At 46.4% G+C, this 72,089-nt stretch overlaps 1 pseudogene across 1 annotated transcript; it reads right to left on the bottom strand.

Moving 5' to 3' along the window:
* Positions 1-37,453: 37,453 nt before the first annotated feature.
* Positions 37,454-55,458, bottom strand: LOC143826299 (OTU domain-containing protein 7A-like; annotated as a pseudogene). The gene is made up of 11 exons (XR_013227042.1): positions 55,109-55,458; positions 50,452-50,637; positions 49,126-49,344; positions 47,573-47,674; positions 45,535-45,662; positions 45,091-45,203; positions 43,142-43,269; positions 42,558-42,707; positions 40,696-40,810; positions 40,079-40,163; positions 37,454-38,987 (listed from the first exon to the last, which is right to left on the bottom strand). The product of XR_013227042.1 is annotated as an OTU domain-containing protein 7A-like (transcript).
* Between the last annotated feature and the right edge of the window lie 16,631 nt (positions 55,459-72,089).

Below are 72,089 nucleotides of genomic sequence, written 5' to 3'. Positions count from 1 at the left end.
GCCATGAGAAGGGGATGAGTCTCATACAAAATGGAGTCATAGGAATGGGATGGGTCAGCTCCAAAATGGCTGCCTAGGGAAGGGGAGCAGTTAACTAAGTCAGCTACAAAATGGCTGCCATGACTCATCTGCAAAATGGCTGCTATGAGAAGAGGAGGAGTCAGCTACAAAATGGCTGCCATGAGAAAGGTAGGAGTCAGCTACAAAATGGGTGCGATGAGAAGGGGTGAGTCAGCTACAAAATGGCTGCCTAGGGAAGTGGAGGAGTCAGCTACAAAATGGCTGCCTAGGGAAGGGGAGGAGTCAGCTACAAACTGGCTGCCATGGGTAAATGAGGTGTCAGGTATAAAATGGCTGCCATGAGAATGGGAGGAGTCAGTTACAAAATGGCAGACAAATGAAAGGAAGGAGTCAACTACAAAATGGCTGCCATAGGAAGGGGTTAGTCAGCTAGAAAGTGGCTGCCAAGGGGAGGAGTCAGCTACAAAATTGCTGCCATGAGAAGGGGTGGAGTCATCAACAAAATGGCTGCCATGAGGTGTGGAGTGATCTACAAAATGGCTGCCATGAGTCTTCTGCAAAATAGCTGCTATGAGAAGAGGAGGAGTCAGCTACAAAATGGCTTCCATGAGAAGGGTAGGAGTCAGCTACAAAATGGCTGCCATGAGAAGGGGTGGAGTCTCATACAAAATGGCTGCCATAGGAAGGGGAAGAAGAAGAAGAAGAAGAAGAGTTGGTTCTTATATGCCGCTTTTCCCTACCCGAAGGAGGCTCAAAGCGACTTACAGTCGCCTTCCCAATCCTCTCCCCACAACAGACACCCTGTGGGGTGGGTGAGGCTGAGAGAGCACTGATATCACTGCCCGGTCAGAACAGTTTTATCAGTGCCGTGGCGAGCCCAAGGTCACCCAGCTGGTTGCATGTGGGGGAGCGCAGAATCGAACCTGGCATGCCAGATTACAAGTCCGCACTCCTAACCACTACACCAAACTGGCTCTCAGGTACAATTGTAGGGGAGTAGTCAGCTACAAAATAGTTTCCATGTGTCAGCTACAAAATGTCTGCCATAGAAAGGGGAGGAGTCAGCTACAAAATGGCTGCCTAGTGAAGGGGAGGAGTCAGCTACAAAATGGCTGCCATGAGAAAGGGAGGAGTCAGTTACAAAATGGCTGCCATGAGAAGGGGAGAGTCAGCTACAAAATGGCTACCATGAGAAAGGGAGGAGTCAATTACAACACGGCTGCCATGAGAAGGGGAGGAGTCAGCTACAAAATGGCTGCCTAGGGAAGGGGAGGAGTCAGCTACAAAAAGGCTGCCTAGTGAAGGGGAGGAGTCAGCTAGAAAATGGCTGCCATACAAAGGGGAGGAGTCACCTTCAAAATGGTTGCCTAATTAAGGGGAGGAGTCACTTACAAAATGGTTGCCTAAAGAAGGGGAGGAGTCAGCTACAAAATGGCTGCCCTGACAACAGACACCCTGTGGGGTGGGTGAGGCTGAGAGAGCACTGATATCACTGCCTGGTCAGAACAGTTTTATCAGGGCCATGGCGAGCCCAAGGTCACCCAGCTGGTTGCATGTGGGGGAGCGCAGAATCGAACCTGGCAAGCCAGATTACAAGTCCGCACTCCTAACCACTACACCAAACTGGCTCTCAGGTACAAAATGTCTGCCAATTGTAGGGGAGTAGTCAGCTACAAAATAGTTTCCATGTGTCAGCTACAAAATGTCTGCCATAGAAAGGGGAGGAGTCAACTACAAAATGGCTGCCTAGTGAAGGGGAGGAGTCAGCTACAAAATGGCTGCCATGAGAAAGGGAGGAGTCAGTTACAAAATGGCTGCCATGAGAAGGGGGGAGTCAGCTACAAAACGGCAACCATGAGAAAGGGAGGAGTCAGTTACAACATGGCTGCCATGAGAAGGGGAGGAGTCAGCTACAAAATGGCTGCCTAGGGAAGGGGAGGAGTCAGCTACAAAAAGGCTGCCTAGTGAAAGGGAGGAGTCAGCTAGAAAATGGCTGCCATACCAAGGGGAGGAGTCACCTTCAAAATGGTTGCCTAATTAAGGGGAGGAGTCACTTACAAAATGGTTGCCTAAAGAAGGGGAGGAGTCAGCTACAAAATGGCTGCCCTGAAAAGGGGTGGAGTCAATTTTTCTACATCCCATGGCCTTTCCCAACCATTTAAATTTTTATCCCACAGGTCTAACACTTCTGAAAAACCAATACAACGCCCACCCGGAACAATATATAAAGCTAAACGAACCGTTCACTGGGTACTTATCCGTACGAAAATCCCTATTGATTTACCTGTTTTTACAAGGAAAAAAATGTGAAAAAAATATTTCTACATCCCATGGCCTTTCCCAACCATTTAAATATTTCTCTTACAGGTCTAACACTTCCAAAAAAAACCAATAGAACGCACACCCGGAACAATATATAAAGGTAAACGAACCGTTCACTTTGTACTTAACCGTACGAAAATCCCTATTGATTTACATGTTTTTACAAGGAAATAAAATGTGAAAAAATATTTCTAAATCCCATGGCCTTTCCCAACCATTTAAATATTTCTCTTACAGGTCTAACACTTCCAAAAAACCAATAGAATTCCCACCCGAAAAAATATATAAAGATAAACAAACCGTTCACTTGGTACTTAACCGTACCAAAATCCCTATTGATTTACATGTTTTTACAAGGAAATAAAATGTGAAAAAAATATTTCTACATCCCATGGCCTTTCCCAACCATTTAAATATTTCTCTTACAGGTCTAACACTTCCAAAAAACCAATAGAATTCCCACCCGAAAAAATATATAAAGATAAACAAACCATTCACTTGGTACTTAACCGTACCAAAATCCCTATTGATTTACCAGTTTTTACAAGGCAAAAAATGTGGAAAAAAATATTTCTACATCCCATGGCCTTTCCCAACCATTTAAATTTTTCTCCCACAGGTCTAACACTTCCGAAAAACCAACAGAATGCGCACCCGGAACAATATATAAGGCTAAACGAACCGTTCACTGGGTACTTATCCGTACGAAAATCCATATTTATTTACCTGTTTTTACAAGGAAATAAAATGGAAAAAAATATTTCTACATCCCATAGCCTTTCCCAGCCACTTCAGTTTTTCTCCTAGAGGTCTAACACTTCCGAAAAACAGCAGAATGCTCAACGGGAGAAATAAATGAAGCTAACCGAACCGTTCACTGGGTACTTCTCCGTACGAAAATCCCTATGGATTTACCTGTTTTTACAAGGAAATAAAATGTGAAAAAAAAAATTTCTACATCCCATGGCCTTTCCCAGCCACTTCAGTTTTTCTCCCAAAGGTCTAACACTTCCGAAAAACCAACCGAATGCCTACCCAGAACAATATAGAAGTCTAAACGAACCGTTCACTGGGTACTTATCCGTACGAAAATCCCTATTTATTTACCAACGGGAACATTAAATGAAGCTAACTGAACCATTCACTGGGTACTTTGACGTAAGAAAAATCGTATTAATTTACCAGATTTTACAAGTAAAAATATTGTTAAAAAATATTTCTACATCCCATGTCCTATCCCAGCCATTTCAATTTTTCTCCCACAGGTCTAAGACTTCTGAAAAACCAATAGAACGGCCACCCGGAACAATATATAAGGCTAAACGAACTGTTCACTGGGTACTTATCCGTACGAAAATCCCTATTAATTTACCAGAGTTTACAAGTAAAAATATTGTTAAAAAAAAATTTCTACATCCCGTGGCCTTACCCAACCATTTAAATTTTTCTCCCACAGGTCTAACACTTCCGCAAACCAATACAATGCCCACCCGGAACAATATATAAAGCTGAACGAACTGTTCACTGGGTACTCATCCGTACGAAAATCATTATTGATTTACCTGTTTTTACAAGAAAATAAAATGTGAAAAAAATATTTCTACATCCCATGGCCTTTCCCAGCGACTTCAGTTTTTCTCCCAGAGGTATGCACTTCCGAAAAACCAACAGAATGCCCAACGGGAACAATAAATGAAGCTACCGAACCGTTCACTGGGTACTTATCCGTACAAAAATCCCTATTAATTTACCAGATTTTACAAGTAAAAATATTTAAAAATATATTTCTACATCCCATGGCCTATCCCAACCATGTAAATGTTTTCCCACAGGTCTAACACTTCCGAAAAAGCAATAGAACGCCCACCCGGAACAATATATAAAGTTAAACGAACCGTTTACTGGGTACTTATCCGTACGAAAATCCCTATTGTTTTACCTGTTTTTACAAGGAAAAAAATGTGAAAAAAATATTTCTACATCCCATGGTCTTTCCCAGCCACTTCAGTTTTTCTTCCAAAGGTCTAACACTTCCGAAAAACCAACCGAATGCCTACCCAGAGCAATATATAAGGCTAAACGAACCGTTAACTGGGTACTTATCCGCTCGAAAATACCTATTAATTTACCGGATTTTACAAGTAAAAATATTATTAAAAAAATATTTCTACATCGCATGGCCTTTTCCAGCCACTTCAGTTTTTCTCCCAGAGGTCTTACACTTCCGAAAAACCAACAGAATGCCCAACGGGAACATTAAATGAAGCTAACAGAACCATTCACTGGGTACTTTGACGTAAGAAAAAGCGTATTAATATACAAGTTTTTACAAGGAAACAAATGTGGAAAAAATATTTCGACATCCCATGGCCTTTCCCAACCATTTAAATTTTTCTCCCACAAGTCTAACACTTCCGCAAACCAATACAACGCCCACCCGGAACATTAAATGAAGCTAACAGAACCGTTCACTGGGTACTTATCCGTACGAAAATCCCTATTGATTTACCTGTTTTTTCAAGGAAATAAAATGTGAAAAAAACATTTCTACATCCCATGGCCTTTCCCAGCCACTTCAGTTTTTCTCCCAGAGGTCTGACATTTCCGAAAAAAACACAGAATGCCCAACGGGAACAATAAATGAAGCTAACCGAACCGTTCACTGGGTACTTAGACGTAAGAAAATCCCTGTTTTTCAAGGAAAAAAATGTGGAAAAATATTTCTACATCCCATGGCCATTCCCAACCATATAATATTTCTCTTACATGTCTAACACTTTCAAAAAACCAATACAACGCCCACCCGGAACAATATATAAAGCTAAACGAACCATTCACTGGGTACTTATCCGTACGAAAATCCCTATTGATTTTCATGTTTTTACAAGGAAGTAAAATGTGAAAAAAATATTTCTACATCTCATGGCCTTTCCCAGCCACATCAGTTTTTCTCCCACAGGTCTAACACTTCCCAAAAACCTACAGAATGCCCAACGGAAGATTACATGAAGCTAACAGAACCGTTTACTGGGTACTTTGATGTAAGAAAAAGCGTATTAATTTACCAGTTTTTACAAGGAAAAAAATGTGGAAAAATATTTCTACATCCCGTTCACTGGGTACTTATCCGTAAGAAAATCCCTATTGATTTACATGTTTTTCAAGGAAAAAAATGTGGAAAAATATTTCTACATCCCATGGCCTTTCCCAACCATTTAAATTTTTCTCCCACAAGTCTGACACTTCCGAAAAACCAATACAACGCCCACCCGGAACAATATATAAAGCTAAACGAACCGTTCACTGTGTACTTATCCGTACGAAAATCCCTATTGATTTACCTGTGTTTACAAGGAAATAAAATGTGAAAAAATATTTCTACATCCCATAGCCTTTCCCAGCCACTTCTGTTTTTCTCCCAGAGGTCTAACACTTCCCAAAAACCTACAGAATGCCCAATTGATTCACCTGTTTTTACAATCCCTATTGATTTACCTGTTTTTACAAGGAAAAAAATGTGGAAAAAATATTTCTACATCCCAGCCACTTCAGACAGAGATAGATGAAACAATCTAGTACAATGCTGGATAGTGAATGAACAAAGAGCCAAGGAATATTGGCGTCCATTCGGGCTCCCAGAAACGTTGTGCTCCACCCACAGCTATGTTTAGGGTGGGACGGAGCAAAAGCAGAAAGGTGAAGTTTTTAAATGCTCACAGTCCGTGTTCCCAGAGGTCACCAAGAGACTGTTAACCAGAGCCGTTTCCTTTCCCTTCCCCGATAGAAACTCCACCCAAGCAAAGATTTCCTCCTGAGCTGCAGATGCTGTCATAACATACGTGCCCTCCCCTTCCAAGGGAACAGAAACAGCCTCGAGAATCTCGGTGGGTCTTGCTCTAGGCCAGTTTGACTAACCCTGAACACAGAGAGCCAGTTTGGTGTAGTGGTTAGGAGTGCGGACTTCTAATCTGGCAAGCCAGGTTCGATTCTGCGCTCCCCCACATGCAGCCAGCTGGGTGACCTTGGGCTCGCCACGTTGCTGATAAAACTGTTCTGACCGGGCAGTGATATCAGGGCTCTCTCAGCCTCACCCACCCCACAGGGTGTCTGTTGTGGGGGGAGGAATGGGAAGGCGACTGTAAGCCGCTTTGAGACTCCTTCGGGTAGGGAAAAGCGGCATATAAGAACCAACTCTTCTTCTTCTTCTTCTAAGTGCAAACAAATAGACCAAATACATTTCGACCCTACTGAGTCTTCCTTGGTGGCCAATATGACTGAATAATGCACTCTTATACAAAACCAGTTATGAAGTATAGCTGTGGAAAAATAAATGTAGGAACATGTTAGTTTTTTAATACGATTTTTACTTTGTTTTTAAACCTAATATTGGGGCAATTTAATAAATGATTGTTTAAATTTAACATTGTTTTTTAGCTCGACTTTTGAGTCCCTGACTTTGTTAAGGTTGGGTTTCCGTTCCCTTTTTGGTTTTGCAGCCTATTAAACACACCACGTGCAGTTGGGCCGTCAGAAAGAAAACTCCTATTGAGTTCACTGTGGCTGATCCCCAAAAACCATGCACAGAATTGTACCTTTTCACTTGAAGCGCAGGAGACAAACCCCCACACTCCGCTGTCCAGCCACGATTTCTCATGAGCCAGGCCAAGAGATGTCTCGAGGCAGTTTTGCTGTTACCTGCCCCTGCGTAGCGACCCTGGCCGTCTTCCTTGGAGGCCTCCCACTCAAACACAGACCCAGGTTGACTCTGTTAAGCTTCTGAGATGTGATGAGATGGGGCTAGCCCGGGCCATCCAGGTCAAGGCGAGAACCAAGCAACTTAAAATGATTTAATCTTTTGACAGCTGGGCAGGGGAGACCACTTAACGGGTGGCCCCGTACAAGAGGAATAACGCCGCGCAAGAATCCAGACAAGCTGACATGTTACAAATAAGTTAATTTTATTGAATGGGTACCGGTTCTTCTCTCAGTCTCAAACAATGGAGAAGCCGATCACACAGATTACAGAGCTATCAATAACTTGTAGCCATCTTTCATAAAAGAAAGGAAGGAATTAACAGTTCTATAAAAAGAAAAACAGCGACAGTCTTAACTGGAAGGTTCCCCCACCCCACCCCACCCCACCCCACCCCCGGTCAGAAACCAAAGCCAGATTTCATAATGACTATTGCAAAAAGATTGGTTTTAGTGCTCTCATATTTTACAAAAACAACAATCCTAATGACTAAAAACGGCTCGTACGCGTGGCCTTTTTTTGTTTGTTTTTAATTTGTCAAAGAATGGAGCGTATTAAAAAATAGCGTTCCGTCGTCGTCATCGTCGTCGGAAGGAAGGAAGGAAGATTGCACGTAGAAAAGTTTCGAGAGACGCACACGTGCCACGAGAAACGCCCACATTCGTTACCTGTTCGTATTTATTTAGCGCTCTTGCTTTTTCTGAAGGAGTCATTCAGGATGATATGAGGGTAGTGACTTAAAAGGAAGAAAGACAAATGGACTCAGGCACAGAGCCAAAGTAACAGAATTGGGGGGGGGGGCTCCAGGCACCCACAGGGAGCTCTTAAATGTCCCCCCTATCATTAGCTACAGAGCAGACCCCTTCAGAAGTGGTTTGAAATTTAGACAGCCCCTGGGCAGGAGGAGGTTCCCACAAGGAATGGGGGGGAGAGGGGGAGTCAAAAATCCCACCGGATCTGAGCTGTTCTGAAGAGCAACCACCTGACGGGGCTACAGACCTAAAGCACCACGAGGACATTCTGGGTGCAAATGTTTTAGGGTCATTGCTCCCACTTTTTCCCCCCTCCTACAATCCTCTGCTGAAGGAGTTAAGCTTCATAAAAGGCCAAAACTATCTGCGAGGAGAGTGTTCTGCAGATAAGGCTAGTATTATGATGCACAATTGTCTTTTTAAAAAAAATAAACGCTTGCCAAGAGCAGCCCATCGCTTCCTAGAGACACGTTCCTTTACAGATTCACCGGCCTCTCGCAGACCTTGGGAAGAACCCAAGTTCATCGGGTTTCTGCAGAGAGTCACCGATCTTCCACTTTCTCTCTCTCTCTCTCTCTCTCTCTCTCTCTCTCTCTCTCTCTCTCTCTCTCTCTTCCTCTCTCTTTTTAAAAATATGGCTTTGGTGCTAGGTGAATGGAGGGCTCTAATCTAGTTGCAAGAGGTCATGAGCAATCATGGGGAGGTAGGAACGCAAAAAATAAGATCCAAGGCTGAGAATTCTGAGATCTCGAATGTATTTGCTGTCCTAAGGACGGGCAGGGTATACATTTGGGTACGTGACAACAGTTCCCTAATCTAAACTAAAGGCTTATCTGCAACAAAGCTCCACATACCCCTGTATTGGTGCCTTGGCGGAAATGGGAAACCTCAAGTTACTACACTGCTACGTATTGGTGGTCTTATTGCTCTCTCTGTTTTCCTACAGACCTATGGACATGACAATCTCTTAGGGGCATGTCCCCCGACCCGGTCTATTTCGGAGGGACCCAAGACACTGAATCCAGGCATCTTCCCCACCCAGAAGACCCTCCAGTCTGTTCCTACTTGAGTAAAGCCTCCTGTAAGAGCAAGTCACAAACACGCTCTTGAGTGTCACGTCTGCATCTAAAAGACTGACGTGTAAGCTGCGGTGTGTGCGAGGATCTTGGCCCTTAAACCATTTTAATTTTTCTCTTACAGGTGTAACACTTCCGAAAAACCAATACAACGCCCACCCGGAAGAATATATAAAGCTAAACGAACGGTTCACTGGGTACTTATACGTACGAAAATCCCTATTGATTTTCCTGTTTTTACAAGGAAGTAAAATGTGAAAAAAATATTTCTAATCCCCATGGCCTTTCCAAACCATTTAAATTTTTCTCTTACAGGTCTAACACTTGCGAAAAACCAAAACAACGCCCACCCGGAACAATATATAAAGCTAAACGAACGGTTCACTGGGCACTTATCCGTACGAATAACCCTATTGATTTACCTGTTTTTACAAGGAAATAAAATGTGAAAAAAATATTTCTACATCCCATGGCCTTTCCCAACCATTTAAATTTTTCTCTTACAGGTCTAACACTTGCGAAAAACCAATACAACTCCCACCCGGAAAAATATATAAAGCTAAACGAACCGTTCACTGGGTACTTATCCGTACAAAAATCACTATTGATTAACCTGTTTTTACCAGGAAATAAAATGTGAAAAAATATTTCTACATCCCATGGCCTTTCCCAACCATTTAAATGTTTCTCTTACAGGTCTAACACTTCCGAAAAAACAAAACAATGCCCACCCGGAAGAATATATAAAGATAAACGAACCGTTTACTGGGTACTTATCCGTACGAAAATCCCTATCGATTTTCCTGTTTTTACAAGGAAGTAAAATGTGAAAAAAATATTTCTACATCCCATGGCCTTTCCCAAATATTTAAATTTTTCTCTTACAGGTCTAACACTTCCGAAAAACCAAAACAACGCCCACCCGGAACAATATATAAAGCTAAACGAACCGTTCACTCGGCACTTATCCCTACGAAAAACCCTATTGATTTACCTGTTTTTACAAGGAAGTAAATGTGAAAAAAATATTTCTACATCCCATGGCCTTTCCCAACCATTTAAATTTTTCTCTTACAGGTCTAACACTTCTGAAAAACCAAAACAACGCCCACCCGGAACAATATATAAAGCTAAACGAACCGGTCACTGGGCACTTATCCGTACGAAAAACCCAATTGATTTACCTGTTTTTACAAGGATATAAAATGTGAAAAAATATTTCTACATCCCATGGCCTTTCCCAACCATTTAAATTTTTCTCTTACAGGTCTAACACTTCTGAAAAACCAATACAACGCCCACCCGGAACAATATATAAAGCTAAATGAACCGTTCACTGGGCACTTATCCGTACGAAAATCCCTATCGATTTACCTGTATTTTCAAGGAAATAAAATGTGAAAAAAATATTTCTACATACCATGGCCTATCCCAACCATTTAAATTTTTCTCTTACAGGTCTAACACTTCCGAAAAACCAAAACAACGCCCACCCGGAACAATATATAAAGCTAAACGAACGGTTCACTAGGTACTTATCCGTACGAAAATCCCTATTGATTTTCCTGTTTTTACAAGGAAGTAAAATGTGAAAAAAATATTTCTACATCCCATGGCCTTTCCCAACCATTTAAATTTTTCTCTTACAGGTCTAACACTTCCGAAAAAACAATACAACGCCCACCCGGAACAATATATAAAGCTAAACGAACCGTTATCTGGGTACTTATCCGTACGAAAATCCCTATTGATTTTCCTGTTTTTACAAGGAAGTAAATGTGAAAAAAATGTTTCTACATCCCATGGCCTTTCCCAACCATTTAAATTTTTCTCTTACAGGTCTAACACTTCCGAAAAACCAATACAACGCCCACCCGGAAGAATATATAAAGCTAAACGAACGGTTCACTGGGTACTTATCCGTACGAAAATCCCTATTGATTTTCCTGTTTTTACAAGGAATTAAAATGTGAAAAAAATATTTCTACATCCCATGGCCTTTCGCAAACATTTAAATTTTTCTCTTACAGGTCTAACACTTCCGAAAAACCAAAACAACGCCCACCCGGAACAATATATAAAGCTAAACGAACGGTTCACTGGGCACTTATCCGTACGAAAAACCCTATTGATTTACCTGTTTTTACAAGGAAATAAAATGTGAAAAAAATATTTCTACATCCCATGGCCTTTCCCAACCATTTAAATTTTTCTCTTACAGGTGTAACACTTCCGAAAAACCAATACAACGCCCACCCGGAACAATATATAAAGATAAACGAACGGTTCACTGGGTACATATCCGTACGAAAATCCCTATTGATTTTCCTGTTTTTACAAGGAAGTAAAATGTGAAAAAAATATTTCTACATCCCATGGCCTTTCCCAACCATTTAAATTTTTCTCTTACAGGTCTAACACTTGCGAAAAACCAAAACAACGCCCACCCGGAACAATATATAAAGCTAAACGAACGGTTCACTGGGCACTTATCCGTACGAAAAACCCTATTGATTTACCTGTTTTTACAAGGAAATAAAATGTGAAAAAAATATTTCTACATCCCATGGCCTTTCCCAACCATTTAAATTTTTCTCTTACAGGTCTAACACTTGCGAAAAACCAATACAACTCCCACCCGGAAAAATATATAAAGCTAAACGAACCGTTCACTGGGTACTTATCCGTACAAAAATCACTATTGATTAACCTGTTTTTACCAGGAAATAAAATGTGAAAAAATATTTCTACATCCCATGGCCTTTCCCAACCATTTAAATGTTTCTCTTACAGGTCTAACACTTCCGAAAAAACAAAACAATGCCCACCCGGAAGAATATATAAAGATAAACGAACCGTTTACTGGGTACTTATCCGTACGAAAATCCCTATCGATTTTCCTGTTTTTACAAGGAAGTAAAATGTGAAAAAAATATTTCTACATCCCATGGCCTTTCCCAAATATTTAAATTTTTCTCTTACAGGTCTAACACTTCCGAAAAACCAAAACAACGCCCACCCGGAACAATATATAAAGCTAAACGAACCGTTCACTCGGCACTTATCCCTACGAAAAACCCTATTGATTTACCTGTTTTTACAAGGAAGTAAATGTGAAAAAAATATTTCTACATCCCATGGCCTTTCCCAACCATTTAAATTTTTCTCTTACAGGTCTAACACTTCCGAAAAACCAAAACAACGCCCACCCGGAACAATATATAAAGCTAAACGAACCGGTCACTGGGCACTTATCCGTACGAAAAACCCAATTGATTTACCTGTTTTTACAAGGATATAAAATGTGAAAAAATATTTCTACATCCCATGGCCTTTCCCAACCATTTAAATTTTTCTCTTACAGGTCTAACACTTCTGAAAAACCAATACAACGCCCACCCGGAACAATATATAAAGCTAAATGAACCGTTCACTGGGCACTTATCCGTACGAAAATCCCTATCGATTTACCTGTATTTTCAAGGAAATAAAATGTGAAAAAAATATTTCTACATACCATGGCCTATCCCAACCATTTAAATTTTTCTCTTACAGGTCTAACACTTCCGAAAAACCAAAACAACGCCCACCCGGAACAATATATAAAGCTAAACGAACGGTTCACTAGGTACTTATCCGTACGAAAATCCCTATTGATTTTCCTGTTTTTACAAGGAAGTAAAATGTGAAAAAAATATTTCTACATCCCATGGCCTTTCCCAACCATTTAAATTTTTCTCTTACAGGTCTAACACTTCCGAAAAAACAATACAACGCCCACCCGGAACAATATATAAAGCTAAACGAACCGTTATCTGGGTACTTATCCGTACGAAAATCCCTATTGATTTTCCTGTTTTTACAAGGAAGTAAATGTGAAAAAAATGTTTCTACATCCCATGGCCTTTCCCAACCATTTAAATTTTTCTCTTACAGGTCTAACACTTCCGAAAAACCAATACAACGCCCACCCGGAAGAATATATAAAGCTAAACGAACGGTTCACTGGGTACTTATCCGTACGAAAATCCCTATTGATTTTCCTGTTTTTACAAGGAATTAAAATGTGAAAAAAATATTTCTACATCCCATGGCCTTTCGCAAACATTTAAATTTTTCTCTTACAGGTCTAACACTTCCGAAAAACCAAAACAACGCCCACCCGGAACAATATATAAAGCTAAACGAACGGTTCACTGGGCACTTATCCGTACGAAAAACCCTATTGATTTACCTGTTTTTACAAGGAAATAAAATGTGAAAAAAATATTTCTACATCCCATGGCCTTTCCCAACCATTTAAATTTTTCTCTTACAGGTGTAACACTTCCGAAAAACCAATACAACGCCCACCCGGAACAATATATAAAGATAAACGAACGGTTCACTGGGTACATATCCGTACGAAAATCCCTATTGATTTTCCTGTTTTTACAAGGAAGTAAAATGTGAAAAAAATATTTCTACATCCCATGGCCTTTCCCAACCATTTAAATTTTTCTCTTACAGGTCTAACACTTCCAAAAAAACAATACAACGCCCACCCGGAACAATATATAAAGCTAAACGAACCGTTATCTGGGTACTTATCCGTACGAAAATCCCTAATGATTTTCCTGTTTTTACAAGGAAGTAAATGTGAAAAAAATGTTTCTACATCCCATGGCCTTTCCCAACCATTTAAATTTTTCTCTTACAGGTCTAACACTTCCGAAAAACCAATACAACGCCCACCCGGAAGAATATATAAAGCTAAACGAACGGTTCACTGGGTACTTATCCGTACGAAAATCCCTATTGATTTTCCTGTTTTTACAAGGAAGTAAAATGTGAAAAAAATATTTCTACATCCCATGGCCTTTCGCAAACATTTAAATTTTTCTCTTACAGGTCTAAAACTTCCGAAAAACCAAAACAACGCCCACCCGGAACAATATATAAAGCTAAACGAACGGTTCACTGGGCACTTATCCGTACGAAAATCCCTATTGATTTTCCTGTTTTTACAAGGAAGTAAATGTGAAAAAAATGTTTCTACATCCCATGGCCTTTCCCAACCATTTAAATTTTTCTCTTACAGGTCTAACACTTCCGAAAAACCAAAACAACGCCCACCCGGAACAATATATAAAGCTAAACGAACGGTTCACTGGGCACTTATCCGTACGAAAAACCCTATTGATTTACCTGTTTTTACAAGGAAATAAAATGTGAAAAAAATATTTCTACATCCCATGGCCTTTCCCAACCATTTAAATTTTTCTCTTACAGGTGTAACACTTCCGAAAAACCAATACAACGCCCACCCGGAACAATATATAAAGATAAACGAACGGTTCACTGGGTACTTATCCGTACGAAAATCCCTATTGATTTTCCTGTTTTTACAAGGAAGTAAAATGTGAAAAAAATATTTCTACATCCCATGGCCTTTCCCAACCATTTAAATTTTTCTCTTACAGGTCTAACACTTCCGAAAAACCAATACAACGCCCACCCGGAACAATATATAAAGATAAACGAACGGTTCAGTGGGTACATATCCGTACGAAAATCCCTATTGATTTTCCTGTTTTTACAAGGAAGTAAAATGTGAAAAAAATATTTCTACATCCCATGGCCTTTCCCAACCATTTAAATTTTTCTCTTACAGGTCTAACACTTCCGAAAAACCAATACAACGCCCACCCGGAAGAATATATAAAGCTAAACGAACGGTTCACTGGGTACTTATCCGTACGAAAATCCCTATTGATTTTCCTGTTTTTACATGAAGTAAAATGTGAAAAAAATATTTCTACATCCCATGGCCTTTCGCAAACATTTAAATTTTTCTCTTACAGGTCTAACACTTGCGAAAAACCAAAACAACGCCCACCCGGAACAATATATAAAGCTAAACGAACGGTTCACTGGGCACTTATCCGTACGAAAAACCCTATTGATTTACCTGTTTTTACAAGGAAATAAAATGTGAAAAAAATATTTCTACATCCCATGGCCTTTCCCAACCATTTAAATTTTTCTCTTACAGGTCTAACACTTGCGAAAAACCAATACAACTCCCACCCGGAAAAATATATAAAGCTAAACGAACCGTTCACTGGGTACTTATCCGTACAAAAATCACTATTGATTAACCTGTTTTTACCAGGAAATAAAATGTGAAAAAATATTTCTACATCCCATGGCCTTTCCCAACCATTTAAATGTTTCTCTTACAGGTCTAACACTTCCGAAAAAACAAAACAATGCCCACCCGGAAGAATATATAAAGATAAACGAACCGTTTACTGGGTACTTATCCGTACGAAAATCCCTATCGATTTTCCTGTTTTTACAAGGAAGTAAAATGTGAAAAAAATATTTCTACATCCCATGGCCTTTCCCAAATATTTAAATTTTTCTCTTACAGGTCTAACACTTCCGAAAAACCAAAACAACGCCCACCCGGAACAATATATAAAGCTAAACGAACCGTTCACTCGGCACTTATCCCTACGAAAAACCCTATTGATTTACCTGTTTTTACAAGGAAGTAAATGTGAAAAAAATATTTCTACATCCCATGGCCTTTCCCAACCATTTAAATTTTTCTCTTACAGGTCTAACACTTCCGAAAAACCAAAACAACGCCCACCCGGAACAATATATAAAGCTAAACGAACCGGTCACTGGGCACTTATCCGTACGAAAAACCCAATTGATTTACCTGTTTTTACAAGGATATAAAATGTGAAAAAATATTTCTACATCCCATGGCCTTTCCCAACCATTTAAATTTTTCTCTTACAGGTCTAACACTTCTGAAAAACCAATACAACGCCCACCCGGAACAATATATAAAGCTAAATGAACCGTTCACTGGGCACTTATCCGTACGAAAATCCCTATCGATTTACCTGTATTTTCAAGGAAATAAAATGTGAAAAAAATATTTCTACATACCATGGCCTATCCCAACCATTTAAATTTTTCTCTTACAGGTCTAACACTTCCGAAAAACCAAAACAACGCCCACCCGGAACAATATATAAAGCTAAACGAACGGTTCACTAGGTACTTATCCGTACGAAAATCCCTATTGATTTTCCTGTTTTTACAAGGAAGTAAAATGTGAAAAAAATATTTCTACATCCCATGGCCTTTCCCAACCATTTAAATTTTTCTCTTACAGGTCTAACACTTCCGAAAAAACAATACAACGTCCACCCGGAACAATATATAAAGCTAAACGAACCGTTATCTGGGTACTTATCCGTACGAAAATCCCTATTGATTTTCCTGTTTTTACAAGGAAGTAAATGTGAAAAAAATGTTTCTACATCCCATGGCCTTTCCCAACCATTTAAATTTTTCTCTTACAGGTCTAACACTTCCGAAAAACCAATACAACGCCCACCCGGAAGAATATATAAAGCTAAACGAACGGTTCACTGGGTACTTATCCGTACGAAAATCCCTATTGATTTTCCTGTTTTTACAAGGAATTAAAATGTGAAAAAAAGATTTCTACATCCCATGGCCTTTCGCAAACATTTAAATTTTTCTCTTACAGGTCTAACACTTCCGAAAAACCTAAACAACGCCCACCCGGAACAATATATAAAGCTAAACGAACGGTTCACTGGGCACTTATCCGTACGAAAAACCCTATTGATTTACCTGTTTTTACAAGGAAATAAAATGTGAAAAAAATATTTCTACATCCCATGGCCTTTCCCAACCATTTAAATTTTTCTCTTACAGGTGTAACACTTCCGAAAAACCAATACAACGCCCACCCGGAACAATATATAAAGATAAACGAACGGTTCACTGGGTACATATCCGTACAAAAATCCCTATTGATTTTCCTGTTTTTACAAGGAAGTAAAATGTGAAAAAAATATTTCTACATCCCATGGCCTTTCCCAACCATTTAAATTTTTCTCTTACAGGTCTAACACTTCCGAAAAATCAATACAACGCCCACCCGGAACAATATATAAAGCTAAACGAACCGTTCACTGGGTACTTATCCGTACGAAAATCACTATTGATTTACCTGTTTTTACAAGGAAGTAAAATGTGAAAAAAATATTTCTACATCCCATGGCCTTTCCCAACCATTAAAATTTTTCTCTTACAGGTCTAACACTTCCGAAAAACCAATACAACGCCCACCCGGAAGAATATATAAAGCTAAACGAACCGTTCACTGGGTACTTATCCGTACGAAAATCCCTATCGATTTTCCTGTTTTTACAAGGAAGTAAAATGTGAAAAAAATATTTCTACATCCCATGGCCTTTCCCAACCATTTAAATTTTTCTTTTACAGGTCTACCACTTCCGAAAAACCAATACAACGCCCACCCGGAACAATATATAAAGCTAAACGAACCGTTCACTGGGTATATATCCGTACGAAAATCCCTATTGATTTTCCTGTTTTTACAAGGAAGTAAAATGTGAAAAAATTATTTCTGCATCCCATGGCCTTTCCCAACCGTTTAAATTTTTCTCTTACAGGTCTAACACTTCCGAAAAACCAATACAACGCCCACCCGGAACAATAAATAAAGCTAAACGAACCGTTCAGTGGGCACTTATCAATATGAAAATCCCTATCGATTTACCTGTATTTACAAGGAAATAAAATGTGAAAAAATATTTCTACATACCATGGCCTTTCCCAACCATTTAAATTTTTCTCTTACAGGTCTAACACTTCCGAAAAAACAATATAACGCCCACCCGGAACAATATATAAAGCTAAACGAACCGTTTACTGGGTACTTATCCGTACGAACATCACTATTGATTTACCTGTTTTTACAAGGAAGTAAAATGTGAAAAAAATATTTCTACATCCCATGGCCTTTCCCAACCATTTAAATTTTTCTCTTACAGGTCTAACACATGCGAAAAACCAATACAACGCCCACCCGGAACAATATATAAAGCTGAACGAACCGTTCACTGGGTACTTATCCATACGAAAATCCCTATTGATTTAACTGATTTTAAACGGAAATAAAATGTGAAAAAAATATTTCTATATCCCATGACCTTTCCCAACCATTTAAATTTTTCTCTTACAGGTCAAACACTTCCGAAAAACCAATACAACGCCCACCCGGAACAATATATAAATCTAAACGAACCGTTCACTGGGCACTTATCCGTACGAAAAACCCTATTGATTTACCTGTTTTTACAAGGAAGTAAATGTGAAAAAAATATTTCTACACCCCATGGCCTTTCCCAACCATTTAATTTTTTCTCTTACAGGTCTAACACTTGCGAAAAACCAATACAACGCCCACCCAGAACAATATATAAAGCTAAATGCACCGTTCACTGGGCACTTATCCGTACGAAAATCCCTATCGATTTTCCTGTTTTTACAAGGAAGTAAAATGTGAAAAAAATATTTCTACATCCCATGGCCTTTCCCAACCATTTAAATTTTTCTTTTACAGGTCTAACACTTCCGAAAAACCAAAACAACGCCCACCCGGAACAATATATAAAGCTAAACGAACCGTTCACTGGGCACTTATCCGTACGAAAAACCCTATTGATTTACCTGTTTTTACAAGGAAATAAAATGTGCAAAAAAATATTTCTACATCCCATGGCCTTTCCCAACCATTTAAATTTTTCTCTTACAGGTCTACCACTTCCGAAAAACCAATACAACGCCCACCCGGAACAATATATAAAGCTAAACGAACCGTTCACTGGGTATATATCCGTACGAAAATCCCTATTGATTTTCCTGTTTTTACAAGGAAGTAAAATGTGAAAAAATTATTTCTGCATCCCATGGCCTTTCCCAACCGTTTAAATTTTTCTCTTACAGGTCTAACACTTCCGAAAAAACAATATAACGCCCACCCGGAACAATATATAAAGCTAAACGAACCGTTTACTGGGTACTTATCCGTACGAACATCACTATTGATTTACCTGTTTTTACAAGGAAGTAAAATGTGAAAAAAATATTTCTACATCCCATGGCCTTTCCCAACCATTTAAATTTTTCTCTTACAGGTCTAACACATGCGAAAAACCAATACAACGCCCACCCGGAACAATATATAAAGCTGAACGAACCGTTCACTGGGTACTTATCCATACGAAAATCCCTATTGATTTAACTGATTTTAAACGGAAATAAAATGTGAAAAAAATATTTCTATATCCCATGACCTTTCCCAACCATTTAAATTTTTCTCTTACAGGTCAAACACTTCCGAAAAACCAATACAACGCCCACCCGGAACAATATATAAATCTAAACGAACCGTTCACTGGGCACTTATCCGTACGAAAAACCCTATTGATTTACCTGTTTTTACAAGGAAGTAAATGTGAAAAAAATATTTCTACACCCCATGGCCTTTCCCAACCATTTAATTTTTTCTCTTACAGGTCTAACACTTGCGAAAAACCAATACAACGCCCACCCAGAACAATATATAAAGCTAAATGCACCGTTCACTGGGCACTTATCCGTACGAAAATCCCTATCGATTTTCCTGTTTTTACAAGGAAGTAAAATGTGAAAAAAATATTTCTACATCCCATGGCCTTTCCCAGCCATTTAAATTTTTCTCTTACAGGTCTAACACTTCCGAAAAACCAAAACAACGCCCACCCGGAACAATATATAAAGCTAAACGAACCGTTCACTGGGCACTTATCCGTACGAAAAACCCTATTAATTTACCTGTATTTACAAGGAAATAAAATGTGAAAAAAATATTTCTACATCCCATGGCCTTTCCCAACCATTTAAATTTTTCTCTTACAGGTCTAACACTTCCGAAAAATCAATACAACGCCCACCCGGAACAATATATAAAGCTAAACGAACCGTTCACTGGGTACTTATCCGTACGAAAATCACTATTGATTTACCTGTTTTTACAAGGAAGTAAAATGTGAAAAAAATATTTCTACATCCCATGGCCTTTCCCAACCATTTAAATTTTTCTTTTACAGGTCTAACACTTCCGAAAAACGAATACAACGCCCACCCGGAACAATATATAAATCTAAACGAACCGTTCACTGGGTACTTATCCGTACGAAAAACCCTATTGATTTACCTGTTTTTACAAGGAAGTAAATGTGAAAAAAATATTTCTACATCCCATGGCCTTTCCCAACCATTTAAATTTTTCTCTTACAGGTCTAACACTTCCGAAAAACCAATACAACGCCCACCCGGAAGAATATATAAAGATAAACGAACCGTTCACTGGGTACTTATCCATACAAAAATCCCTATCGATTTTCCTGTTTTTACAAGGAAGTAAAATGTGAAAAAAATATTTCTACATCCCATGGCCTTTCCCAACCATTTAAATTTTTCTTTTACAGGTCTAACACTTCCGAAAAACCAAAACAACGCCCACCCGGAACAATATATAAAGCTAAACGAACCGTTCACTGGGTATATATCCGTACGAAAATCCCTATTGATTTTCCTGTTTTTACAAGGAAGTAAAATGTGAAAAAATTATTTCTGCATCCCATGGCCTTTCCCAACCCTTTAAATTTTTCTCTTACAGGTCTAACACTTCCGAAAAACCAATACAACGCCCACCCGGAACAATAAATAAAGCTAAACGAACCGTTCACTGGGCACTTATCCGTATGAAAATCCCTATCGATTTACCTGTATTTACAAGGAAATAAAATGTGAAAAAATATTTCTACATACCATGGCCTTTCCCAACCATTTAAATTTTTCTCTTACAGGTCTAACACTTCCGAAAAAACAATATAACGCCCACCCGGAACAATATATAAAGCTAAACGAACCGTTTACTGGGTACTTATCCGTACGAACATCACTATTGATTTACCTGTTTTTACAAGGAAGTAAAATGTGAAAAAAATATTTCTACATCCCATGGCCTTTCCCAACCATTTAAATTTTTCTCTTACAGGTCTAACACATGCGAAAAACCAATACAATGCCCACCCGGAACAATATATAAAGCTGAACGAACCGTTCACTGGGTACTTATCCATACGAAAATCCCTATTGATTTAACTGATTTTAAACGGAAATAAAATGTGAAAAAAATATTTCTATATCCCATGACCTTTCCCAACCATTTAAATTTTTCTCTTACAGGTCAAACACTTCCGAAAAACCAATACAACGCCCACCCGGAACAATATATAAATCTAAACGAACCGTTCACTGGGCACTTATCCGTACGAAAAACCCTATTGATTTACCTGTTTTTACAAGGAAGTAAATGTGAAAAAAATATTTCTACACCCCATGGCCTTTCCCAACCATTTAATTTTTTCTCTTACAGGTCTAACACTTGCGAAAAACCAATACAACGCCCACCCAGAACAATATATAAAGCTAAATGCACCGTTCACTGGGCACTTATCCGTACGAAAATCCCTATCGATTTTCCTGTTTTTACAAGGAAGTAAAATGTGAAAAAAATATTTCTACATCCCATGGCCTTTCCCAGCCATTTAAATTTTTCTCTTACAGGTCTAACACTTCCGAAAAACCAAAACAACGCCCACCCGGAACAATATATAAAGCTAAACGAACCGTTCACTGGGCACTTATCCGTACGAAAATCCCTATTGATTTACCTGTATTTACAAGGAAATAAAATGTGAAAAAAATATTTCTATATCCCATGGCCTTTCCCAACCATTTAAATTTTTCTCTTACAGGTCTAACACTTCCGAAAAATCAATACAACGCCCACCCGGAACAATATATAAAGCTAAACGAACCGTTCACTGGGTACTTATCCGTACGAAAATCACTATTGATTTACCTGTTTTTACAAGGAAGTAAAATGTGAAAAAAATATTTCTACATCCCATGGCCTTTCCCAACCATTTAAATTTTTCTTTTACAGGTCTAACACTTCCGAAAAACGAATACAACGCCCACCCGGAACAATATATAAATCTAAACGAACCGTTCACTGGGTACTTATCCGTACGAAAAACCCTATTGATTTACCTGTTTTTACAAGGAAGTAAATGTGAAAAAAATATTTCTACATCCCATGGCCTTTCCCAACCATTTAAATTTTTCTCTTACAGGTCTAACACTTCCGAAAAACCAATACAACGCCCACCCGGAAGAATATATAAAGATAAACGAACCGTTCACTGGGTACTTATCCGTACGAAAATCCCTATCGATTTTCCTGTTTTTACAAGGAAGTAAAATGTGAAAAAAATATTTCTACATCCCATGGCCTTTCCCAACCATTTAAATTTTTCTTTTACAGGTCTAACACTTCCGAAAAATCAAAACAACGCCCACCCGGAACAATATATAAAGCTAAACGAACGGTTCACTGGGTACTTATCCGTACGAAAAACCCTATTGATTTACCTGTTTTTACCAGGAAATAAAATGTGAAAAAATATTTCTACATCCCATGGCCTTTCCCAACCATTTAAATGTTTCTCTTACAGGTCTAACACTTCCGAAAAACCAAAACAACGCCCACCAGGAACAATATATAAAGCTAAACGAACCGTTCACTGGGCACTTATCCGTACGAAAAACCCTATTGATTTACCTGTTTTTACAAGGAAATAAAATGTGAAAAAAATATTTCTACATCCCATGGTCTTTCCCAACCATTTAAATTTTGCTCTTACAGGTCTAACACTTCCGAAAAACCAATACAACGCCCACCCGGAACAATATATAAAGCTAAACGAACCGTTCACTGGGTACTTATCCGTACGAAAATCCCTATTGTTTTACCTGTTTTTACAAGGAAGTAAAATGTGAAAAAAATATTTCTACATCCCATGGCCTTTCCAAACCATTTTAATTTTTGTCTTACAGGTGTAACACTTCCGAAAAACTAATACAACGCCCACCCGGAACAATATATAAAGACAAACGAACCGTTCACTGGGTACTTATCCGTACGAAAATCCCTATTGATTTTCCTGTTTTTACAAGGAAGTAAAATGTGAAAAAAATATTTCTACATCCCATGGCCTTTCCCAAATATTTAAATTTTTCTCTTACAGGTCTAACACTTGCGAAAAACCAAAACAACGCTCACCCGGAACAATATATAAAGCTAAACGAACGGTTCACTGGGCACTTATCCGTACGAAAAACCCTATTGATTTTCCTGTTTTTACAAGGAAGTAAAATGTGAAAAAAATATTTCTACATCCCATGGCCTTTCCCAACCATTTAAATTTTTCTCTTACAGGTCTAACACTTCTGAAAAACCAAAACAACGCCCACCCGGAACAATATATAAAGCTAAACGAACCGTTCACTGGGTACTTATCCGTACGAAAATCCCTATTGTTTTACCTGTTTTTACAAGGAAGTAAAATGTGAAAAAAATATTTCTACATCCCATGGCCTTTCCAAACCATTTTAATTTTTCTCTTACAGGTGTAACACTTCCGAAAAACCAATACAACGCCCACCCGGAAGAATATATAAAGCTAAACGAACGGTTCACTGGGTACTTATCCGTACGAAAATCCCTATTGATTTTCCTGTTTTTACAAGGAAGTAAAATGTGAAAAAAATATTTCTAATCCCCATGGCCTTTCCAAACCATTTAAATTTTTCTCTTACAGGTCTAACACTTGCGAAAAACCAAAACAACGCCCACCCGGAACAATATATAAAGCTAAACGAACGGTTCACTGGGCACTTATCCGTACGAAAAACCCTATTGATTTACCTGTTTTTACAAGGAAATAAAATGTGAAAAAAATATTTCTACATCCCATGGCCTTTCCCAACCATTTAAATTTTTCTCTTACAGGTCTAACACTTGCGAAAAACCAATACAACTCCCACCCGGAAAAATATATAAAGCTAAACGAACCGTTCACTGGGTACTTATCCGTACAAAAATCACTATTGATTAACCTGTTTTTACCAGGAAATAAAATGTGAAAAAATATTTCTACATCCCATGGCCTTTCCCAACCATTTAAATGTTTCTCTTACAGGTCTAACACTTCCGAAAAACCAAAACAATGCCCACCCGGAAGAATATATAAAGATAAACGAACCGTTTACTGGGTACTTATCCGTACGAAAATCCCTATCGATTTTCCTGTTTTTACAAGGAAGTAAAATGTGAAAAAAATATTTCTACATCCCATGGCCTTTCCCAAATATTTAAATTTTTCTCTTACAGGTCTAACACTTCCGAAAAACCAAAACAACGCCCACCCGGAACAATATATAAAGCTAAACGAACCGTTCACTCGGCACTTATCCCTACGAAAAACCCTATTGATTTACCTGTTTTTACAAGGAAGTAAATGTGAAAAAAATATTTCTACATCCCATGGCCTTTCCCAACCATTTAAATTTTTCTCTTACAGGTCTAACACTTCCGAAAAACCAAAACAACGCCCACCCGGAACAATATATAAAGCTAAACGAACCGTTCACTGGGCACTTATCCGTACGAAAAACCCAATTGATTTACCTGTTTTTACAAGGATATAAAATGTGAAAAAATATTTCTACATCCCATGGCCTTTCCCAACCATTTAAATTTTTCTCTTACAGGTCTAACACTTCTGAAAAACCAATACAACGCCCACCCGGAACAATATATAAAGCTAAATGAACCGTTCACTGGGCACTTATCCGTACGAAAATCCCTATCGATTTACCTGTATTTTCAAGGAAATAAAATGTGAAAAAAATATTTCTACATACCATGGCCTATCCCAACCATTTAAATTTTTCTCTTACAGGTCTAACACTTCCGAAAAACCAAAACAACGCCCACCCGGAACAATATATAAAGCTAAACGAACGGTTCACTGGGTACTTATCCGTATGAAAATCCCTATTGATTTTCCTGTTTTTACAAGGAAGTAAAATGTGAAAAAAATATTTCTACATCCCATGGCCTTTCCCAACCATTTAAATTTTTCTCTTACAGGTCTAACACTTCCGAAAAAACAATACAACGCCCACCCGGAACAATATATAAAGCTAAACGAACCGTTATCTGGGTACTTATCCGTACGAAAATCCCTATTGATTTTCCTGTTTTTACAAGGAAGTAAATGTGAAAAAAATGTTTCTACATCCCATGACCTTTCCCAACCATTTAAATTTTTCTCTTACAGGTCTAACACTTCCGAAAAACCAATACAACGCCCACGCGGAAGAATATATAAAGCTAAACGAACGGTTCACTGGGTACTTATCCGTACGAAAATCCCTATTGATTTTCCTGTTTTTACAAGAAAGAAAAATGTGAAAAAAATATTTCTACATCCCATGGCCTTTCGCAAACATTTAAATTTTTCTCTTACAGGTCTAACACTTCCGAAAAACCAAAACAACGCCCACCCGGAACAATATATAAAGCTAAACGAACGGTTCACTGGGCACTTATCCGTACGAAAAACCCTATTGATTTACCTGTTTTTACAAGGAAATAAAATGTGAAAAAAATATTTCTACATCCCATGGCCTTTCCCAACCATTTAAATTTTTCTCTTACAGGTGTAACACTTCCGAAAAACCAATACAACGCCCACCCGGAACAATATATAAAGATAAACGAACGGTTCACTGGGTACTTATCCGTACGAAAAACCCTATTGATTTACCTGTTTTTACAAGGAAATAAAATGTGAAAAAAATATTTCTACATCCCATGGCCTTTCCCAACCATTTAAATTTTTCTCTTACAGGTGTAACACTTCCGAAAAACCAATACAACGCCCACCCGGAACAATATATAAAGATAAACGAACGGTTCACTGGGCACTTATCCGTACGAAAAACCCTATTGATTTACCTGTTTTTACAAGGAAATAAAATGTGAAAAAAATATTTCTACATCCCATGGCCTTTCCCAACCATTTAAAATTTTCTCTTACAGGTGTAACACTTCCGAAAAACCAAAACAACGCCCACCCGGAACAATATATAAAGCTAAACGAACCGTTCACTGGGCACTTATCCGTACGAAAAACCCAATTGATTTACCTGTTTTTACAAGGATATAAAATGTGAAAAAATATTTCTACATCCCATGGCCTTTCCCAACCATTTAAATTTTTCTCTTACAGGTCTAACACTTCTGAAAAACCAATACAACGCCCACCCGGAACAATATATAAAGCTAAATGAACCGTTCACTGGGCACTTATCCGTACGAAAATCCCTATCGATTTACCTGTATTTTCAAGGAAATAAAATGTGAAAAAAATATTTCTACATACCATGGCCTATCCCAACCATTTAAATTTTTCTCTTACAGGTCTAACACTTCCGAAAAACCAAAACAACGCCCACCCGGAACAATATATAAAGCTAAACGAACGGTTCACTGGGTACTTATCCGTACGAAAAACCCAATTGATTTACCTGTTTTTACAAGGATATAAAATGTGAAAAAATATTTCTACATCCCATGGCCTTTCCCAACCATTTAAATTTTTCTCTTACAGGTCTAACACTTCTGAAAAACCAATACAACGCCCACCCGGAACAATATATAAAGCTAAATGAACCGTTCACTGGGCACTTATCCGTACGAAAATCCCTATCGATTTACCTGTATTTTCAAGGAAATAAAATGTGAAAAAAATATTTCTACATACCATGGCCTATCCCAACCATTTAAATTTTTCTCTTACAGGTCTAACACTTCCGAAAAACCAAAACAACGCCCACCCGGAACAATATATAAAGCTAAACGAACGGTTCACTGGGTACTTATCCGTACGAAAATCCCTATTGATTTTCCTGTTTTTACAAGGAAGTAAAATGTGAAAAAAATATTTCTACATCCCATGGCCTTTCCCAACCATTTAAATTTTTCTCTTACAGGTCTAACACTTCCGAAAAAACAATAGAACGCCCACCCGGAACAATATATAAAGCTAAACGAACCGTTATCTGGGTACTTATCCGTACGAAAATCCCTATTGATTTTCCTGTTTTTACAAGGAAGTAAATGTGAAAAAAATGTTTCTACATCCCATGGCCTTTCCCAACCATTTAAATTTTTCTCTTACAGGTCTAACACTTCCGAAAAACCAATACAACGCCCACCCGGAAGAATATATAAAGATAAACGAACGGTTCACTGGGTACTTATCCGTACGAAAATCCCTATTGATTTTCCTGTTTTTACAAGGAAGTAAAATGTGAAAAAAATATTTCTACATCCCATGGCCTTTCGCAAACATTTAAATTTTTCTCTTACAGGTCTAACACTTCCGAAAAACCAAAACAACGCCCACCCGGAACAATATATAAAGCTAAACGAACGGTTCACTGGGCACTTATCCGTACGAAAAACCCTATTGATTTACCTGTTTTTACAAGGAAATAAAATGTGAAAAAAATATTTCTACATTCCATGGCCTTTCCCAACCATTTAAATTTTTCTCTTACAGGTGTAACACTTCCGAAAAACCAATACAACGGCCACCCGGAACAATATATAAAGATAAACGAACGGTTCACTGGTTACTTATCCGTACGAAAATCCCTATTGATTTTCCTGTTTTTACAAGGAAGTAAAATGTGAAAAAAATATTTCTACATCCCATGGCCTTTCCCAACCATTTAAATTTTTCTCTTACAGGTCTAACACTTCCGAAAAACCAAAACAACGCCCACCCGGAACAATATATAAAGCTAAACGAACCGTTCACTGGGCACTTATCCGTACGAAAAACCCTATTGATTTACCTAAGGGTTAATAAGGGTGCACAGTGGGACAACGCAAAAAGGTGAAGCGGGACAGTTGTGGAAAAATCAACCGTCAATCAAGTTCTCAGGATCAGATCTTCCCCTCGCTGATAAGAATCTATTCCTCTCTAGAGTAAATGATTTAATGTTTAAATTTTTCGTGCCTATTTTTTTGGGAGGGGGGTGCAATAGGACTACTTCAGTTTGATGGCCAACTTAATGAAGTCACGTAGGGACAATGGAGGTAATTTTACTTCAGATGGCTTTGCCAGTGTCACAAAAAGTAGGTAAGATGACCAATAAGAGAGAGAAGCTTTCTCAGGGGACAGTACCATTACCAGGAAGATATTACACCTGATTTGGACTCCATGTTCAAAGCAATACAAGTCTCTCGTTCTGTCAGAGTGGGTCATCTCTGTAAGCCGGGCAGCATGTCTGACTCTCTGCCAAAAAAGGTCTGAAATTCTACGACCAGCAAAGATGGAAACCTCCTGTCCATATAAAGCCAACAAATCAAGCAAATCCGCCCATTTTGCATAACTTATTGTGCTTTTTAAAAACTGTTGTTGCATAAATTTATTCTGAGGTTGCTCGTCATTAAGGTGGTGAAAACAGAACGCACCCCCCCCCCCCGCCACACACACACACACAAACACACAAATGACAGCTGGGATTCCAAGGAAGTTCAACTCTGCCCAGCACTCTGTCGTTTTTAAGGAGATGTTTTGACCTTCTCGTCAATGCAGAAAGAGGGAAGATGCATGCTGAGCAGGAACCCAGGGCTGCGGGCACAGGAAATTGGAGATCCAATTTCAAATGCGTGTCGAACTTCAGAAAGGAAGTTTTTGGATTTCAGAAGCACAAGGGGCGCACGAGGGTCTTGTTTCGCAAGAATAGCAACGGATGAACTGATTAGACTAGGGATGGTGGAGTGACAGCCGCAGAGTCCAATAGATCGCTCTCAGGCGCTTGCAGAACTGACTCCCAGCATGCTTCAAAACAACCTAAAACACAACTTATCTGTAAACGTGAGCGTATCGCGTCTTATTCGTTCATTAGCCCTTTTCAAACTTCTTCTAACTGCATTGTTATTACAAAGAGTGAGAATGTTTACAGACCATTCCCTTGTTAACCCTCAGACCCTTTACAGTCCACAGAAGAAGGAAGGATCACACCAGTTGCATATTTTCAGATCATTTCACAAGTGCCGGATTAGCGGCTCGAAGAATTTTAACAAGCAGTCTCTGATCCCCACCCCCCACCGCCGCGATAGACTTCTTTCTTCTGAGGTCTATTAGCAATCCATATTTGATATCGATGCTCATTTGTAACCATAAAGAGCGGCTGCGGCTGGACGCGGCCGCAGTTGACAGGCGGGGGAGGAAGGAAGGGAAGACGGAGGCAGCTGGAGCGCCTGCGTGGCAGGCGCTTTGGAGCAATGCAGAGGGCGGGGGCGAGGCGTTTATAAGTGCCACGTACTTGGCCCCCGTCCTCTTTCACTGCTGCGAGCTCCGGGGGCGGGACGCATAGGTGACCGGAGCAGAGGCCTACCTTTCGGCTTGGATTGGAGTGGGGCCGACGCGGGGGCCAGGGGAGCAGCGGCAGAGTGGCGGCACTTGTTCTGGCGGAGACGCTAGGGGACAGGGACGCAGTAGGTGATGGCTGGGTTGCGTTCACACACCCGGTGCGGCAAGACCCGCGGCTCCGACGCCCAGATGGCAGCCGGGGGCGAGGCCCGAGGGAGGGAGCGGAGCCGAGCGAGCGCCTTGCGGGCTGGTGAGGCTTGGGCTGCGGCCGTTCCGATGGCCCGGGGAACATGGTCACCGGCATCGGGCAGCAGGGGGCGGGCACGCACAAAAGGCCCTGCCGCAAGGCCCAGCTCCCCCCGGTCATGCTCCCCGGTGAGGGGCCAGGGAGCGTCGCACAGCGTTTCCCCGAGGGGTGGGGCAGGCCGCAAGGGGGTTAGGAGGACACAGGGCAGGCCCAGGCAACCCCCAGCAAGCAGGCTCAACCACGCCTCCACAGGCAGCGCCAGTCCGACACGCCCTGCAGGGAGCTCCAGGCCGGGGCATGCCGGCCGTCGCCCAGCTGGGTTGCGGGAGCCCAGGAACAGGGACGCGGCCTCACCGGTGGCCACTAGGGGGCTGCGTGCTCTTAAGGCAGCCGAAAACAGGCAAAAAAGGCAGTCAAAGGGGAACAAGGCTTCTCGGGCCAAGGTTGGGCGCAGGGCTCCACGTTCAAAGTCCCGGCGGGCGGCTGCTTTCCCCCCGGAGGATGCCGCATATTGGCGTGGCTATTCGGCTGCCCTGGCGCATATGGCCAACAGCAGTCCCAGTGAGGCTTCAGCAGCCAGCCAACCGATGTATGGGTCAGGCTCGGGTGACATGTCTGTTTCCAGTCTCTCTTCAGATGCCAGCAGGGACCGGAGTAGGCTGCATGGACGGGACTGGCCCCGCAAGATGGACAAGAAGTATAGGCAGAAGCCCAGCCCCTCCTCCGGTGAGACTTCTTCCTGGGACGGGGATGAAGACCTACGGGAAGGCTGGTATTGGCTTGAAGGGGCCTTTATACCTGCGCTGCCTCGTTGGCTTTTGAAAAGGAGGGATGATGCTGTTCAACTCCTGAATGAGGAGGGAGTAGCTGAGGAAGACAGGGCGCCTCCCGTGTGGTACACGGCCAATGATGCACCTCCCGGCATCCATTTACCACCCAAAATCCGGGAGCGGGCCCTGGAGGGGTTTTTCATCAAAGTCTTTTCCATGCTCAGGGGGCAGGGAAAAGGGGGAGATACGGGGAAGCGCAAGGAACCCCGCAAGCGCGATAAAGCAGTGGAAAGGAATTTTGATAATTGGTTGAGACGCCTTGTAGAATATATGGCTCTGGTGACTGCGGCTTACCCTGAGCAGGGGTGGCATACCTGGAAGTATTTATCACATGTGTTAGAGGCCAGGGACCTGGCTGGGGTGAGGCTGCCCTTGAGTATGATAGGGAGTTCAGGGAATTGGCCTCGCACAACCCCCTCGCACGCTGGGATCTGAAGAACCACGATACGTGGATTGTTCAGGTTGGACCCAGTGTGCGACAACATAAGAAGAAGGGAAAGGCCCCGGTACCCAGCAGCAAGAAGCTAGCAGGTTTCGTGTGCTGGGACTTCAACCGGACAGGGTGTAAACGCCGGCAGTGCCGGTTTGAACATAAGTGTGAAGGTTGTGGGGGGGCGCATGTATTGCCGGCGTGCCCTCAGGGGACTGGGGGCCCTCCCTTTCGAGGGACCCGGCTCTCCGGTAAGAAGGACGGAGGGCCGGGTGTCCCAGGATCCTCGACAGGAAAAACTGCTTGAACCCCCGAGGGATCTCAGGCAGGTGGCCCGCACGCCCATCAAGCTGGGCCCATTGATAGACTGGCTTCTATCCCAAGAGGCGGGAGGCCCTTTATCTGGCAAAAGGTTTCACGGAGGAGTTCCGGATCCCTTTCACGGGGGAGCGGATCCCCACTTCGTGTGGAAACCTACAATCGGCCAGGGACCACCCAGGCATTGTGGCGGACAAGCTCAAGAAAGAATGCATGGCGGGGCGCATGGCTGGCCCCTTTGATCGCCCGCCACTGCCGAATATTAGGGTGTCCCCACTGGGGGTGGTGCCCAAAAAGGCGGCGGGCCAATTCCGCCTGATCCACCACCTCTCTTATCCGCGGGGTGGGTTGGTGAACGATGCCATCCTGCCGGCCTTGTGTTTCGTCCGGTATGCTTCCTTTGATGAGGTAGTAGCCATGGTTCGGGCCTGTGGGCCGGGGGCCCTCCTGGCGAAAGCCGACATACAGTCTGTGTTCCGGCTGCTTCCCATCCATCCAGAGGATTTCAATCTCCTGGGGATTGAGTTCGCCGGCCAATGGTATGTGGATAAAACTATGCCCATGGGGTGCTCTAAAGGAAGCAAAGAGGACTCTGGCCAGTCGGCTAGCACGTATCCTTCCGAAAAGACCACTCCTTCTCCCACGGGGAAGGTGAACATCTCACCCATAGAAAAACTGAACTGACCGGGAGGGGAAAGGGGTGCCTGTGTTCCTCCGCAGGGCCTGGGAGGCTCGGGGGTGCCCAGTTTTGGCAATGTCAAGTTTCTTGACCTTGCGTCCTGCACGGCCAGGTGTCCCGTTTATCCACAAGGACGGGACGTGTCTTTCCCGTTTTCAGTTCGCAGCGGTTTTGAAGTTGTGTCTGCGGGAGGCTGGATTACCCCATGAGTGGTATGGCACCCACTCATTCCGGATAGGGGCCGCGACCCAGGCCTTCTGTGATGGGGCAGAGCCCGCGGAAATCATGAGGCTGGGGCGTTGGAGGTCCTCAGCGTTTAAGTTTTACATTTGTACTGGTTGCATGAGTTAATTTGTTGCTTGTTTCAGGACCGGATTGTACTGCGCCAACAGCACTGATTGTGGGCCACAGCATTGTGTACTGGGCAGCCCGGTATGCGAAGACGTCTGGATGGGAAGCCCAGTTGGGGCTAGAAGGTCGTCTTCGACTTCAGTGGGCTGGCTACCGGGGACTGAAGTGGTCAGTGCTCGTGGATGTGGTCTCCAGGAAAGTCTTTGAGGCTGGACCACCTGCGGTGCTGGTGATACACCTCGGGGAGAACGATCTTCCCGAGATATCTGGGCTTCAGCTCCGGAATATGGTGTTTGAGGATTTTCGATTGCTGAAGAAAAAGCTCCCGAATACTTACCTTGTATGGTCCGAATTTATGGATCGGAGGATTTGGAGACATGTGGATCGCCCCGAGAAGGTCCATCTGGCTAAGGAAAAGGTTAACCGGGAAGTCAGAAAACTTATGGCGCAGTTGGGAGGAGCTATAATACGGCACCCCAACATCAGGAAGCGGAATGCCCCCATTTTTAGGAATGACGGGGTGCATCTTTCAGCTTTTGGGATGGATGCTTGGTTGGGCAGTTTGGGCTTGGCACTGCGTTTGTGGTGTCAAGGGAATTTTGGGGTTGGCGGGAACGAGGGTGGGCAGGCCTCGTTCAGTGGCGGAATAGGGGGCACGAGGTAGAGTTTTTGTTCAGGGACCAGTTTGCGACTGGGACCTGAGGCGGGGGTCTCATTAAGAGACCGGCTGAGATCGAGCGCGACCTTACCCAGCTGGGAAGGCCAGGGACTCGGAGCCAGGAGGTAGGGATGGTTGTATGAGGCGGACGCCCAACGGCCATGACCGGCCTCCTCCCGGGGGAGGGCATCAAGGGGCAAGGGATCCTTCCTCCCGGCTGGGAGGAACGGGGGACCCAGGGCGCCCCTGGAGCCTATGTCAGCAGTCGGACGGCTGCATGGGGAAGGCTCTATACCTCGTTCCAGGCCAACCCCTAGTTGTTGTTATTTAATAAAGCTGTGGCCTTTGTTCATGCCAAAAGCTGGCTCACGTCTTATTATGACTGAGTTCACCATGCCAGTCAAAGCATTCTTCTTTTTTTTAATTTGTAAAACATCACTTTATTCAACCCAGAACAGTTAGCAATACTTAATACATTCAACCACTGTTCCACGTTTTGTACCTCTGATACACCAAACAAAGGACACGATCCATGGGAAGTCCACTCGTCCGTGACTCTTGGAAACGAACATGAGTTTGGCAAGGCCAATAAACTGGCTCGTGTCTGGCTTCCACTCATTGTTCAGGGGAACTTCCCAATACATTATGCCTCTGTTATTCTAAAAACAAGGGCTTCAACGCAAGACCCAAATCCCCCCGTGTTGACCGAGGAATTCTGCCTCCGTCCAGCTCTGCCTTCCTGACTTGGTATGAGCCCCCCTCCCCAACTTCCCCCTTTGCCTTTACATATTGAATGGTATTATTATTATTATTATTATTATTATTATTATTATTATTATTATTATTAGATTTATAGCCCGCCACTCCCTTGTGGCTCGTGGCGGGTAACAATATCGCAATTCCCCATTAAAACCCCATAAAACAATAATAACATTGCCAATATTGCCGGCATGGCAAGAATGGCAGCTCAACTCCCCCCCCTCCCTCCCACTACTAGCGGGTGGAGAGGAGGTCCTGATGATGTTTTGCTTCGGGTCCAGAACCCGAGTCCCCGGGGGAGGCATAGATCTATTATCAGCCCCGGCCTCAACCATAAACCTGGCGGAAGAGCTCCGTCTTGCAGGCCCTGCGGAATGTTGAAAGATCCCGCAGGGCCCGCAGCTCTCCCGGGAGCTCATTCCATCAGGTCGGGGCCAGGACCGAAAAGGCCCTACCCACTTATCACCCCACCAAGTAACCCCAAACCCACCAATCGCTGGCACAGGCGATAAAAATGCTGAGCAAAATGAGAACACAGTCATGTAGAGAAAGTAATACAGAGAGAGAGAGAGAGAGAAAGAGAGAGAGAGAGAGAGAGTGAGTTCAGGCAAAACTTTCGACAACAACTCTCAGGAACTGGCTAATTTTAGGAATGTTTAGTTTTCTGGTGATGGAGAGAAGGTTTTCTTGCTGCTTCCACTGATCCACAGCAATGCTCTTTCAGAACAGCTAAAATGGATAATCCAGGTTGAGATGTCTTGTCATATTGGTCAACTGGCCCCATGTTTAGACTTTGGCTGCTTTGACATGCCTGGAGAAGCTGTGATCAGGCTTTCCAAAGGCACAACGCTTGGTGCTCCACTCACTCACTTCTTTCCACGCACGCAGCAGGATGTCAGAGCCCGTGGGAGCTTGGTCAATCCGGGAACGTGAGGATGAAAGGGAACACGCTAGGGCAACTGTAAGCTGTGCTCCAGTTCCTGGAGGCTTAACTGCAGCTCGCTGTGAAATCAGGACGCACAGGTGTGAGCCACAGGATTGCCACAGATTGCTGCCCCCGTAACTTCCTCTCTTGCGACAGTCAGATCCAAAGGGCCAATGGGAAGGGCAAAAGCAACTGCAACTTCTAAGCCGGTCCCTGCCATGTCTCCAGCTTTACAATGGACTTAAATGAGAACCTCAGAACTCAGTCGCCTGCTACCTAAATTAGGTTGTCCCCATCTCCTACCTCAAAGTTCCTGCTTGAGCTGAGAAGAGATGCCCCCCCCAACAAAGCTACTCCTATTTGGAAGTGTAGCGCTCCGCAAACCAGGCCCAGAGTGGGGGTTCCAGGAAAGGAAGCAGCTCTTGGGCAGCACAGATGTGGCGTCGATTCAAGCAAATGACCATAGCAATGGCTATTCTGAGGTGTGGGCAATGGCTCAAGATGGAATGGAATTTCTCTGGGTTCTGATTCCTGCTTCAGAATTGCCTAGTACCATGGTTGGCATGAGCCATGGTTCTGCTTGTTAAAAAAATTTCCTCATACGCTTTCTAATTTTTTAAAAAGGCTACTGCATTGCCTACTTTGTAAAAGTCGCAGACAGATTTCTTAAAGCTTTTGATACCTGAATCGCAGGGGAAAGCAGGAATTGTTCTTGACGGCAATTTCGTCATGCCTAACTTAATCTCCAGATATTCAAGGGTTACCCTTAACTTGAATGTATGCGGAATTCCTAATATTTGCTTTCTTAGAAACTTTGAAGATAATCATTCCTGGCTTCTCTCTCTCTTTCTCTTTCTCTCTCTCTCTCACACACATATACAATCACAGGTAACTCCAGCTGATACCACACATTTCTTTGGCGAAAGAAAACGGAGGAGCAAATGACCACCTCTAACCCAATGCATCTAAGGAAGGAAGGAAGGAAGGAAGGACTCAGGGCGGAAGGAAAGAAGGCCTTTACACCCCTGGTTCTCTTCCTTGCGGGGGGCTCTAAACATCTCACTGTGTAACATGCCTTCTCCCAGGAAAAGAAGGGATGCCAATTCAGACACACCAAATATGCAAACTACAAGCCTGGATTCATGGAGAGCTCTGGAGTAAAGCAGTGCTTTGTACGGTCCTCCCCTCCCCTGAAATTCTGCTGAAGAGTCACCCATTTGTTTTTTGCATCGAAGGGCTGCTTCAGCGAGGGGCAGTTTAAATGCGGGTTTGGCCGCCTCATTCTCCCTTGGCAAGAGGTGCACGTGTTTTGTACCTGGGCATGTAAAATTTAAGTGCAAAACGGGGGGCAGGGGGCGGGGGAAGAGACGTGGCCTATAAACACAAGAATTTAAAAGAAGGCAGGCCTTAAGCCCCGCTTGCTCACAGTGAAAGAGCTTTGCAAACAGGGCCAAAAGGGGAGCACAGGGAGGATTTGGAAGGCCGCCACCTCTGTCTTCCACCTTTCCTAGCGTCTCTCTCGGGGGCACCAGGGTCCTTGGCGGAGGCCCGCCGGAACGTAACAGGGGATCAACAAGCCATGGGGAAGGGGGGAAGCAGGCGTTGCCTCTTGTGCAAGGCTGAGAAATCAATCCTTTCCACTTCCACCACAAGCCAGAAGTCACTGCTCCATCCAGCTCACACGGGATGCCTTGCTTTCCCCTCTCCCATCCGAAACAGCTTAATATCGGTTAGGAGGAGAAACTGTGTCGCTTTGTTTTCGTAACTTTTGAGACCAGAACGGATCCATTTATGAGTCACAAGTGCGGAGAGGCGAGGGGAAGAGTCTCCTCTTTTCTTCCGCCACTTCTTCCTAGATGCCTGGAGAAACTACCAAGTAGTTACCAAGAAACTTACCAAGTAGTCTGCCAGGAAGGGATGGAGAAAGGGAAGCTGGCAAAACTCTGGGAAGGCCCCGTGAAATCCGATCTGCCGTCGCGTAGACAGCGAGCCTCTTTCTGTTTAGAGGCTTCCCCGGCTTCAGTCTCTCCCCAGAGTCACTAAGCACAAAGAACAGAAAAGCCCGTTTGCTGATGTATTTTCCCTTTATTTTTTACACATTCATTCAGCCGAAAATCGGGCCCGTGAGAGGGGGGGGGTTTTCACTAGGAGGGAGCGTGGCAACGATCAAACGACAGCTCAAACACACCTGCCAGCTGGATGGGTCTCTCCATTGCAACGAATCAACACAGATTCGTTGCAATGGGTGTGTGTTTTTTTAAAAAACCTTTCTTAAAGGGAAAGGGGCTGTTTGGGAGCATGCTAACGGCTGCCCATTGGCTGCTTGACGGCCAGGGGCGGGACGAGCTTGGCGATAGTGCTTCCTTTCTAGCGATTTTTGCTGAGACCGGAAGCCTTTGGGAAACTATAGAAACGCAACTGGATTCCACTACAAAGTCAGGTATGCATAATGACGAATTCCACTATTTTAAATGACGATTTTTCGTTCAGCAAACAATTTGCTATAAGGATCCCAGTGCGGAAAGCCCCTAGAATTTGATTGTATTCCCGTCCCCAAGAATCTGCCTGGCTTAAAATACACTCATGAATCCAGACCTTCATTTGAATATCTGTGGGGAAACCGGTCTACAAAAGAAACACAGGCACTTCAGAGCAAGGCAATGGTGTAAGCATGTTCGGATGCGCTGTCGGCAAAATTATGCCCTTTTAAAAACAAAAAAGAGGGGGGAAAGAATGGAATATTTCATTTACAGAAAACCCGAAATGACTGTGAAGAATGAGGCAGACACTATCTTATTACAATACCATATTATCCAGTTATGACTTTTCCCCTATCTTTCTACTACCTGAGTGATGTCAGTGTAAATTCAGGCACCATTAGTATAAATTGGACTACACATATACACAGCACTGACAAAAGGAGTAAACAACCTTTCAGCTTCACCATATGTAAAAAAAGAAAAGAAAAGAAAAAGACACTGACAACATGGAAAACAACAAGCTTTTTATGATAAATTAATACATCCCCCCCAAATCACCCCTGGCGGGGTTAGGGGAACAAACTAGACCTTTCTCCCCATAAATTCCGTTTCTCTTCCTCCTAGGATCCATTGCCACACGCTTGGGTAAGTAAGAAAACGGAGGAAATAAATATTCGTGGGAAGCACTCCACTGTTTTCAATGTCGATGGCCCTTGCTTTCCCGCTCCCTGCGCCTGAGCTCTTCCCTGTAGCAGTAGGAGCAATAGTTTTCGGTCTCGGGTCGGCCGTAAAAGGAGCAGCTTTCCTTCTTGCAGTGGTTCTGCTGGATCAAGTATCTCAGGCAAAGTGGGCTTCCGCCTCAGTTTTTGTCATTGTTCAACCAGGTCTGAGGGGCTTCCTCATTGACGTATTACAAGGTGTCTCTAGCCTCGTTGGCATTAAATCCATTGGTGTATGTCTGCGACTTGTGGTCTGTGGGCATGGCGTAGGTCAGGGATTCTACCGTGTTGACGGTACGGATGCCCGCTAGCCGGGCTGGGCTGTAGCTCTGCGAAGACAATGACTGGTTCTGCTGGGGATAGGTGGCACAGGTCTTCAAGGTGCCGACTACCGGCTTGTAGGTGTCGTCTTGGAAGCACAACAGCTTGGAGTGGACATCATGCAGGTGGATGACGCTTTGCCTCTGGACAGGGGGCGTATGGCTATAGTGGGCGGATACCGGGATATGCCCACTTCTCTTGGGGCTGTTGACAGGCGAAGGAAACGGTGCTGGTGGGGGACTCGAGCGGTCTTTACACTTTAAGGCCAGTTGCGTGGTATGGCTTTGCGGCAGGACGGGTGACACCCTTCCCTGAGGAGATGAGTTCAGCCTCTCTTTCGAGTAGGCCTCTTGCTCCAGCTTCCGGCAAGACATCCCATTGAGCACGGCCTTCTTCTCCGCCTCTTTCCTCTTGTGATCCTGCTTGGCAGTGAAGCACTCCTGAGCGCTGGTCAAGTAATAGCCGATCATTTCCTCATGAAATTAATGCCTGTGGCTGGTCAAGAGGAGGCCAGCAAAAATAAATTTCCAGCAAAAATAAATTTTCGCTCACCTTGCACGGCTGCTCTCAGTATGTTGAGACTCAGCTTGACATCTGTGCTGTACTTCCACGGGTCCGACTGCTTGTCCGAAGGAGATTTAGAGTTCAGTTTTTCTATGGCTGAGATGTTCACCTTCTCTGTGGGAGAAGGAGTGGTCTTTTCCGAAGGAGAGGTGCAAGCCGATTGGCCAGATTCCTCTTTGCTTCCTTTGCGAGACTTGGACTTCTTCTCCTTGACGTTTTCGACAATCTCCCCGTTCTTCCCATTTCCTGAATTTGCTCTGCTCATTTTGCCATGCACAAGTCCTCTGAGACCACCCATATTCCTCTTCAGCTTAATGCCGAGGGTCTTATTCAGGCTTCCGCGCTTGTTCGCAACTGAATTGGCCCGGTTTTTGTCTTTGTCCTTCCTCTGTTTTTCTTTCTCCTTCCCGTTTTTGCCATTATTGCCGTTAGAATTACTACAGATAGAATCCCTGTCAGAATCCATGGAGTCAGCCAGAGACTTCCCCAGCTGACACAGTTGGGGATTCTGGCTGGGCTAGCAGTGCCTATCGGGAGAAGTAAGTAGACAATTAGAAGCGAACGAGTATTCTTAGCCCTGCGGTCATCTCTGGTAAGAATCCCGTTATCTATACCAGGGGTAGTCAACCTGTGGTCTTCCAGATGTTCGTGGACTACAATTCCCATGAGCTCCTGCCAGCAATTGCAGGGAATTGTAGTCCATGAACATCTGGAGGACCACAGGTTGACTACCCCTGATCTACACTCTAGTGGGAGTTCCCTACAGAAAAAAAAAACTAAACCTTCCTCAAGGCCTTCACTACCTCGTCAAAATGTCTTTGGGAAAGTTATGGTCTTGAAATTGTGCCGTGCACAAGAGGTGCTTGGCAGCAGAAGGTCCCTGGGGTCCAATCCCTGGGTTCCCCCGTTAAAAGAACCAGGCAGCAGGTAAATTCCGCGTGGGGATTAACCTCATTCTGAGGCTTTTACACACACACAAGAGAGTGTGTTGGTGGATTATTACAGGTGTGGGATGAGAGGGACTGTGGTACGGTGGGAAAGCATGCAGGGGGTCCCAGGTTCAATCCCTGGCTTAGATAGGCGGATCAGGTAGGAGGGGACAGAAAAGAGCTCCGACTGAGACCCTGGAGAGCAGCAGCATGAATCTGCCTTTGAGGTCGTTCCTGGGCCCTCTGACAGGCGGTGGCTCTCCAGGGTCTCTGGATAAGGCCTTTTATGTCGCCAACCGTCTGACTCTTTTAGGCGGTCTTAAAATGGCATCGGCCCACAGGCCGTGCCACAAAGGGCTGGCTCTAGTGACCCAGAAGGTTAGTTAAAGCAGGGGCAAATGCTGGCAGGGGCTCGTGGGAATTGCAGTCCATGAACATCTGGAGGACCACAGGTTGACGACCCCTGAGTTAGAGGATATCTTAGCAGCCCCACCTCTCCTCCTGTCTCTTTCCCGCCTCTCGAGATGCCACTGCACAGGTTGCAGCACTGGGCCACAGTTTCTCTAGAGCACTAGCTGAGGAAGAGCCCCCTCGTACTGTAAGACCCTGCAGCCCCCTTGGTGAGCCCAGACACCACAGTGGTCTCCCATCTCCCTCCAGAAGCTGATACAGAATAAAGGGGGGGTTACCTGTTTTTCTGATGGTATGCGTATCCAGGTTACGTTCATTTAACTGTGCAGAAAGTTAAGCTTGGCCTCCAGAGAGAGGTTCAAACTAAGAAAGGGAAGGGGGGGGGGAGAGAGAGAGAGAAAGGGAAAGGAAAGACCACATACCACATAATTACTGAAAACAGTACAGCCACACAATGCTTGCGCATGATCAAGAGAAACAGCCACGCGGCATTCTAAGCAAGGCCAACGCTACTGAATCTCCAAAAGGAATAATCTCAGCAAAACAAAATAGGGGGTGGGGAGATTTTCTTGAAACACCCTCGAGTTCCCCAGGGAAGCCAGCCCTGCAGGAGAGCTTGCTGGCATGGGACCCCAACTCACTCCCGTGAGGCACGAGATCTTCGGCACGAGGCTGAAGCACTTGGTTCACGGACGGCTGGGACCGCGTGAGCCATCGGCAGTGCAAGAATTGCCTGTGACTCAAAAACCTCGCTTGTTCTGGGGCTTCTGCTAGGAATGCAGGCTCAGCAATGACCTGGCTGCTGCGTCGAAGGCACCCCCCACCCCCCCGCCGCCTTCAGGCTCAGCGGACGCTGAGGTCTTGAGGGTTTTTAAAGAGAGAAACCAGGTCTTACTTGGCCAGCTTGGTGTTATCACTGTCATCCTTCCCCCATTCCCAGTCTTTCCCGGGATCAACCGCAAAGTGCACAGGCAGTAACTTGTGTTCGGAGTCAGTCAGAGGGATCGCCGCTGAAGGAAAGAAGAGCGGAAAGGAAGAAATCGGTTTAGCTGGAACAGGCTTGACGTACACGGGACGTTGGGGCGAGGGGGGGGGGATTAAGAAAAGGCTCTTGGAGGATACCCAACAATGTTGCACAGCTTCAGGGCACCCACACACGTGGAGTTTGCTGCCAGAGGATGTTGTGATGGCCACAGGAATAAACAGCCTGAAAAGTGATCTATAAAGGACAAATCTATCCGTGACTCCTAGGCATGGGGACTGGGGGGTGGCACTCATCATCGGAAGCCCAGAGCCAAAAGCCAGGCAGCAATGAAACAGTCTCAGCCTCTAGGCCCTGTTCTTGGTCCTCCAGAGGAGCTGGTCTAGGACAGTGATACTCTGTATTCTTGTGCTGGAGTCCTGGCCCTGCTGGTGGACCTCCGGATGGCCCTGGGGTTTGGACCCACTGAGTGGCATAGAGAGTTGGATTAGGTGGGCCTCTGTCCTGACCCAAAACAGCTTCCGTTCTGTTTTTAGGGCTGATCACTATGGACCACTGTCCTGATCTAGCTGGGCTCTTCAGATTTTCAAACCAGAGAAGGCCTCAGACTCTATTTGCTGTTGGCCCTGCAGAGGAACTGGTTGGCCCCTGTGTGAGGCAGGAGGCTGGACTAGATGGACCCTCCCTGGTCTGATCCAGCAGGGCTCTTCTGAGGTTCTTAGGAAGGCCTCAGCCTCTCTGCCCTGTTGTTGGCCCTCAGAGGTTGGCCCCTGGGTGAGGCAGGAGGCTGGACTGGATGGATCCTCCCTGGTCTGATCCAGCAGGGAAATTCTGATGCTTTCATGGTCTTATCAGGTTGTTTGGACCTGACACCTAACTGCCTGCAGCATTCTTAGTGTTCCACTAGATGGCACCAGAGGGTCATGGAAGCCAAAGAAGCAGCACGGCATCCTTTCCTTCGGTCAGGTACTGCAGGTCTCAAACTTTGTCCTGCAGCTCGAAGAACCGCTGCTTTTGCATCATGTCCCAAAGGCTAGAGGGCAGAGAAGGCTGGGGGGCAAATCTCTAACCACATGACATCTTCCCGAGCAAGTTCAAATGGCCCGCGCTGCCTTCTGAGGCGTGAATCACTTGTGGGGCTCAGTTGCATAAAAGACGCAAAGGAAACTCGGCTCGAAACAGAGCCTGGAGGAAGCTTCGCAGGAGAAAGGCGCTGCTTGACCTTTCCCCTTCATGATGCGTGTCGTCGAACACCACCCACAAAGGCCAACCTGCCTTTCCCGGCACCTTTTCCTCTGAAGGGAGAACCCAAACCCACGTGCATAATATACAGACGGTGGAGCTATGTACTGCGGTCCATAGTTTGTCGCAATACCAGACAAAGGGAGTGTGGATTCTCAAAAGCACACACCCTCAGAACCGACTAAAACCACACCCTGTCGTACGGCCTATGCCCACAAAAGCACGCACCCGGAAGCTGATACCTTGAATAACACTCGGTTGGGCTCAAAGGTGCCTCTGGACTCAAAACTTCGTTCCGCTGCTTCAGACCAAGAAGGGGACCTGCCTGAATCCACCGCTGTAAAGACCTCTAGCATGTCCCCCCCTTGCTCTTTTCCGAATGGGGAAACTCTTCCGAACTCTTCTTCTTCTTCTTCATACGTTCCCAGTAGCAACTGTGCCTCCGGCTGAGCTCTGAGCCCATGGTCAGGACAGCCCCTCGGCTGCCGCTCTGCCTCCCCCTCTGCTACGCATTGCTTTCACGTGCCACATACCTTGTTCCTTCGGTTGGTCTTTTTGCTCCATGGAGACGAGAGCTGAGAAGTGTGCTTGATCATAGGTGAGGACCAGGGGAGAGCAGTGGCAACGGTCTGGTGGGACTTCCAGAGGCAAGTAAATACCGCCAAATGGAATCGGCGCAAATGCTGTGAAGAGGGGGGGGGGGGGGAGGGAAGCAACCACCAAGATTTGTTTGAAATAAGCCGCAGAACTAGGTGGCCTCCTGAATGATGACAGTGGTGTTTTTTTAGGTTTCATACCACTGGGGGACTCACTCAGACCCTGGTGACCTAAAACCACAGAGCGCTTCTGATTCTGGCACCCGAATTTTTCACGAGTGAGATTCCTGAAGGAAATTTTCATGAACTAAACCAGCTACGGATGCCTTCGTTAAAGACAATTTCCTGGTCTGCTCGAGACTTACCTGTGCGAAGCTCAGCAATACTCTTTAGGAGTCTTTTCCTCCTTACAAAAGGCTCCCGCAAGGTGCGTTGACGCCCTATACTGAGTAGGGAAGTCCCCACAGCCAAGCACCGGTAAAGCTAACCAATCTGGGCAAACCACGATCCAGCAGGCTTACCTTCCCCTCCTGAGTCTCTCAGCACTGTATCTGCAACCATAACAATTGGCCGTCTTAATATATGTGCTAGGACAAACACATGGAATTCCTCTAGGCTCTCGTACACTGGATCTTCCGAGTTGTCCACTCTGGAAAACCAAGCAATGGGGCATGCAATTCACTGCTTGCTGGTCTCAGTTTCCTGATAGCCCTCCCCAAAGATGTTTGCCATCGTGACTGTACGAATCAGACAAACATCAGAAGCGGCCCCGTAACATCTAGGAGGTGATCCCCCAATTCTGCAGTGCTCAGTTGGCTGCTACTACAGGTGCTTTCTTTTTTAGAAAGAGTATTTTGGCCCACAAAAACTTAATTTTTTTTTTAAAAAGCCCTGACACACAGGTGGCAGCTTAGTCTCGCTCATAATCCGCCGTTTCCTCCTCTTTAAACGGAGTTTGCTTTGAAGCCACTGTACTTTGGGATGTGTCAAGTTTGTTCTGACACCAAAGAAAATGGGCTCATCTATAATTCACAGGCTGATTTGCGAATTCCCTTTCATACCAAGTAAAGGTAAAGGTATCCCCTGTGCAAGCACTGGGTCATGTCTGACCCTTGGGGTGACGCCCTCCAGCGTTTTCATGGCAGATCAATATGGGGTGGTTTGCCAGTGCCTTCCCCAGTCATTACCGTTTACCCCCCAGCAAGCTGGGTACTCATTTTACTGACCTCGGAAGGATGGAAGGCTGAGTCAACCTTGAGCCGGCTGCTGGGATAGAACTCCCAGCCTCATGGGCAGAGCTTTCAGACGGCTGCCTTACCACTCTGCGCCACAAGAGGCTCTTGTTAGTACCAAGTACAGTGAAATAACTGGGAAATGTAATGCATGAGATTTTTTTTTTGGGGGGGGAGATTCATGGCTCCCAACTTGGGGCTCTTACATTTATCTTGAGGCTTCAGATTTTTACCTTGGATCCGGACAAGAGACTGCAGCCCCACCTTACTCTGATATTAAGAGGTATCTCCCCCTTCACGGTACATAGAGAATGCCTTGAACACTCCATTTGTAGGACCACCAAAACAGTGGCTTGGATCCAGGGGAATAAAGCTCCTGTGTCCCAGTTCTGCAGCCCCCCCTCCCCCTTCAAATTTCTACTCTAGGAAAGATCATCTGGGACAGGAGGCGAGAAAAGGGAGGGTCTCAGGATATTTGTGTGTGGGGGGGGGAGGGCATTACCACTTCTCCATCAATGGAATGGCATCTTTGGAGGCTGCTAATGATTCATAAAGCAGGAATAAGGCTAACCTTGTTTGGTTTGGGTCACAGGGCTGTGATACACATGAACACAGCAAGTTCAGACCATGAAACCTCAGCTGTACTTATCACGACAGTATTAGCTTCCTGCCGTTCTACGGAAAACCCCAAGTCAGCTTACACTGGAAAGGATTCTTGAGAACCCGGCTGCCCCTGTCCGGCCCCCTCCGGAACTACAGTCACCAGCATCCTTACCCTCTCCAATAAGAGATGTTTTCTGACAGATTACATGCGATAACTAATCTGGAAAAGTCTGCCGAATGAGGAAGGAAGGCAGACTGTGTCCCTTCCCTAGCGGCTGGTAACGCTCCAGGAGACCGGACTCGGAGCACTGTCGCGTTCGATATTTAAAATATTTATCCGTGCTATGTACGTGTTGGTTTTGATCTTCGGAGACACAAAGTTGTCAAAAGCGACTTCTCTAGAGACAGGAGTTTTTTTGGCAAACACCTCTCCGCACATTTTCTAATTGGGGAGCACCAAGCTGTGCGAAACATGAAGCAAAACAAAACCAAAGGAAGTCTGAGGACAGAATGAGGCTGGGGGAAACGGCTGATAAGGACCTGAATGCAGAATCAGCAGTGTGGATTAGCCACTTCTCCAAAAAGAAAGAAGGGGAGAGGGGGGAAGGAGAACACAGGAGGTTTTGGGGACTTACCCCCCACCCGTGCCTCCGTCTTTGCTGAAGCGAGTGCGTGGTTCGCTGGAAGCCAGCTTGAGAAGTTCGTGCCATTCCCGCTCCCATTCTTCTTCTGTGTACACAAGTCCCAACTAGGGGAGACAAGAGAATGCAGTGTGATTCATTTGCTTAGTTGGCCTGTTTAGCCTCTTCTCCCGTCCCTCCCAGATGAGAGGAAACCTTCTTGGTCTCTGAGCGGTCGCTGGACTCTAATCTAGCTCTCCCGCTGCAGGCTGATGTGGCTTCCCCCTTGAAACTGCCTACCGAGCAGCTGGTGAAGAGACCCTCAAAAGCTTATGCCCCCGACCTCTTGGATTCGAACCCGGCTGTTCCCCTGCAAACCAGCAAGGCCCGATTAACCCTGCGGCCACAGCTGCCAAGGGAAACTCTAGGCAAGGGCTTGCCTCTTGGGGCCAAACCAACCTCCTTGTTTTGTTGCGTCTGCTGCCACCTCCACCTTCTCTTGAGGGCTTCCCTTTCAGCGCCGCTTCTCATCATGGTACAGAGGGCTTTCCGCAGCATGAGGTCCCTGTCATGGAACCCCCACATTCCTAAATGCAGGGGGGGGGAGAGGAAGGAATCACATACAGACACACCCTCTGAGTTAGCGCCACAGATCCAGTGACAGCAGCACTGAAACGGTGCAAAACAGGCAGAGAGACGACTTAAGGCTCGGCGGGTGCCTGGAAGGGCTCTAATTGTCGCCTGTACCTGACGCCCTCTCATTGTTCTAAGCCTTTCTCAAATCATAGCTGTCAGGATTAAACAGGTTAATAGGAGCAACAGTGGAGTCTAAATGGACGGTGAAGAGACCTCTCTTGTAAATTTAAGAAAGGAAGGAGGAAAAACAGAAAGGCTTTTAGCTATCTCCGCCTGGGCTCTCTCGTGGAGCTCCTGCTGGGCCAGGAGGAGCTCAAGGCTCTTGATTTTAGCCTTAGAAACTGCTTGTTCTAATCGGAGGCTTCAAACTGCCTGCAGTCGCTAGAGACTCGCCTAACTCTTTCAAGGATCCCATGGTTTGTTGTCTCCCTACAATGGAGGATCATTGTAAAAAAAATTAAATTAAATAAAAACCCACAAGCGCTAGACCCGGCAGATTTGAATCCTAAAAAAGACGATCAGCGGCAGGCTTACATGTTATAGAAGTTGATTTGGGGAGGGTTTTTTACAGCCCGTTATTTTTATTATTATTTCTTTCCATTATATGCTGCCCTTCCCTACAGTTCTGGAAAGCTCCCATTTAACAGCTGACTCATGGCAACCTGTAGGGCTTTTAAGGCCAGAGAAGTTCAGAGGTGGTTTGCCATGGCCTGCCTCTGCACGGCAAGCCTGGGGGTCCTTTGGGGTCTCCCGTCCAAATCATAGTAGCCAGGGCTCTCCTTTATGGAAATCTTTTTCAAAAAGGGTAACGTTGCGTTATCTCGCCATAATTCTGTGAGACAGATCGCAGCAGAGCACAAGAGATAGATGGGGAATGGAGGCTGAGAGACACTGAGGTTGGGCGAGCAGAGCCCTCGGCTCAACATGACTAGAGGCAGCTGTGCTTTGGCCCGGCAAGCCATCCTGAATAAGCACTCTCTCAACAGCTTATCTGAACATCTTGGGGCCTGATCCGTAACAGCCAGTCCAAGCAACGATTCCAGCTCCTCACTCTTCCCTTGGCCTCCCTTTAGTCAGGTACCAAGTAGGAAGTCATGAGAATGATTAAGAAACATCTATTTACGTTATGATTCTAGTAGTGCTACCTGCAGAGCAGCCCAGCTACACACCTGTAGAGCACAACGTATTTGTTCTTTTCGATTGGCTGGGATTCTTCCACTGTCCTGATGACTGCTTGTATTTCACTGCTCCTCGCTACAGCCCTGTCTTTAGGGGGCCTTGGCACCCAGTCGAGAAGTTTTGCAAAGGGGGCATTCTGAAGATACCATACCCTGATGCAGCATGCGATTGCAGGTCAGTGTTGTCCACCTGTATTCATGGGACCTTTGAACCCTACTTTTCGGACCCTAAAAATCTTTTCGGTTCTTCCTCTGCTCCAAAATATAGATCACATAGAGACACTGCCTGTTTTATTAGAAGGCGAGAGCAGACCTATCACTGTTAGCTGCAAAACAGTTCCATTAAAATTCGGTGAGAATAATATTTGTTTTGATTATATTGCACACGTTATTTATTCATTTTGGTCACTGCCCCGAGCTGCTTGCAGGAGAGTAGTATACAAATATAATAATTATTATAATATTTTTTTTCCACAGCCACTCAAATGAAGTCTACTTTGTCTCAGATTTTAGTGATCTGCTTAAAATTGATAAGAGATGGAACAGGATGAGGTAGGGAGACAGATAAGAACTAGTCGAGCTTTTCTGAAAAGGAGAGGCGGGAAAGAGACATTCAAAATAAGCCAACAAGGAGGGAATATGGGCATTTCCCAGAAGGCTCCTCTGACAGAATGAGGACCTACCAAGGGAAGCAGCATGGAGAAGGCAGTTTCCGTCCCCTGGGGTTGCCAGTGGAAGAAGCTGTTTGCAACCATTACATACTGTGGTCCACCAATTAAGACGACCTGGGGGAGAAAAACAAAGGTGGAAATGCAAAATTACAAAGCCCAAACCAGCCACAGCCCAGCTGTTTCAACCTGTGCTGATTTCAAAGCTTGTCCCATTCTTCAATATCATGCAGCAATAAAGAGTACAATGAATCTACTGGATAGTACAAAAAGACAAGATACGTAATATTTCACAGGTAAGGGGATCTGAAGAAGGGCTGAGTTTCTGTACCCCTCTTTTTACTGCCCAAAGGCGTCTCAAAGTGACTTACAATCACCTTCCCTTCCTTTCCCCCACAACAGACACCCTGTGAAGTGGGCGAGGCTGAGAGAGCTTTGAGAGAACTGGGACTGGCTCAAAGTCACCCAGCTGACTGCATACAAGGGATATACTGGAAAACATTACCCACTGTAAATACCATTTACCCAAACTTGGTAATCTTCAGAAGTATCCCATTAACAGCAGCTGGTAACAGCTCCGTGTCCCTACCCAATTTTATTAAATCTAGATTCGGAGTGGCCCGGGGAAGAATAATTTAAAGAGTGTCAGGCAGCCACTAGGAATGATAAAATTGGAAATAACATGTTCTCATTTTTAGCACCGGTTCCAAACACTTGTGCCCTTAGTTCAGGAACGTAATGTCCAAACTAGTGACTTGCAGGGGAATTCCCTCCAAATTCAAACTGGAAGCCATGAATAATTTGCAGGGAGGGAGGTTTACCAACCATCGTCTGGTGGTTCACCTGTAACAGCATGCCGTGATCTTTGGTGTACGGGAGAAGTAGGGGGCCTGCAGAAGGACCAGTGGGGCAGGATACGCATGCCTGAGGCTTACTAGCCTAATGCAAAGCTCAGGCACTGTGAGAGAACCGAGCCGCCGTGATCTTCAAGGAGATTATTCATGCTGATTTGTCAAATCCATCCCAATCTATGTCTAATCACCAAGGACAGGCCCACATGTGGATAGGCGGCTAATACAGCTGAACATTTCTGAAGCGGAGCATTATATAAAAAGCCTCTTTAATCTCTCTCTCTGCCTAATTAAACCATGTAGATATTCCTCCAGAATTCTACATCGGAGTCCAGTAACGCCTTAGAGAGCAACAAGATTTTTGGAGTCTCCGCTTTTCAAAGCACTAACAACTGGGCCGCTCCAAGGCTTAGTAATACAAGAAAGAGAAATTAAACTCTACCTAACTGTGTACATTTTCATCCCTTTCTTCCCCTTGCCTTGCCTTCTCTTTGCTAAATGGAAAGGACTCCCCTCTTCAGCCACTCTGTGAAGGGAAGATGCCTCCCGCCACTCACCTTGGTCGTTTTACCCACTTCCCGCTCTATGATACCTTGTGTGAGATGAGAGGGATGAAGCTGCATTGTTCCAGAGGATTCAAAACCTTCTGGTGCAAGCTACGAATCCCGGCCATAATTCAAAAGACCAAGTTAGCCAGACGCTCACAGAACTGCTCACCTGCTTGTTCCAAAGCTACCATTGTGGCTTGCTCAACCAAATCGTGTTCAATGAAGCACCTGAAGTCCTCAGTGTAAACACTAAGATCAGGGAGCTGGAACGTGTAGATGGGCATCTCCAATGGGAACTGTTCACTGTTGCATTCGTTGGCCACGTGAGAGCGAGCAAGGGAGACGATTGCTGAGCTGGCATGAGAAATTCCTCTAGAAAGCCTCTTCTCTGTTTGGGAAAAGAAAGAGGAGAGGGGTAAACGTGACCTTGGCGGGGGAAATGATCTCCCATTCTCAGAGCAGACCTGTCAGATTCTCACTCACGCCTACCTCAAAGGGTGCCTGCCGGGAGGAGAGGAAAGGAAGGTGATTGTAAGCCGCTTTGAGACTCCTTTGGGTAGTGAAAAGCGGGGTATAAAACCAACTCTTCTTCACAGCTCATTGTTCAAAAAAGTCCCCATTTTGTTTTCACTTTCCTCTCGTGTACATCAAACCTGTGAAACTTTATTTTCACACCCTCTTCCCTTTCCTAATGCTGAATTTTACCTTTTATTCTCTTTTATTTGTTTATCTAGACTATGTAATTTTTATCAAATAATTATATTATGAATTACCCTTGATCTCGTGATTTTGATATGCCATTAAAGGTTTTTTGAATTTGATTTGAATTTTACCAAAGACTTTTTATTCCTACTGTAAATAAAACCTTGTGGGCTGTAACGGTGCCCCTGGACTCAAACATTGTTCTGCTGCTTCAGCTCAAGATGGCTGGCCACCTGAATCTATCTCAGGAAACTGTGCCGGCCTTTAAGGTGCTTCCCCGACTCAAATGTTGTTCTGCTAATGAGAATGTTCCTTTGGCAGCGAACCAAAGGTGAGGGTGGTGGCCATGTAGCTTATTACTGCTTTGAAGGGCATTTGGAGATTGTATGAGCTGCTGTGAAGGTCAAACAGGGTGGGTGAGGAGGGTAAACAAACAAAAGGCTTTAAGTAAACACGGGAAGCTGCCTTGGTCCATCAAAGTCTGCATCATCGACTCAAGACTGGCAGCAGCTCTGCAGCACTTTGGGAACAAGGTCATTCACCATCACCTGCTGCCTGGTCCTTTTAACTACAGGGGCCAAGCAGATATTCTGTCACTGAGCCCCATATATCCCCTAATAGATCACTGAGGAACTGAGACCACTCTCCTCTGCAAAGGGACACAGGGGATCAGCCGGCCAGCGTGTGGCTGCAGCCCGCCTCTCGAGAGATCCTGCTCCAACTCCAGCTGCTGACCAAACCGCGGCCGTCAGTTGCTTTGCTATCAAAGCTCTGCCGTTCTGAAGCGTGTTACCTTGAGCGATGTCATCCTGACTTTGGAGAGAGGGCCGCTCGGTCTGGTTCCCCTGCTGAGGAGGCTCTCGGTCCTGCTGCTGCCTGGGGTCCTTCCCTTCGTTGAATACCTGGGGGAGGTTCACTGTATGCACCTGCCAGAGCTGTTCATAGTCATTTAGGGCGGCTGACAAATCCCAGTTTTTGCCTGGAAAGAGACCCATTGAGAACAGTGTTAATTCCCCACAGGCATATTAAAAGGACAGCGAGAGGATGGCAGCAACAGACGCGTGAAGACACAAAGGTGCATTTATACTGAATCAGACCCCCTCCCCCAGGTCCGTCAAAGTCAGACTTGTGAACTCAGCCTGGAAGTGGCTCTCCAGGGTCTCCGGCTGAGGTCTTGCATGCCAAGCAGAGGCTCTTCCCCTGAGCCAGGAGTAGTCCTGAGGGTATACCATTCATCATGACAGGTGCCCCAACCAATGAGCGTGCAGTATTTTCTGACCAATGAGAGCTCAGAGGAGGTGGGATTAAGGCGGGTGTAAGGTCCTGCCCACGTGGTCAGGTTGGCCCCTCCCTCTGAAATGGGAGGGGTTGGAATTATGTCTTATTGTAGCCTGAGTCTTGGTTTAATTAAAATAAGCAGATTAATTTTGAATCTTTGATACTGAAAAACCACCCCTGCGGGGCACGTAGGTGTGAGGATTTTACAAGCAGAGTCTCCTAGCACAAGCACCTGAGAGAAAAGCCGATCAGAATGCCCCGTGGATGGTGCTGTATTTTTTATCCTTGTTAATTTCAAAGTATCATAGCCTGTTGGCAGACAGGCAGAATGATTTTAGATCTTTGATGCTAAAAACCAACCCTGCAGGGCGGGCTCTTGTAAGGATTTACAAGAAGAGTCTCCCCTGCAGAAGCACATAGGACGAAAAAGCAATCATGATGTCCCATAGTTGGTACTTGGACATTGCTCAAAGTTTTTATCCTTGTTAATTTCAAAAGTATCATAGCCTGCATAAAATAAGCAGATTAATTTGGGATCTTTGATGCTAAAAAACAAAACAAAAACATCCCACAACAGTGCTGCCTGCTGTACAGTTTTACACATAGGGAGTGCTCTGGGTCTCTAAAGGGGTTCTCTGTGTGGCTGGAAGAAGTCTCAGAGAATGTGCCAAGGGGGCTGGTTGGTGGAGTGTTGTAGCTTGAATCATGGTTTAATTAAAATAAGCAGATTAATTTTGGATCTTTGATGCTAAAAAACCAATCCTGCAGGGTGGGCTCTTGTACAGTTTTATACATAGGGAATGCTCTGGGACTCCAAAGGGGTTCTCTGTGTGACGAAAGCAATCATGATGTCCCAATTTGGTTCTTGGACACAGCCCAAAGTTTTTTATCCTTGTTAATTTCAAACGAATTATAGTTTAATTAAAATAATCAGGTTAATTTTGCATCTTTGATGCTAAAAGCCAACCCTGCAGAGCGGGCTGTTGTACAGTTTTATACATAGGGAATGCTCTGGGACTCCAAAGGGGTTCTCTGTGTGACTGGAAGAAGTTTTAGAGAGTGTGGCAGTAGAATTAAGATCACTGGAAGAGGCTTGTCTGGTTGTCCCAGTAACCAAAGAAGCTTATTTGGTGGTTACATGAAAAAAGGGCCTTTTCAGCGGCAGCCCCACACTTGTGGAACAATCTCCTCTGGGTTGTACACTTGAACCTCCCGCTTTTGGGCCTTACTAGGCAGCTGTTGGCTTTGCTTAGGATTGCATCGGATTAAAGTAGTCCTAAATTGTGGTTTTAAAATTTGCTTTTGTATGTATTTTATGTGATATATTTTATGTATTTTCTTTATATTGTGAATCTCCTTGGTGACCCACCCTCCAAAAATAAATCAGTCAACTCAGAGGCCCTCACATCGTTGACTGTATACAGCCAGTTGCTTTCAGGCTCTGTGTATCAGGGGGGAAAGGCCTGCCACTTTGAAATTAACAAGAATAAAAAACTTCCTGTTGGTCAGTTTTAAGAGTGCACTCAGAAATTCCTATATTCTATTCCACGAATGATCAGATATCCCCCCACGATAGAAGAAAAAAACCCATTAGTCATACCCCACCCTTCTACTAATCACATCGAAACACACTCGCTGGACACCCAAGTTCCAGCAAGCCACAATCAACACTCCCTGATGTTTTGAGGGAAGGGGGGCGGAGCCTAACCAGCCTTTTCCTTTCTGACATATGTGAGCTATTCAGTAGGCAAACTGGCTGAGCAATTCCTTAGAAAGCCAGATCATACAGGCTGAGAGCTATGTGTTTGAACAGAAATATACATTCATCCTGACTCTGCAGTAGATATACTGGTGTGGTTTCCATGGGGGCAGTGGGTTCTGCAGTAGCAGAAAGCACCCTGGATGCCTTCCCTCTTTCCCATTTGAAAGGCGGTCCCCAGCCAGAGCCCCACACGCTCATTAGCACGTTTAAATGCTGGTAGCATGCACCCTCCTGGAGCTCCAAAAAAACCCTTCCTAGCACCCCTGGCACACTCTCTGAGACTTTTCCAGCCACACAGAGAACCCCTTTGGAGTCCCAGAGCATTCCCTATGTATAAAACTGTACAACAGCCCACTCTGCAGGGCTGGCTTTTAGCATCAAAGATCCAAAATTAACCTGATTATTTTAATTAAACTATAATACGTTTGAAATTAACAAGGATAAAAAACTTTGGGCTGTGTCCAAGAACCAAACTGGGACATCATGACTGCTTTTCACCCTATGTGCTTCTGCAGGGAGACTCTTCTTGTAAATACTTACAAGAGCCCACCCTGCAGGATTGGTTTTTTAGCATCAAAGATCCAAAAGTGTGTGATGCTGGTAGCAACTGACTATTTGTCTTGTTGACTTGCACACAGAGCTAACTTCTGTCACAGCACAGTCAAATGGGGGTGGGGGGAAACAAAAATGAAATAAAATAAAATAAAAAACCCTCCTCTCCGATGTTTAAACATAGCTTCAAAGAGAAATCTTTGGATCAATGGTATCATTAAGGTTTGCTGCTATAGAGCTGATGTTAATTTCATACCTGTCAAGAAGCAGCACAAGAGATCCGTCAAGTTTTCCTTCCATAGCCAAAAATGGGGCCAATTATAAATCTTACGGCTTATTTGGCCTGCATCCTGCATAACAGGATGGGAAACGGATTCTTGTGCTGAGTGGGTAAGCCTAAAAAAACCATAGCACTGGTACATGGATGGGAGAAAGACTGCGGTAAAGAGTACTTCCCATAATTGTGCCTGGAGTAGGGACTAGCTCAAGGAAGGAGAATGACACAGATTCTCTCTGCTTGGAAGAACTGGGCCACATCTTTATTGATTATTGGGGGGATAAGGTGCCCTCTCCACCCTGGGAGCACTGAAACCTGGAGCCAGGCTTGTGGTTCTGAGAGAATAACAGTTCTCACGCATGACAGATTGGGCTAGTTTTGAAGGCACCCCCAGGTTGGCCACCTTGGTGGGATTCACTAAGAAATGCACCATAGTGACTTAATTTCTACTACTGTCTTATGCTGACCTGGCAAAATGTTATCTTTTTGCATTTTCTTCAAAATTAATCCTCCCTTTACAGTATATATTGTTTCCCCCCTTCTTTTAATCTTACTTGTTCAACTTTTTGAGTTTTGTTTACAAACGATGTCATTATCCTACTCAACTGGAATCCTGCTCACACTGTGGTGTAGACGACAAACTCCCAAAATACTTCTAGGCTAATTTAATCACCATCAGCACTCACAAATGCTCTCCCCGCAGGTGGCCATCTCCCACACAAATTCTATCTGCAAAACTGTACTATCCCAGAGACTCTTCTGCGGAACCTCGGCTGGCAATACAAAGCCTGACAGAAACCATATGAGAGAGAAAAATATTTTAAAACGCTTTTCCACCAGCCCTATGGTTGAGGCCTAAAACAACGCTGAGTAGAGCTGGCCTGCCTATCAAAGTCCCATTTGGGGCTGGTGAGACTCCTCTGTTGTTGTTAGGTGCAAAGTCGTGTCCACCCCATGGGCAATGATCCTCCAGGCCTTCCTGTCCTCTACCATTCCCCAGAGTCCATTTAAGTTTGCACCGACTGCTTCAGTAACTCCACCCAGCCACCGCATTCTCTGTCATCCCCTTCTTCTTTTGCCCTTGATCGCTCCCAGCATTAGGCTCTTCTCCAGCATTAGACTCCTCTACTGCCTCCTAATTCATCATGGGTCACAGGGCACAAAGGCACTCTCCTCAATAAACACCATGGCCATAAACAAGAGACAGAATGAATAAAAATGGGCCCCAACATACTAAGAGGTTCTCTTCAATAAGTCTCACTGCAATAAACCAGAGGGCCGATCCGACCCAGCCGAGTAAGAAACACCTTTGAAATTTTCGAATGAGACTTCGCTGAAATACAAGGTCTGCTCTACAATACCCTCAAAGAACGGGGGGGGGGGGGGAATCTAAACCTAGATAAAAGAAACATTTTTGCTGAGCCCCAAGGGATAGAAGGCAGCATAAGAACCCGAAGTCACCCTTCCTAAATGAATCCAGATCATGCTGATTTTTTAAAATTCTGTGCCACAGGCTTAATAGTAGAACAGAGGGCATCTTCACAAGACAGGAGGGAAAGGCTTTAAAGTTTGTGAGCTTACCTTCTAACAAGTCTCTCGCCAGACCCGGTTCTGCCCCCGTGGACCGAACAAAGTCTGACAGGACCGCATCTAGTTGTGCTGCCAGAAGTGCAGCAGGGTCAGGACAGGACCCATCGCAACTGCTGCTGTTTTGCCCAGAGCGCCCTGGTGGCTTTCTGTTGTCTTCTGTAGGTTGGTGAATTGGTGAAATCTTGTTCACCACAGAAAAGGGTCTCCCCAACTTTCTGTAGAGCCATAGCGCTAGAATCAGAAGTATAGCCGCTACAAGGAGAACACCAACTGTTATCCCCAATGCAATTCCCAGTTGAATGCTGCCCATATTCACGCAGTGAAAAAGGCAGTCCGCTATCAACCAACAGCCTTGAGGGACTGATCCTGTTTACAGTAGCCCTCGACGACCTGCCACCCTCGCCTTCCAGCATCACAATCAAGTTCAGAGGTGAAATGACACGTCACAATGCGGCAGTTGATGGCAAAGGCAGCCAATCAGGAAGGGCCTGGGGGACACATCCACCCGCTCAAGGTTCTTTCCTGAGAGTCACCTGCAGATGTCGAGAACCACATCTTCCCTTGGTTTCCTCAGAAACCTCATGAAGGGCTGGTGGGAAATAACCCGTTCTTTTAACCAGAGCTATATGGCTCCTTACTAGAACTGCCAACCTCCAAGTTGGGCCTGAAGTTCTTCCAGGATTGCGGCTAATGCCCAGACCACAGAGGTAAGTTCCCCTGGAGAAAATGGTAGATCAGGAGGGTGGACTTTAGAGGCTCCGCCCCAATATCTCCAGGAATTTCCCAACCCAGAGTTGGCAACCTTACCACTGTCATTGCCTCCAAGACATTATGTATCCAGAATCATGTTCGGAGTCTGAGATCCAATTTGGTGTTGAGAGCCAGCTTGGTATAAAGGCTAAGAGCGGTGGCTTTTAACCTGGCAAGCCCACTCCTCCGCGTGCAGCCAGCTGGGCGACCTTGGGCCAGTCACAGTCCTAACAGGGCTGTTCTCAGATCAGTTCTCTTAGAGCTCTTCCACCCCACCTACCTCCAAGGGTGTCTGTTGTGGGGAGAGGAAGGGAAGGCACTTTGAGACTCCTTTGAGTAGTGACAAGTGGTGTATAAAATTCTTCTTCTAACACCCTTTATTGCCTACTTATTAAGCATGTGTCACTTAGAATCTGTACACCGCCCCTGGCGCCTCGGGCGGGCGCCACGGACTAAATAAAACAGTAAGGGGTTCTGGGGCGGGATGTGTCCGGGATGAGGAAGGGTCCAGATTGGACCCTTCCTCATGACAGACAACTGGAGGGACCAATCGGCAGGCGCTTCGCGCCTGCCGATTGGTCCCTCCGATTCCCAGCCCCAGCAACTGCGAGCCGCGCGCAGCGCAGCTCGCAGTTGCTCCCGGCCTGACGCGGTGAGAGGCAGGCCGGCCCCCAAGGGAGCCGCCGACGCAAACACAAGACTCCAGCCGCCGAGAAGCTGCAGAGAAAAAAAAAACACCCCCAGAGGAGCATTTCGCGGCTCCAAGCCGGCGCCCACGAGAGCCAGCAGAAAAAAAAACTCCTGTAGGAGCCCTTCCAAGCTCCAAGCCGCCACGCCCACGAGAGCCAGCAGAAAAACATTAACCCTGTAGGAGCCTTTCGCAGCTCCAAGCCGGCACGCCCACGAGAGCCAGCAGAAAAAAAAAAACCCTGGAGGAGCCTTTCGCAGCTCCAAGCCGCCACGCCCACGAGAGCCAGCAGAAAAACATTAACCCTGGAGGAGCCTTTCGCAGCTCCAAGCCGGCACGCCCACGAGAGCCAGCAGAAAAAAAAAAACCCTGGAGGAGCCTTTCGCCGCTTCAAGCTGGCGCCCTGGGAGCCCCTGCAGCCGCCCACAGCACAGCTGCTGGGTGCTCCCTGCCCTCATGGCCCCAGAACACAATGGAGCCGCCGGGAAAGCCGCAGAACAACAAAAATATGCAGAGGAGCCGCCGTCCGCCTCCTCTTTCAGGTAGCCTGTCCCTCGCTCTGTCCCTCGCCTGCCGCTCGCTCTGGTCCCCACCTGCTAGCGCCCATTGTCTTCTTCATACAATGGGCTTTTTTACTAGTCATAGAATAATAGAATAACAGAGATGGAAGGGTCATCTAGTCCAACCCCCTGCACTATGCAGGACACTCACATCCCAAACTCTCACCTACTGTCACCTGCCACCCCCTTGTGTCTTAACAGAATCAGCCTCTCCGTCTAGAAGTCCAATTATAACCCAGCGTCCGTTTAAAAATTTCCAAAGATAGAAAACCCACCACCTCCCGAGGAAGCCTGTTCCACTGACAAACCGTTCTAATTGTCAGGAACTTCTTCCGGATATTTAGATGGAATTTCTTTTGAATTAATTTCATCCCAATTGCTCTGGTCTGTCCCACTGGGGCAAGAGAGAACAATTCTGCTCCATCCTCTACATGGCAGCCTTTAAAATACTTGAAGATGGTTCTCAGATCCCCTCTCAGTTGCCTCCTCTCCAGGCTAAACAGACCAAGCTCCCCCAACCTTTCTTCATTAGTCTTGGTCTCCAAACCCTCACCCTCTTTGTTGCCCTCCTCTGGACATGTTCCAGTTTGTCAACATCCCTTTTCAGCTGGGGTGCCCAAAACTGAACACAGGACTCCAAGTGAGGCTGAACCAGAGCAGATTAAAGCGGTACCATCACCTTCTGTGATCTGGACACGATACTCCATTTGATACAGCCCAAAGTCCCATTTGCCTTTTTAGCCACTGAATCACATGCTGACTCATGTTCAATGTATGGTCTACTAAGACTCCTAGATCCTTTTCACACATGCTACTGCCAAGACAAGTCTCCCCCATCTTATATTGGTGTATTTAGTTTTTCCTACCTAAATGCAGAACTTGACATTTCTCCTTATTGAACTTTATTTTATTCTGTTTAGCCCACTTCTCGAGCCTGTCAAGATCAACCTGTATTCTGTAGCTGTCTTCAGCTGTGTTTGCTACCCCTCCCAGTTCAGTATCATCTGCAAATTTAATAAGTATCCGTTTTAATACCTCATTCACTTCATTATGGTGGTGGAAAGGGTTTTCACGGCAAGAGATATTCAGAGATGGCTTCCCAAGCCACCCTGGGCTTCTTCCTCGGAGGTCTCCCATCCAAGTACAAACCAGGGCCGACCTTGCTTAGCTTCCGAGATCTGACAAGATGGGGCTAGCCTGGGACATTTATTAAATTGATAAGACTGCCCCTCTCGGCACAGCCATCTCCATTATGGCTGTACAAAATTTTAGCACCCTATCCTTCAAGCATATATACCAAGCCTCGAAGGAGCAAAGTGGCCTAGCACACAAATATTACTCCTTTATGGTTCAGGGTGATTTTCTGACTGCCTCAGAACAGAGGTTCTGTGACAACAATAAAACAACTGTAAAATTATACATCACCCCAAAATTTAAAAAAACAGCTTGGTTTGAGCCCAATAGCACCTTAGAGACGAACAGGGTTTTCAGAGCTGTCAAACCTCAAAGCTCCATTCACTGGAAAGAGCTGAATCTTGAAAGCTCCTGTGCTAAAACCCTTTTTGGTCTCCAAGACAGTACTGAGGGTATACCATTCATCATGACAGGTGCCCCAGCCAATGAGCGTGCAGTATTTTCTGATCAATGAGAGCTCATATGAGGCGGGACTAAGACGGGTGTAAGGTCCTGCCCACGTGGTCAGGTTGGCCCCTCCCTCTGAAATGGGAGGGATTGGAATTATGTCTTATTGTAGCCTGAGGGCCATTTCGCACAGAGCTCAAAGTGGCTATATGGTTGCCGTTTGTGAAATTGCTACTTTAACTAGCGAAAATCGCCCGTAACGCACAGCTGCGGTTTTTACGGAATTTGGCACTTTCACTTCTCGCCAGTTTCGTAACCCACAGGCTTCCGGTCTCCGTCTTATCGCCACAAAGGAGGTCCCTTTTTAGCGCTTCTGGCCTCCCGTGGCCGTCAATCAAACTGCAGGGACACCTTTGACCTCCACCCTAAAGCCGAATTTGTTGGGGTTCCCTTTTTTTAAAAAAAAACCCGAAAACCCCGTAGCAACGCATCATCGTCAAATCATTGGCGCCGTTGGAACGGGTTTTCTACTGTTTTCTATGAACCAGAGGTTGATGCATTGATATGTTTGATTGGTTAATCCCCGCCCACAGTACACGCCCTCAGGTTACCTGCTTATATGCACCTAGGCAGACACGTGGTCGGCCTCACTCTTTGTTTGCGTAGCCTACTGCCCGCAGCACAGGTTAACGTTGCAATGGAGAGGATTATTTTTCAATTGTTGGCTCAGATGCTTGCGGTAGTCCAGCGTATCCATACCATCGTGCGGCATAGGAGGGCTGCTATCGAGGACTACCGACAACGTATGGCCGGAACGATGACCACCAGTAGAAGACGTTCTCTAAGGGCAACCATCGTGGCTAAGAAGCACTGGCAAGCTCTGGCAGAGGTCCGGTTCCCCAGACAGTTCTGGGTGGACGAAAGATCCTCTGACTGGTGGGAAAATTTTGTGTGGTCTCGCTGGGATGATGACCACTGGACATGTGGACAGCATAGGGGGGAAATCTCTCTCACGCCATGAATTTGGGTGTCAATTTTTTTTAAAGTCAGCTAGTTCTCTATCACAAGAGCCTCTTGTGGCGCAGAGAGCCTCTTGTGGCGCAGAGTGGTAAGGCAGCCGTCTGAAAGCTTTGCCCATGAGGCTGGGAGTTCAATCCCAGCAGCCGGCTCAAGGTCGACTCAGCCTTCCATCCTTCCGAGGTCGGTAAAATGAGTACCCAGCTTGCTGGGGGGTAAAACGGTAATGACTGGGGAAGGCACTGGCAAACCACCCCGTATTGAGTCTGCCATGAAAACGCTAGAGGGCGTCACCCCAAGGGTCAGACATGACTCGGTGCTTGCACAGGGGATACCTTTACCTTTAACTTTAGTTCTCTATACAATGATGCTAGAGAAAGGCAGCAGGGAAAGAGGAAGACCCAACATGGGGCTGACAAAAGTAAAGGAAACCATGCCCCCCCGTTGGCATGACCTGAGCGAGGACAACAATTTGTCAGGCGCACGAAAGGCGCACGAAAGCAGGTGGTGCAAACCGGGCCGGTGGCTCTTTAAATATGATGCCCTAACACCACTGCCACAATACCCTCAAAGAACGGGAGGGGGGGATCTAAACCTAGATAAAAGAAACATTTTTGCTGAGCCCCAAGGGATAGAAGGCAGCATAAGAACCCGAAGTCACCCTTCCTAAATGAATCCAGATCTTGCTGATTTTTTAAAATTCTGTGCCACAGGCTTAATAGTAGAACAGAGGGCATCTTCACAAGACAGGAGGGAAAGGCTTTAAAGTTTGTGAGCTTACCTTCTAGCAAGTCTCTCGCCAGACCCGGTTCTGCCCCCGTGGACCGAACAAAGTCTGACAGGACCGCACCTAGTTGTGCTGCCAGAAGTGCAGCAGGGTCAGGACAGGACCAGAGGCTACGAGACATCCATCTGTTAAAAGAAGGGGGAAAATACAATAGGTCTATAGAAAACCACTGAAAGATGCTAGGCGGCCGCATGCTGAACATGGAATAGACAATAAAACTGAAGTTTATGATGATCTATTCAAAAACTTTCCTTGGACAGTCACGAAGGCTACTCTATGGCTAGCTGAAGACCCCCCCACCGCCCCATTTCACAAAAACTAGACCCACATTCTGTACCCTCCACCCCATTTATTGATCCTTTGTCCTCTGCTGAAAACATAAAGTCTCGTCTTCTTTACCAAAGGTGCCCTCTTACCTGCCAAAAGAACCACCACGTGAAATACATTCCAAGTTTGCCTCATCCTCTGGAATAGGACAGCCAGGGCTTGGATGGTTCGCCACTTCCTCTGGCATGTCACAGCAGAAACTTGAATGTGATTTCACATTTTCCTCCTCTGGGGTATAAGGATCTTTAAGTCTGCTCTGCTGTAAAGTACATTCAGACCCATCGCAACTGCTGCTGTTTTGCCCAGAGCGCCCTGGCGGCTTTCTGTTGTCTTCTGCAGTTTGAATTGGTGAAATCTTGTTCACCACAGAAAAGGGTCTCCCCAACTTTCTATAGAGCCATAGTGCTAGAATCGCAAGTATAGCCGCTACAAGGAGAACACCAAATGCTAACCCCAATGCAATTCTCAGTTGAATGCTGCCCATATTCCAGTTGACTTGCAGGTGGCAACTTTACCAGTATCGACACAAACCCAGCTTTTGGCAAGAAAATGGCCACAGCCGTTTATTACCCCCAGAACCCTCCAGCCGGAGGGTTGGCCCGAATGCAGGAAAGGGAGCCTTCCTTTGCCAGCCGTCCAGCTGACCAACTTAACTGCGGCGCTCCGGTTCCACGCCTCTCTCCCAGCCGGGAGGATGGGACGCCTTCCGCCGCGGAATCCTTGGGAAGCGACCTCGAAGGACCCAATGGGCGTCCGCCTCCATCAGGTCCCCGATTCGCTTGGCCCCGGGCCCCTGGCCTCCCAGCCGGGTAGGCCGCGCCCGGTTATGGCCGGTCTCATTAATGAGACCCCCCCTTTTCCGGGGAGTCCCGAGTGCAAACGGGCTCCCCGCCAAAAGGCTCCCTTCCTGGCATAACCCGCCACTGAACGGGGACTTCGTGTCCCTGTTCCCGCCAACCCTCAGACAAAACTTGTAACAAAACTGTCCGAATGCTGGACAACCATAAATCACAACCCCGTTCGGAAAGGTGGACCCCGTCAGCCCGGTACAACAGCAGGGAACAAAAAGTAATGTCAGGGTAAGGAATGACTGCACCCCCCAAAGCCAACGTTATCTTCTTTGCGTCCTTGTTCGCCTTCTGCTTGGCCCAGTTAACCCAATCCAGCCTTACGGCATCTCGCCAGGCCAGCCGGTCCAGCATCTCGGACCAAAGCAGTATGGTGGTCGGAAGGCGCTGCCTCAGGATCGTCAAGTCCTCAGAGATGGCTGCACTCAGCTGACGTCCGGTCATGGCTGGCAGATCGTTCTCACCCAGATGAACCACCAGGACGTCCGGCACGCCATTCCGATGCATGTCATCTGCCACGACCCGCAGCAAAGAGGACCACCGCAGCCCACGGCGCCCGGCCCAGGTGATTCTGCCAACTGAGGCCCAGATCCGTCCCCCAGCTGGATGAAGCAGCATGCTGTCCGGCCCAGTACGGGATGCTATGGCCCGCCACCACGACACTCGCCGCTGCTGACGGAACACCTGTGAAAAAATTACGTCAAACAGCGTGTTGAGGGCGAATGTATGACTTGTAGGCCCTCGACCGCCACCTCCCCCTTTGCTGAATGGCTCCTGGTGACTCGCTCGCCAGGAAAGCTTCGGTGGCAGCTCCTATCCTGAAGGAGTGGCCCCCGTACACGGTGGGCTGGAGGCCCGCCGACTGCAGACAAAACCTGAGTACAGCCACCAGCTGGTACCGGGACAAGCAGGTGCCGTCCTCATTCAAGAATAAGGCCCCCGGCAACTGCGGCCCGGCTGTGAGATACTGAGCCATGGTCTGACGCGGGCAGTCCTCCGATCCGTCTAGGGCGGGCAGATGCACATGGCACCCCCTGCCCCTTTGATTGCACTTCGAGCGCCGGATCATGCACTGGATGCCGGAGCCCACCAGTTCATCGTCTGTAACCAGCAGGCCCACTGAGGCCCGGGCCGAACGGGACTGGGCCACCAATTCCCCCAGGCGCAGGGCCCCGTAAAATGCTAGCGTGAACGCTGCCCGAAACAGCACGCCCTCGTACTCCGAACTGGCCACGGTGGGCAACTGCTCAAGCAACTGGAACAGCACCGCCCTGGTGAGGGGGCGTCGTGGATCCGGGGTTGCCCAAGCCATGCGCCCCCACCCCTTGACGGCTTGTCTGGCCAGGAACGACCGTCCGGGATCCCAGGAGCCCATGGCCTTCGAACAGAAAGACAGCCCAGCCAGGGTGACCCGCATGGTCCGGTGAGAAAGTCCCCACTCCTTAAGATGGGCTAGGAAGCGGAGCAGCATATCCTTCTTCATGGGCCACGCCCATCGGGACCCGGCTCGCCGAGCATGAAGTCCATGAAGTCAGCGGACACCCTGCGGTAAGCGCTCTGCGTGGATGCCGCCAGCGAGGACATGACACCGTCGACGATTAAGCGGTGCCAAGCTGCCACAGGTCTGGCGGGCACACCTCCGGGTCCGCGGTCACCACAGGGGTAAGCCGACGAAATCTCTCGACCTGAAACCGAGAGAGAGCATCGGCCAGGTCATTGGTAACCCCAGGGACGTGCCGAGCGCGAAAGGAGATGTTGTGCGACAAGCAGGTCAAAATGAACTCCCGGACGAGGCGCATCAGCCTTGCCAACTGGGAGGACTGCCTGTTAACTATTTGCACCACTGCCTGGTTGTCGTACAGGAACACCACCCGCCGGTTCCCAAAGTGGGGGGCCCAGAGGCGCACCGCCACCAGAATGGGAAAAAATTCCAGAAATGTCATGTCGTGGAGGACCTCCGCCGTCCAGGCGTCTGGCCACCGCTCAGCGCACCACATCCCATTGAAGTACACCCCGAACACGCACCCCTCCGGCGGCATCGGATTGCACCTGCAGCCGGTCCCGTGGGGCGTATGGCGTTTGCCAAATAGCCGCACCATTAAACCCCTCCAAAAACCGTTCCCACACCCTGAGGTCATCCCTGATGGCCCGGGTGATACGCAGGCGATGGAACGGGCAAGACAACCCCCTGGTCTCATGTGACAGTCTAAAGCAAAACGCCCTCCCGGGGGATACCACCCTACAGGCGAAGTTCAGGTGCCCCAACAGAACCTGGATCTCGCGCAACGTGCACTTCCGCCTGGAAAGGACGCCCTTTAACAGCGCGCACAGGGAGGCCAGCTTGTCCGCCGGCAAGCTGGAAGTCCCCGCGACGGTATCCAACTGAACCCCCAAAAACGTGAGCCTGGTGGTGGGACCCTCCGTCTTGTCCGCGGCCAAAGGCACCCCCAGCTCGGCCATGACCTGCTGAAATGCCCGCAACCTGGCGGCACAGAGATCAGTGCCCCTGGGGCCCACCAGAAGGAAATCGTCCAGTTAGTGGGCCAGCTCCTGAAACTGCCCGCGGGACCGTGCCGCCCACTCCAAAAAGGAGCTAAATGTCTCGAAAGCCGCACAGGCAATGGAGCACCCCATAGGCATGGCTTTGTCCACGTACCATTCCTCGTGGAACCGGAAACCCAGGAGGCAAAAATCATCCGGATGGACAGGCAGAAGCCGGAAGGCCGACTGCATGTCACACTTTGCGAGCAACGTGCCCCGGCCACACTTGCAGACCATAGCCACCGCTTCATCGAATGGCGTATACTTCACGGAGCAAAGCTCCGCAGGGATAAAGTCGTTAACCGACCCGCCTCTAGGATATGATAGATGCTGGATGAGGCGGAATTCCCCCGGCGCCCGCTTTGGCACTACGCCAAGGGGGGAGACCCGCAAGTTCGGAAGCGGCAGGGACCCGAACGGGCCGGCGATCCGGCCAGCCGCACATTCCTTCGCAACCTTGGCCGCCACCACCTTGGGCTAATCCCGAGCAGACCGCAGGTTGCCGCTTGTAGTCGCCACCCGCTCTCCGGTGAACGGGATCCGAAAACCTTGGGTGAACACGGCAGCCAAGTATGCAGCAGCTGTCCTGTTTGGATAGTGTACCAGCCAGGCTAACAAAACTGGCACCTTAACCGGAGTTGGAGCCAGCGAGCCAAGGTCCTAGCCGAGGTCACCCGGATTTTGGGGCGGCGGAAGGTGCAGGAGGGCCCGATCCCCCGTTCTTTCTCCCGGAGGATCGGGCCCCTCGAAAGGGCTGGGACGTCGAGGGCTGGGAACAAGACGCCATAGTGTGAGCACCACCGCAAGTCTCGCACCGGTGCTCAAACCGACACTTCCGGCGCTTGCAACCAGGCCGGCCAACTTCTTTGTAGGACCTGAGGAACCGGGCTTCACTTGTTCCTTCCACTGCCATGCGCTGGGACCCACCTGCATGATCCATGCATCATGCAAACGGAGATCCCATCGCGTGGAAGCGTTGTGGGAGGCCAGCTGGCGGAACTCCCTGTCATATTCCATGGCGGACTCCTCCCTACTGACCTCCCAAGCCTCCAAGACGTTGTATAGGTAGCGGGCCAGGTGCCACCCCCGCTCCGTGTAAGACCCGCAGATAAGGGCCTGGAACTCGGCAAAGCCCTTAAGCCAGTTCAGCATTGACCTCTCGCAAGGCTGCGCTGGAGGCTTCTCCACGTCACCCTTCTTCCCCGTATCGGCGCCCTTGCGCCTCCATTTTGCCAACTCGAAGAAGTCGACATAATATCCGTCGAGGGTCCGCTCCCGGAGTTTAATGGGGAGATGGACCCCCGTTGGCGCCTCCCCGTCCCGGAACCGCCCCGGAGGCTCCCTGCGCCTTTTGCTAATGCCAGCCTCGTCGAGCAAGCGAACAGTATTGTGCCTGCGGCTCAACATCCAGGGTGCGATGCCAGGAACGAATGCCCCCTCGATCCAATACCACCCGTCATGGATGGTGTTGTCCCCTTCGTCCCAGGAGGAGGACTCGCCCGCGGGGAACCACCCCGGGAACCGTCGCCGGCTCCCGGGCCAACCGACCTGGAAACCATGGATCTGGCGGGACTACGTCGCCGGGCCCGCCGCCCCCCGTAAAGAGCCCTGGCCTCCTCGAAGCCGGCCCTATAGTCAGCGGACTTCTGGGAGGCGGAGGGACCGGAAGACGTGGAGCCGGACGACCTGCTGAAAGGCGTGGCCCGAGGCCCGGATCGCCTCCGCCCGTGGCCCAAATCGCCGTGCCAGTCACCCGTGCCCGTCCCGCGAGGGCCAGAGGATAAGCCGCTAGACCCGTCCCCATCCTGCCGCCGATCGTGGCCGGGGTGCCTAAGGGGGGAAGGAGACCTGTATGCCTCCCAGGAGCGCCGCCTCCACACAGTGCGCCCCCTATGTCACCCACTGCTGGAACTAGATCCAGCCAAGCGATGGACCCTGGACTGCCCGGCGGCCCCCTCCCAGGGCCCGGGCGACGCCCTCCGAGAGAAGCGCCCTGGCACGGGCGAGCTGCTCCCACGCCCACCCCCGGACCCGCACCGTGGGGTGGACTCCCCGGGCGAGCGGGACCCACTGCGCAGCCGCGCATCCCCAGGTTTGCTGGGCCCCACCCGGGCCCCTGCCCCCTCCCCGGATGTCCCAGGGACTGCGCCGGACCCACCCGGCCCGGCCCCTCCCTCACCGGACGAAGGGGACCCCCCCGACCCGACCTCCCCCGGGCCCTCCTGGACCCGCAGGTCGCCGGAGGAGAGGGGGAGCCGGCCGAACTGCATAGGGGCCGTCGGGGCCCCACCCTCGGCGAGGGCGACCGATTCGACCTCCGCCCCGCTCCACCCCTGCGTCTGCGGGGAGAGCCGGGGCCTTCGCTGCTTCTGGCCCCCCTCCGGGGGACCGCCCGGGGCAGAGGCGCCGGATAGGCGCTCCGTCTCCCGCCACCCCCCGACCTCGTGGTGAGTGCCACGACAGCCGCCTGGCCCAGCCCATCCCCTCGGCCCTCTGCCGCAGGGCCGTCCACGCCGCAGCAGGCCTTAGAGGCCTGCCTCGTGCGGCGTGGCATCTTCGCCTCTTCCTTCCCGGGGCTTCCTCAGAACCCGCCCTCCGCAACGAGGCCCTCTCGCCTGGGAAAAGGCGGCACCCGCAGCGCCGTGAGCCTCCCCAGGCGCCCCCGGCCTCTCTACCGCGGCCCGAACAGCGTGCTGTCCGGGCAGCGAGCAGAGGGCGAAGAGGGCGGGCTGCCTCTTCCCGGCCTATTTAAGGCCGGCAGCCCCGCCCCTCTCCGGCAGGCCTCAGCGCGGCCTAGTGACGCAGGCTGGGCCCGCGCCGTCTCTGCCGCCCCCGCAGCGTCAACGGCGGCCACGCTTAATCGCGGCCGCGATTAGTGAAAAAGGCAGTCCGCTATCAACCAACAGCCTTCAGGGACTGATCCTGTTTACAGTAGCCCTCGACGACCGGCCACCCTCGCCTTCCAGCATCACAATCAAGTTCAGAGGTGAAATGACACGTCACAATGCGGCAGTTGATGGCAAAGGCAGCCAATCAGGAAGGGCCTGGGGGACACATCCACCCGCTCAAGATTCTTTCCTGAGAGTCACCTGCAGATGTCGGGAACCACATCTTCCCTTTGTTTCCTCAGAAACCTCATGAAGGGCTAGGGGGAAATAACCCATTCTTTTAACCAGAGCTATATGGCTCCTTACTAGAACTGCCAACCTCCAAGTTGGGCCTGAAGTTCTTCCAGGATTGCGGCTAATGCCCAGACCACAGAGGTAAGTTCCCCTGGAGAAAATGGTAGATCAGGAGTGTGGACTTTAGAGGCTCCGCCCCAATATCTCCAGGAATTTCCCGACCCAGAGTTGGCAACCTTACCACTGTCATTGCCTCCAAGACATTATGTATCCAGAATCATGTTTGGATTCTGAGATCCAATTTGGTGTTGAGAGCCAGCTTGGTATAAAGGCTAAGAGCGGCGGCTTTTAACCTGGCAAGCCCACTCCTCCACGTGCAGCCAGCTGGGTGACCTTGGGCTAGTCACAGTCCTAACAGAGCTGTTCTCAGATCAGTTCTCTTAGAGCTCTTCCACCCCACCTACCTCCAAGGGTGTCTGTTGTGGGGAGAGGAAGGGAAGGCACTTTGAGACTCCTTTGAGTAGTGACAAGTGGTGTATAAAATTCAGCTCTTCTTCTAACACCCTTTATTGCCTACTTATTAAGCCTGTGTCACTTAGAATCTGTGGCGCCACGGACTGTATAAAGGAGTAAGGGGTAGTGGGGAGGAGTTAGGGCGGGACCGGTCCGGGATAAAAACTCGGAGGGGCCAATCAGGAGCCGCTAAGCGGCTCCTGATTGGCCCCTCCAAGTGTCCATCCCGCCTGAAGAAGGCAATGGGGAGCCGCGCGAAGCGCGGCTTCCCATTCCCTGCTTCACCCGCACAGGCAGAGGTGAGCGGTCCGCCGTGCCGCCTTCTCCCGGCCGCCGGAGCGGCTTCGCGGCGTCATAGACGCCGCGAGGTCGCTCCGCCGGGCGAGAGAAGGCTTTGGGGAGCTTCGGGGGCGGGTGGGCCTCTGCGGGTGGACCTGGCCGCCCCCTCTCTTGGCCGCCGTTCAAGCCGCTGCCGCCTCCACCGCCGCTCAAGCCTCTCTGCAGAAGATGGACGCCAGCAAGAAGATGCCGCAACAAGTAAGTGATCTTTTACTCTTCCCCAGCCTCCTAGCGCCCATTGTATTCAGGATACAATGGGCTTTTTTACTAGTCATAGAATAATAGAATAACAGAGTTGGAAGGGTCATCTAGTCCAACCCTCTGCACTATGCAGGACACTCACATCCCAATCTCTCACCTACTGTCACCTGCCACCCCCTTGAGTCTTCACAGAATCAGCCTCTCCGTCTAGAAGTCCAATTATAACCCAGCCTCCGTTTAAAAATTTCCAAAGATGGAGAACCCACCACCTCCCGAGGAAGCCTGTTCCACTGACAAACCGCTCTAACTGTCAGGAACTTCTTCCGGATATTTAGATGGAATTTCTTTTGAATTAATTTCATCCCAATCACTCTGGTCTGTCCCTCTGGGCCAAGAGAGAACAATTCTGCTCCATCCTCTACATGGCAGCCTTTAAAATACCTTAAGATGGTTCTCAGATCCCCTCTCAGTTGCCTCCTCTCCAGGCTAAACAAACCAAGCTCCCCCAACCTTTCTTCATAAGTCTTGGTCTCCAAACCCTCACCCTCTTTGTTGCCCTCCTCTGGATATGTTCCAGTTTATCAACATCCCTCTTCAGCTGGGGTGCCCAAAATTGAACACAGGACTCCAAGTGAGGCCGAAACAGAGCAGATTAAAGTGGTACCATCACCTTCTGTGATCTGGACACGATACTCCATTTGATACAGCCCAAAATCCCATATGCCTTTTTAGCCACTGAATCACGTGCTGACTCATGTTCAATGTATGGTCTACTAAGACTCCTAGATCATCTGCAAATTTAATAAGTATCCGTTTTAATACCTCATTCACTTCATTATGGTGGTGGAAAGGGTTTTCATGGCAAGAGATATTCAAAGATGGCTTCCCATTGTTTGCCTCGGTGAAGCCACTCTGGGCTTCTTCCTCGGAGGTCTCCCATCCAAGTACAAACCAGGGCCGACCTTGCTTAGCTTCCGAGATCTGACAAGATGGGGCTAGCCTGGGACATTTATTAAATTGATAAGACTGCCCCTCTCGGCGCAGCCATCTCCATTATGGCTGTACAAAATTTTAGCACCCTATCCTTCAAGCATATATACAAAGCCTCGAAGGAGCAAAGTGGCCTAGCACACAAACATTACTCCTTTATGGTTCAGGGTGATTTTCTGACTGCCTCATAACAGAGGTTCCGTGACAACAATAAAGCAACAATAAAATTATACATCACCCCAAAATTTTAAAAAACAGCTTTATTTGAGCCCAATAGCACCTTAGAGACGAACAGGGTTTTCAGAGCTGTCAAACCTCAAAGCTCCATTCACTGGAGAGAGCTGAATCTTGAAAGCTCCTGTGCTAAAACCCTTTTTGGTCTCCAAGGTGTCGCCAGACTTCTGTTGCAGGCCGAAACAGCAGACCTCTGAAATGAACAACAACAACAAAATCAATCACTCCTTTAAACCATGAGGCCAATCTGAAATGCTCAGCAATTCAAGCAAACAGCAATGGCAACAACAACCATCAACTAACACCCGGTGGGACCGCCAGCAGTTGAAAAGGAAACGGTTTTTGTTAGGCCTGAAAGGGTGTTGCTAAAAAACGAAACTGTCAATAAAGAAGACTGGGGGGGGGGGTTGTTTGTACCCTGCCTTTTGTTCCCTGAAGTGGTCCCAGAGCAGTTTACAAACCCCTTTCCCTTCCTCTCCCCACAATACACACCCTGGGGGGGGGGGGTGCTGCAGTAAAGGGATCCCTAACCCCGGAGTCAATGTTGATGGAATTTTACATGCCATCCATATAGTCTTTTGATTACCAAGAGGGTACTTTGGAAGCCAATATTTTGGTTGGAATGTTGAATAATAATCAGAGAAGTAGTATGGTGTAGTGAGCAGTGCTGAACTAGTATTGGAGAGGTTTGAGTTCAAATCCCCATTCAACTGTAACGGCTACTGTGCAACCCTGGGGCAATCACTCGGCCTAAACCACCCCGCAGGGGTTGTTGCGAGAAAATGGAAGGACGAGAAAATCCGTTGTATTTAGGATGACATCTGTGTAATTTAGTTTTATTTATTGGCGGCCCTAATTAAGATTTTAAATATTGTCTTATTTTAAATTCAGTTATTTAGAGTACAACCCTCTAAGGAAAATGCAGACATGTAGTGCAATATTTCTTACTGGTTTGGCCTCTTAAGCCACCAAAACAAGTCTTAAATAGCATATATGCTTATTTTTCAGGATATTTTATTCTTTAGGCTGTGGGGGAATCTCTTTGGACATTTAGTTTAATCTTGTTGTAACCTTGCAGCACCTCTGTTGTTATGCAAGACCTTTGTTTGTTTGTTTGTTTAGTTCTACCAAGGTATCATGCCCACACAGGTTCATAATTTGCAGCATATGTTTTTTTTAATCAAAACTTTTTAACGATACAACTATGGTGATGATATGTAAAAAGGCACATTGCTTTGGTAAAGTTGTTTTGGAGGAAAAGGGGGAGCGCATTTCTGTTGGACCCCAAAAAGTTTTCTTCAAGCTTATAACATTGCCAAGATTTAACAATTAACAAGATCGATGTAAATAATATTTCTGTTTGTACAAGCATCCTGTACTTTGAAAACATCACTTTCTTATTTTATAAATATGAGCAGGTTCAGATGCCTGGGGTGCTGAAAGGAACCTGAAGCATATACGTTCTTCATGATTTGGGTAGCAGCTAAATAAAATTTATTTGCAATCAGGCAACTGTTTGTCAAAACCTTGGAATGTACTCTGATTGTCTTGCTTTCCATTATCTCCCCAAGCATAAACACCACACTTCCTTGCAGTTCCTATGCAGTTTGAAGACATAGCGCTGGTGGAAAAAAACCTCTGCCTGAGATGTCTTCACAGAAGTCCTGATTAGTGACAAGCAAGCTGATGTTATACTCCCCCGCCCCCCCCCCCCCCAAAATGCTAAGAAAGGAAAGGACAGGCAGGAAAATGTTCAACTGTGACAGTTTCTCTTTAATCTGTTACTCCTTCAGATCCACAAACTGCTTTTAGACATGTGGTATAGTTGCGAGGGGGAAATGCCTATTTTTTCAGAGGACCGGACACAGTAGAGAAATCGTTAAGACACACGTCCTGTTTTTGTTTTTTGTTTTTTTTGGAGGGATCTCTTATCAATACTAAAACAGATACAGGGACCTCTGCCTAGTCCCACCCCAGCCTACCCCCTTATACATCTTCAAGAATAACGGAATCTTAAAGTCTGCGCTTTAAGACTCATTAATTTCATTTTAGAGGATTAGCAATATGTTCCCCTTAACCCCCTGCTTTGTTCTAAAGAAACCTAAGTGCAATTGATAAGCAAGCATTTTGCTTTTAATTTTTTCTCCACAACTGCATTCAGAGCAGTGTTTCCAAGATCCGTGTCTAGCACTCTGACCTCTATACCAAACTGACTGACTAAGTTGTCTCTATCTGTACAAACTGTTGTTCAGATTGCTGGCAGCAGGTTTTCAGAACGTGTAGGAATATTGCTGTTACCGGGTATAACTTTGTTTAAACGTTGTATAAAAATCCAAATAAATAAAATTCTTGATTAAACACTCCGTGTTGATTATATTTTGGGGGGATGTGGAGGAGTCTGTGCTCTTTTACACTCTGTCTATGTTGTGGTATTTATTATTTTGTAAGGGCCTTTACGCACGGGGATCTTTGTT

Source organism: Paroedura picta, chromosome 1 (genome assembly GCF_049243985.1).
Source record: "Paroedura picta isolate Pp20150507F chromosome 1, Ppicta_v3.0, whole genome shotgun sequence".
In the NCBI taxonomy this organism is placed as follows: domain Eukaryota; kingdom Metazoa; phylum Chordata; class Lepidosauria; order Squamata; family Gekkonidae; genus Paroedura; species Paroedura picta.
Note: the sequence above shows the minus strand (reverse complement) of the source record. Positions and strands in the feature narration are given on the sequence as shown.